At 39.1% G+C, this 70,645-nt stretch overlaps 6 protein-coding genes and 2 pseudogenes across 6 annotated transcripts in view; 5 read left to right on the top strand and 3 right to left on the bottom strand.

Moving 5' to 3' along the window:
* Positions 1-992, top strand: part of LOC140944555 (uncharacterized) — a 1,889-nt pseudogene extending 897 nt beyond the window's left edge.
* A 1,783-nt stretch (positions 993-2,775) lies between these two features.
* LOC140944554 (uncharacterized) lies at positions 2,776-3,959 on the bottom strand (annotated as a pseudogene).
* A 746-nt stretch (positions 3,960-4,705) lies between these two features.
* Positions 4,706-6,279, top strand: LOC140943467 (uncharacterized). The gene is made up of 3 exons (XM_073392560.1): positions 4,706-4,888; positions 5,181-5,279; positions 5,483-6,279. Exons 1-3 carry the CDS (start codon positions 4,844-4,846, stop codon positions 6,170-6,172), a joined length of 834 nt encoding a protein of 277 aa, XP_073248661.1. The 5' UTR covers positions 4,706-4,843; the 3' UTR covers positions 6,173-6,279.
* A 3,477-nt stretch (positions 6,280-9,756) lies between these two features.
* LOC140944198 (uncharacterized) lies at positions 9,757-11,365 on the top strand. The gene is made up of 3 exons (XM_073393330.1): positions 9,757-9,933; positions 10,328-10,411; positions 10,525-11,365. The coding sequence occupies exons 1-3, from the start codon at positions 9,880-9,882 to the stop codon at positions 11,197-11,199; spliced, it is 813 nt and encodes a 270-aa protein (XP_073249431.1). The 5' UTR covers positions 9,757-9,879; the 3' UTR covers positions 11,200-11,365.
* Positions 11,366-31,764: 20,399 nt separating this feature from the next.
* LOC140944308 (uncharacterized) lies at positions 31,765-33,584 on the top strand. The gene has a single exon (XM_073393464.1). It carries the CDS (start codon positions 31,874-31,876, stop codon positions 33,224-33,226), a length of 1,353 nt encoding a protein of 450 aa, XP_073249565.1. The 5' UTR covers positions 31,765-31,873; the 3' UTR covers positions 33,227-33,584.
* A 55-nt stretch (positions 33,585-33,639) lies between these two features.
* On the bottom strand, positions 33,640-43,346 carry LOC140944309 (uncharacterized). Its single transcript, XM_073393465.1, has 8 exons — positions 43,063-43,346; positions 42,274-42,418; positions 40,701-41,264; positions 40,098-40,207; positions 38,959-39,123; positions 37,888-38,043; positions 34,938-35,050; positions 33,640-34,240 (listed from the first exon to the last, which is right to left on the bottom strand). Exons 1-8 carry the CDS (start codon positions 43,063-43,065, stop codon positions 33,838-33,840), a joined length of 1,659 nt encoding a protein of 552 aa, XP_073249566.1. The 5' UTR covers positions 43,066-43,346; the 3' UTR covers positions 33,640-33,837.
* A 136-nt stretch (positions 43,347-43,482) lies between these two features.
* On the top strand, positions 43,483-67,142 carry LOC140944307 (striatin-like). The gene is made up of 18 exons (XM_073393463.1): positions 43,483-43,907; positions 46,212-46,315; positions 47,944-48,099; positions 48,911-49,162; positions 50,437-50,654; positions 51,557-51,736; positions 53,468-53,493; positions 53,632-53,716; positions 54,296-54,579; positions 56,151-56,206; positions 56,786-56,902; positions 58,321-58,368; positions 59,383-59,504; positions 60,062-60,229; positions 60,742-60,882; positions 62,763-62,870; positions 63,455-63,541; positions 64,315-67,142. Exons 1-18 carry the CDS (start codon positions 43,743-43,745, stop codon positions 64,482-64,484), a joined length of 2,487 nt encoding a protein of 828 aa, XP_073249564.1. The 5' UTR covers positions 43,483-43,742; the 3' UTR covers positions 64,485-67,142.
* Positions 67,143-68,013: 871 nt separating this feature from the next.
* LOC140944236 (lactadherin-like) overlaps positions 68,014-70,645 on the bottom strand; it is a 15,335-nt gene continuing 12,703 nt past the window's right edge. The window contains exons 5-6 of the mRNA XM_073393366.1: positions 69,639-69,973; positions 68,014-68,240 (exon numbers count right to left, since the gene is read on the bottom strand). Of these exons, the coding sequence (XP_073249467.1) occupies positions 68,082-68,240; positions 69,639-69,973 (494 nt within the window). The 3' untranslated portion in view covers positions 68,014-68,081. The remainder of the gene's footprint in view (positions 68,241-69,638; positions 69,974-70,645) is intronic.

Raw genomic sequence — 70,645 nt, 5'->3', positions numbered from 1 at the left:
TTATTACCTTAGTACGCTCATCATTGCTTTCTCTTTTTTCTGTATAGGAGTCAAAGTTATGAATAAGATGGAACTTAAAAATAATTTATTATCTGTATTTAGAACATCCTAATGATCGTTTGCTGTTAGAAATTCCTGTCTTTCTACAAAGGAAAATAACTTTTTTTCTATTTTTTTCTTTTGTAGGGGGATGCCTGTCCTCAAGCAACCGGCAAAACAACGCAAGAGCTATTCCGTCCAACCTCCTGCCTTGATTATCTGCTCCGAGGTGCTTCCAAATGCGGCATCTACAAACTTTACAACTCAAAGAGTGGAAGCAGTTTCCCGGCGTATTGTGATCTGAAATCTGAGCCTGGTACTGCATGGACACTGGTCATGTCATGGAGTGTTGCTTATCGCAAGCTTCCACCTTTTTTCAGTTTTCCTTTCAAGTACAACTCTCCAGTGAACGAGAACGCCTAAAACTGGAATCTCTACCGCTTAAGTCTGGCGAGAATGAGATCACTGCAGTCCCACTCCACCCACTGGCGAGCAACATGTAGCTACCCAATAAAAGGTATCGACTTTAGAGATTACCTCCGGGGAAACTTTAAAGACTTCAACATCTTTGATTTCACTGGAGAAGGCAAGTGCAAGAAAGTGGAATACGTCAACATCCGGGGACATGTGGGCCTGCATCTTACTGCAGCTTTCTGGCAGAGTCTTAATAAATGGACTCTGCATATTGACAGTACATGGACCAGGTGTCAGTTTAAGGCAGCCAAGACTGGTGCGGTGACCCAGGAAGACAACTTCGGCTGGTACGGAACAGCCATGAACAGCAACTTTCGCTGCACACAGGGGACCCAATCCACCACCCAGTGGTGGTTTGGAGCACATCTCTAACCTGTTCGTTTACGCATCAGCCTTTCAAGAGGCCACGGAAGTTGAAAAACTGCTTCTAGAACTTGATTTAGAACTAAATCTCGTAAACTGTAATTTTAACTAATAAAAACCAATAAAATGTTAAAAATAATCAATCAGAGGAGTTGGAAAGAATAAGAATGAATCAAACTAACCAACAAGCGTAACTCCCTTCTTTCAACGTAACCAACTAAAATGATTAGTCATCAATCAGTAAAGAGATGGCTGTAGGCACTCTTCCTCCACTTGTGCGTCAACTTTCACAAATGTGTTAGAGTAGCATTTTTGACCAGCAGTTTGTGCAGCGAGTTCTACGGTCACGATTGACTTCAAACTTGCAGATAAAAAACTAGAGAGCTCTGAAGCTTATTTACTGAAGTTAGGGGAAAAAATCTGTCATGGGATTTCGAAGTTATTTACATTTTCGTTAAATGCGATTTTAAGTATATGCCGATATCTCGAAGGTTTTTACACGTACAAGAAAATAAATAACATTTTCTTAAAGTTCCATCATTATTTATTACGAATGCCAAAAATCATAGAAATCGATTAAATTGTTCATTCTGAAAAAACGCGAATCAAAAACATAATCCACACGCATATAAATAGGTTCAGGCCACCTTAATTAACGGACGCGACTGAAAGCGTATTAAAATTATTATTATTATTATTATTATTATTATTATTATTATTATTGTTATTATTATTAATCATTTATTTTTTACCCCCTTCCCCTCGTTGCGATTTTATTTTATTGCAGCTTGGTAAAGTAAACAAAAAGATGAAGCCTGTCAAACTAGACTCTCTCCTTATAACTGACATACTGCTCAATTGATTATCAAGGTCATAAGAACAGGGGAATTGATTTGTAAACAAATTGTCGTCACTAGTACCATACTGATTAAGAAATTCATGAAAAACACTCCGGGGGTACTCCCCTACATAAGCCAGATAAGTAAGTGCCGCCTCCTCGTCGCAAAACGCAAAGTCACCACCACCGGCTACTGTTCATCCTTTCCACGAAATTACGCGCGGCATCAGGCATTTATAAGTACAGATTTACATTGATAAGATATTTTAAAGTACAGGTATGGTGGTGATATAACATTTTGCTTGGGATGCTTACTTGAAAAGACTACCCCACATCGACAAAATGAAGGTTCATTCTGACATGGATAAGTATTCAGGGAATTGGCAAAGTCGCGATCGAAGCGTGGTGGCCTTAACTCGCATTAAATTTTACTTGTATCCCTGTAAGTGATCGCGTTTTTATTAAGTGTGGTGGATATCGCCTGGGCCTTGCGTAAAGGAGATAAACTTTAAGAGAATTGGTCCTGTTTCAGTCTCTTTTTTCTATGGTATTTGTTTTATCTCCCTGGTGATTTTTAAAAACTAGCCAAAAAACGCAGGTTAAGTTTTAAAATCAGGAATAATCAGAGTCGGGAATGGATTTTGGTTTTGGTCCAAAAATGATGCGCAGTTCTACAATGTACATGTTTAAGAGATTATTTCGGATTGAACAGTCAAGTGAAGGTCTTAAAGACTCGAAAAAGGCTCGTCTACGCTGCTCAAGATGCATTGTTCCACGCAACTCCATAAAAATGCAGGTTCAGATTACCTTTATCATTCAGTTTTTCAAGGCAGTTTCTCGGCTTCTTTCCATCATTTTTTGTGTTACCGCACTCGATGTCAAATTTGCTCAACGCTTTTTTGTGCGATTTACACCTCTTTTTCTCATCATGCAAAATTGAATTGATCCACTTTGATTAGTGTACGAAGAAATTTTTATTCAAGAACTGTAAAACACTACAGGGTCTTGTACTTTGTTACAATTCTTTGACCCACTGAAAGACTGTTGTGTCCTTAAACAGATTAAAGGTGAGCTCCAAACCACCACTGGGTAGTGGACTGGTCTCCCTGTGTGCAGCGGAATTTGTTGCTGATGCCGTCTCCGTACCAGCCAAAGTTGTCTTCACTTGACGCCGCACCAAATATCGCCGTCTTGAACTGACAGTGGGTGTGGGCCGATATGCAATGTCCATGTATTTAGCTTCTGCCAGAAAGGCGCTGTCAGATCCGTACCCACGTGTCCCCGGATGTTGACGTATTCCACTTTCCTGCACTGGCGTTCTCCAACAAAATCAAAGATGTTAAAGTCCTTGAAATTTCCACGGAGGTAGTCTCTGAAGTCGATGCCGATGCTGCATGTTGCTCGCCAGTGGGTGGAGTGAGTCTGTAGGAATCTCATTCGTGCCAGACTAAGGCGGTGAAGATCCCATGTTTTGTGGGGAATTGTACTTAAGAGGAATTTTGAAAAATGCTGAGAGCCTTCGATTTACGGGAGTCCATGACATCACCATAGTACATGCAGTGTCTAACTCGGACTTCATGTCACAGTAAGCTGCGTAAGTTTTTCCAGTCTGGTCGTAAAGTTTGTATCTGCCACTCTGGGAGATCCCACGGCGCAGATAATCAACGCAGGAGTTTGGACGGATAGACTATCCCTTACGAAGTTGTATAAGCCCCCAGACAGAGAATTAAAAGGCGAGAAGAGTGAGCTTATTCCAACCTAATTCAATTCAATACAATTCAATTCAATTTTATTCACACTTTTATAAAATATTTACATTATATTTAGTAACTTAGGAATACACTAATAAAGAAGAAGAAGAAGAAGGAAAAAAGAAAATTATTGGCTTGGATGGAAGTGACAATGGTCAGAGGAACTTAGCTTTCGAGCTAACCACCGCTATATTATGAGTGGAAATACATAAAAATGTGCGCTTGGTGCCATGGCAACTATGGACGATTATGTCACAGTCATTTTATGTGAAACAGTCATATTACATTTGTTACCTTTGAGAACTAACTAGAATTCGCTTGTATTCTTTTTTGAACTTATGGTAGCTAAGTGTTTAAGTGTAAGTATTTTTTATTCGTCAGACATGTCAGATTTTTAATACATATTCCTAGTAGGTTTTATTTCTTATATAATCTCTTCAAAAGCGCCAGGATTACCAGCTGTTTACCACAACGGCTGCTATTGAAATGACCATGCACGGGTATTAACAGCATATGTAGAGCCTCTAATATTTAATTTTAAACTTCAGTTAGGCCATTTGCTGTGTGACTGGGTCGGGTAAAAGGAAGTACAAAACAATTATTTTCATTATTTCCAAATTAAGCTATTATTGTCTTCCAAAGTGCTAAACAAGCAGTTAGAGACTAAAGAGAACTAAGGCCTGTTTCAAACGTCGTGCTACTGCCGTGCTTAGCTGGCTTGACCGTAGCCCGACTGCAGCATGGCACTAGCACGACTTGGTTGCAGACGTCCAATTCAATTCAGTCAAATAGAACGGCTCTTGCCGAAAACAAAAAAAAAAAGAAAGAAACGGTTAAGCAAACTTTTAAATATATTCTAATGTATTTATAATTTATAAATTGAGTTCGGCACGGCAGTAGCACGGCGTTTGAAACGGGCCTAAGAAAAGGCCTGTCATTGCAAAGTTTAGTTCGATGTCGCAACTCAAACTTTTGAAATAACTCAAAACTACGACTGTAAAATATTGATTAATGGCATGGTTAGTCTCAGGCTTTTGTTTGCCTAGACTCAACTAATGCAATGAACTGAGACAAATAAGAAACAAAGGGAAATGACACAAATTTTGACAGACTTGACTACTCAATGTACTTTTCAAAGTTATACCCTTTTGTTCTTTTGTCTAGACTGCTAAACGTGTTAGGTGGAACATGTTTTCTTGTATACAATTTGTTAATTCCAATTTCTCACGCGTGTTATAATTTAAGGCGGTAAAACAGATCCCCAGCCCGTGTGCTTGTTCATTTTTCTACGGCTTATCGAGACAGAAGAGTTCAAATTTTGTCAAACTTCAAGCCGATTCCGAGAGAGCTTTTAACGGAAAATTAACCCGGGACGGCGATGGCATTTCAGAAAATCCTGGCTTTTATTGGCATAATTTTACTTGTAAGAGTTTTTCTCGGATAACACATAACTATACACGACTCGTAATTTATATCTTCTACAAAAACAGTATGTACTAACAAAAAAACAACGATCAAAAGGCGGAATGTTGAAAATACTAAGCGACTGCATACGCACCTCATTCAATGTAGTCAGATACAGAACATGACTCAATAAGACTCGATCTTGTGGACGACACACAAAAGCAATGTGCTTCAGAAGATTTGGAAACCAGAATATTAAGCACATAAATAGAGCTGGTGGTTCCAGTAACAAAGTGTTCCTCTTTTTTTAGGGAGTAGCAATAGCTGACGATGACAGACCGATCAAACGCGATATAAACGTTTATCGTTCGCACGTCAAGATAAATGCGTACAATTCACATGGATATAAGGTACGTATGTTTTAGTGTTATTTATATTTATAACTGTAAATCTAGAGAAGAAAACAGCTAAAATGCGACTCAGTTTTACCGATCACAAGACATATTATCTGTTTTAGAAATTTTCCGCAGAGCAAGGCTCAGTTTCTTTAACTATATCTTGTTAAGAAGGTCGGTCTTATGTTTTTTGCTCTGTCTCTCTCTTCTGGGTTAAGGTCGTCCCCCGCAACGAAACCGAAAAGAAGCCAACTTCATTCCGTCCAACCTCCTGCGTTGATTATCTGCGCCGTGGGACCTCCAAAAGTGGCATCTACAAACTTTACGACCAGCGTGGAAAGAGTTTCGCAGCTTACTGTTACATGAAGTCCGAGTTAGACACTGCATGGACTATGGTGATGTCATGGGCCCTCGTAAATCGAAAGCTCTCAGCATTTCTGAAAATCCCGTTCAAGTACAACTCCCCACAAAACGAGGACGACCTAAACTGGGATCTTTACCGCTTAAGTCTGGCGCGAATGAGGTTCTTGCAGGGCCAGTCCACCCACTGGCGAGCTACATGCAGCTACCCGATCAATGGCATCGATTTTAGAGACTACCTTCGTGGAAACTTCAAGGATTTTAACATCATTGATTATGTTGGTGGTGGCACATGTAAGAAAGTGGAATACATCAATATCCGGGGACACGTGGCCACGGATCTGACGGTACCTTTCTGGCAAAAGCTCAATACATGGACCCTACATACTGATAGCACATATACTCACTGTCAATTTAAGGTGGCGAAGTCGGGAGCAGTTAGAGAGGAAGACAACTTTAGCTGGTACGCCTCCGGCATGAGTACAAAGTTTCGCTGCACACAGGGAACCCAATCTACCACCCAGTGGTGGTTTGGAGGACATATCTAATCTGTTCGTCGAAACGGATTAAAAGGATTAAACGGTGATTAGTAAACGATTAAAATAAAAGATCTGTAGTGTTTCTCAAAGCGCAAATAAAAATGTCACCGTAACTATTTTAAGTGTATGAAATTTGGTGTGTTGAGTGGTGTAAATCGCGCAAGGCAGAAAGTCATTGAAGTTAAAGTCAGGAAACGACTTTGCACTGACGGAAAAGAAGATCTAAAAGCGTATTTTGTTTTCATTTTCTCCCCAAAGCAATACTCATTATACACGTCAGAGAAAAGAAAAAAATAGTTTGGTGCTGCAAAACTTGGTAGGCATAGTCAAGTTTCTGAACCAACTAACTTCAATATAGTTGGTTTTGCCGTCGAGATTCCGTTGTCAAGAATAATTAACTAAACTAGACTAAAGCAACTTTCTTCAGGAAACCAGTTTTTGTTGAAATTTTTATCCACGTCTCTGGCGCTTTCATGCGTCGCGCACTCGTATAGAGTCCCAAGTGTCTAACAAGCTACATGTAAGACTACGTAATGCTTTACTCCCGACTTCAGATAGTTGTGACGTCACCGTAAGCGAAGTCGCCATATATATTTTTAAATTCGTATTTTTTGAGTTTTCTTGAATGCTGTTGTAATCATATCAGCAATAGTAAAGCTTGCAAATTTTTGTTTTGGCTGTAATTTTCTGTTTTTTTTAATAGATCTAAAAAGATGGGGTCCATGAAAAAACTAGACTACAAGCGGCCCTTTCTTTTTTAAAACGCACGCGAGAAAGTTCCTAGGCATCCTAGCCTGCTCACAGACCATCTGTTTTTTCTTTAGACATCGGTGCACCGAATCTCATTTCTCACTCCTGGATTTGTACCTCCGTCTCAGTGGGTTCCAGGCCTTGCTCCAACTTATTCATTTCCTCTACAGTGGGGTCCGAATACCCTTGATACTGCGCTCAAGTCTGGCACTGAACCTATCCGATGTGGCGCTTTATTACTTTTCGACATCGGTGAGGCGCAGTTTCCGTTTATGTGATTGCTGGAGACGCCAGTTAAAGCCCGAGAACATTCGATAGCAACAAAGTAATCGGCTCCTGTTCTGTTACGTACTGGATACATGGGCTCCTGATACATATTTGAATTGGGAAAAAACGTCAGAGAAAGAATTTTAGAGCATGTTGGCTTTAATTTTAGTATTGTCATGATCCGTTTTAAGTAAATGGCCTGTATAACAAGTCTGGGGAAATCCTCTCTGTGTTAATTAGAGCGAAAAGATTATTCTGCGCTCCAGTTTATAAAATGTCTTCTACAATCCCAAAGAAGAACTTTACAGACAGAGAAAAAAAATCGATTTTAATCCTGATTATCAAGGATTTGAAGCCCGGATGTTGTCTTCAAATCTGTACATGAGGCAAAACAAACAATCGATATGATTGCAAGCTACTGCAAGACTCTTGACAGCGAAGTTCAAAAGATTAGGAATTAGGTATTAAAAATCAAAATGTAACCTTGTTTCTTTCGCTCGCAACTTAAACTATTGGATGAAATCCGACACTGAAATATTTAAAAATAGCAGAACTTTATCAAACGATACTGACAAACTACTCAAACAACGAACAGAGGGAAATGACACAAATTTTTACATGCAGGATTATCCACAAACTGCATGCTACTATTAAGTCAGTCTGTAATCATTGTTGTTTCACTTATACAACTCAAAAGATTAAAAAAGCAACCTACTGTAAGAATAATCAGGCATAGTTAGCAAACACCATGTCTACAGTCTACAGTTAACACCTGAATGAAAATGTCAGAAATTTTGACAAACTTGACAACTGAAAGTACTTTCAGTCAAAATTATACCCTTTTTTGTCTCCATTAAACGTGTTATGTAAAACGAGTTTTCTTGTTTAAGATTTATTCACTCAATTTCCTTTCGCGAATTTAGCGATTACATATCGGTTATTACTTATCAAGACAGAGGCTTCAAATTTTTTCAAACTTGGACAGCGCTTTTAACATGGGGACCGACGAAGATGGCATTGCAGAAAATCCTGGCTTTTATTGGCATCATTTTACTTGTTAGATATTTCTCTCACAGCGCATAACTATTCACGACTTGTGATTATCTTCCAATGAACCCTATTTTTGAAAAAAAGAAGAAAAAGAAATGTTTTTAAAAAAGCAGAATTTTGAAAAGTTATAATCCGGAGTGATTTTATACACTTTATTGAATGTTATTATCCAAGTGATCATGATTTGTTTGACAGAACTTTGCATTGCCGTTGGTGACGCTGACGGAAATAGCAAACAAGGTCCAAATGTTGTTACTGCAGGATGCAAGATGATTATTTTTTAATCCATTGGGCTGTACCGTTTTAAAAAACCCGGCTAGATATATATGTATATATACATATTACTGTGGCTAGATTACGGCCACTTTTTCACACTCACATCAAGGCAGAACAATTAAGACATAATATCCTACTCAGCCTCATTCATTAATTGCTAAATTATCTACCTTTCTATCTCTTTGGTACCGGCAATTTATGAGCCTTTCTAGCTAAATCTTTCACATTTTTCGTCTGTCCCTGCCATGCCCATGAGGTCTTTCAACAACTTCTGCCAAAGAAAAGGGCCTTCAGGCCTCTACACTCGCGAATACGAATCACAAATATGACTCAGTCCTAATCAAAGAAGAAGCCCTACAGCGGAGTGCCCTTTGTTCGGTTCGATCGACTTCCCTCACTTGCATGTTATGGGAATATGCTTTCATGTTTTAGATTTATTCACGCCACTCATTTTCAGGTAGCTGAATTATTTTTAAAACACATTCTGGTTGCTTGTTCAGGGGCACCCAACGTCAATTTTTCGGAAAATATCTGTTCGGAAGACGATTTGAGATCTAGAATTTTCGGAACATTTGTTGTAAAATTTCTTGCTTGCCCGCCTCTCCTAGGATTTTCGAACATCTAAAAAATGGTATAATTGCCATTTTTAACGGATTTTTACCCTAAAAAGGTCTCCTAGAATTTTCGGGAGCCTTTACTCTGGCTGAAATTTTCGAAAAGGTCAGTTTTGATCCCTGTAATTTTCGGATCACTAGACTTTCAGCTAGGAATCCGAACGGATGAAAAAATTTTAGGGGATGAAAATATGCCTATATCTACCGTTTAAATACTAAAATAAGTTTAACAATGGTATGTTTAATTGGTTTTGAACTATATTCTCGTTGGGTGCCCCTGCTTGTTTAGCAGACTTTCGGTTTAAAGCGGATTCCAGAGAAGTATACCCCGATGTCATTTAAGAGCATCTTGATATTCTTGCCATTCATTTCAATGCTTGGAGTAAGTGATCAAAGACATCAAAGTGGCATCCGTCTGAATATCTCTGAATATCTTAGTTTTATCATTTTAATTGCGTCTAAAGTTTATTTGCCCCCAGCATCGATTTTTCAATAGCTGATAGAGAACTCTTTTATTCTGTTCAATCTACCGTAACTTACTTGTTATGGGAAAGATGTTTTCATGTTTTTATTTATTCACGCTTCATATCTACACGTATGTAGCTGAAGTACTTGTAAGACACATTTCGTTTGCTTGATCACCCGGCTTACGTTCAGTACACTATCGGCTAGCGAAAAATCAGTTTCTGAGTTCAGTTCAGAGCAGGATCGGAATTCTGTCCACACCGGTTAAAGCGGGTTTCAGGAAGGAAAGCAGCGATGGCATTTAAGATTATCGTTGCTTTCAGTATTGGCATCTATTTACTTGCGGAAGTAAGTGATCAAAGTGCACTCCCCACGAAACATTTTTACGGCGTTAAGTTACGCGACAGCTATAAAGAATGTCGGCCCAGTTACATGATGAGCTAGCTATATATGATTTTGAATGGAGAACGCCGTTTATTTTTGCGCGCACTCTGACTTTAAATTTTGGCAAATTATTAGGTCCGCGATAAAGTAACGTGTAGTGATTTAATTTCAGACAGGTGAACACTAGAACTAAAACTGAGAAAGATGTAATATTTATACGTTATTGAGCTGTAGTGCACTTTTAAAATTATTTTTATTTCGGCGATACTGAATTAATCATGTATTATGACACTCTGTTTAGTCTTTTAGACACTCCTTTATTTGCGTTGACTAACAAACGGTTTTTCTATTTTTTTAGACGCCTGTAGCTTTGAGTTTGCATACTGGACTACAGAAAGATGGCAAAAAAGAAGTCAATATACATATTACAATGGGCTGCAAGGTGAATTTTTTATTGCGTTTTGTTCTCTTTCAATCATTCCTGCTTGAGCGCTATACCAAGTAGTAATTTTCAGCAGAGATGGCCTAAATTTCTTTGCCTTGTTTGTCTTCTAGGAAGGTGAAGTTGAGCAAGCTAATTTTCGGCCTGCTGCCTGCATTGATTATCTGCGGCGAGGAAGTTCCAAGGATGGTATCTACACACTTTACGATAAGACTGGAAAGAGTTACCCAGCTTACTGTGACCTGAAGTCCGAGCCAGGCACTGCATGGACTCTGGTGATATCATGGAGTACCTCTCACCGAAGGCTCCCAGCATTTTTCACCATTCCCTTCAAGTATAACTCCCCAGTGAACGAGAACGCCCACAACTGGAATATTTACCGCTTAAGTCTGGCGCGAATGAGATCCCTGCAGGCTCACTCCACCCACTGGCGAGCAACATGCAGCTACCCGACTCACGGCATCGATTTTAGAGACTACCTCCGCGGAAACTTCCAGGACTTCAACATCTTTGATTATGTTGGAGGAGGCACGTGCAAGAAAGTGGATTTCATCAACATCCGCGGACACGTGGGGACGCATTTGACGGCACCTTTCTGGCAGACTCTAAATAGATGGACTCTGCATATTGACAGCTCTCACACTCACTGTCAATTTAAGGCGGCAAGGTCTGGCGCAGTCTCAAGTGAAGACAACTTTGGCTGGTACGGGGACGGCATCAGCACCAAATTCCGCTGCACACAGGGAGGCCAATCCACTACCCAGTGGTGGTTCGGAGCTCATCTTTGATCTGCTCGCAGACGCAAAGCCTGCATTCCTGACTATAGCCTTTATGAGAGATCATTATAAGCATTAGAGTAACTTGAATACCGTTCAATTTGTAACAGAAGAGAGGCTGTTTCGTAGATTGAAAAAACAAAAAGTAGTGTAATAATGCAGGCAGCTTAAAAATAAAAGATTGATTATCACCCATCGTTTGTGAATTTACTGGTGCATTATATTTAAAACTATCCAAAACGTAATACGTTAACGTAAGTAATAGCTCACAGACTGTCCCTCACTGAAATAAATTTCAAGTTCGATTCCTACAATCCTCTCTTACTAACAGTTAGATCTCCAAAAGTTGTTGATGAAACAATGCAACAAACATAATCCTTACGCTGTAGGATTGACGGTAGAAACAGTTTGAAGCAGAAGAATACTGACTCCTTCATCCATATAACTTTTTAGGAGCCCGAAAGTACACGCTTTCATCTAAATAAACAGCGATCAACAATAACAGGGGCGCACTCAGGGAAGAGCTCTAGGGGTTCTGGAGTCCTCAGTGGGTGCTCCCCCTCACCCCCTCGGCAACCACAGCCCCTATTTTCTCTTTGTAACAAAACGGCATGCGTATGGCACTACTAGTAGTTTTTGAAGGGTGAGGACCAAACAAGGGTCCAATTTTTGTATAGAAATTGTACAGTAGAAAGGAAAATGAACAATAAATTTAACAAGGCCCGGTTTCTATAGACAGAAATAGGCAAAACTGAGGTTTGGCCATGCATAGGGGTACACTCAATCTTTCTGTAGCCGCATTTGCAATTTGTAGGTTAAACCGAACGAAAGTCGAACAGATTTCATTGCACAAAACAGAGGGCTCCATTTTTCAATCTCGAGATACGAAAAAAAAAAACTTAGTTTAAGAGGCAGCCCAGAGTAAATGGTAAATGCAAAATGCTTGAAAATCATATTTTACGACAACATACCGCAGGTAAGGGATACCATTTATTTGGGATTAATTTATTAAAAGTTGACATGCAAAGCGCGAGCGCTTCGTTAGCGAACTGGTGGGAGAGAGTCAAGGAAATTAAGTAGGAAAGTAAATTGGGTGATGTTTCGTTTATACTTGATAGACGCTCATTCTCTCTTGGTTTTATCAAGTTAAAATGCCGTTGTTTGAGAAGACTGAAATTTATTCATGCCCTTGTTTACATTTTGGTCCATCGTTTATATGTTTAATGTTTGTGGCAGCTTTTGACTGGGACCAGTTGGTGAAAAATCCGACAACACGGGCGGAAAGATAAAGCTCCGCAAAATTGCGGAAGTTCACAGATGTTTGTGTGGTGGGGGCAGGGCACGTAGAATTGAAAGAACTTTGTGACATGATGAAACTACTGGGCAGTCCATTTAAGGTATTCGTTGAGCCAGGTACCTTACAGTTTGAAAGTCCTGACTCTTTCCAAGGTCTGTCCCTTAACGGTTAGTGATGGGACAACGTTTATACTAAGATAGTGAGTTATTGACATTTGTTACAGCTATGAACCCGCAAGTTTCTCTGCACACAGGGTACCCAATCCACCACCCAGTGGTGGTTTGGAGCACATATCTAAAATTTTCGGAGATGCAACAGCTTTACATCTGCTGGCTCCAAAATGGAAATTTACCCCCTTAAACTTGATTTGTAACAAGCACTGATAAAAGATGATTACAACGGAAGAATCCAGTAGTGACTCACAAGAATGAAATCAGCAAAAAAATGCCGCAATAGAAGAGCGGCAGTGAAAGCTTGTTTGGAAATAAGAAGTTTTATCGCAAAAATGAAGCAGATGATTTTAAAATGGGCAGCGTTTTGGTAAAGAACATCAAAACACAGAATAAAACACATCTTTTGCGTTAATTCTCGCTCGGTGATCAATTCCCCTGTGGATATCAGTAAAAAGATCAGGACACACGGCAATGAACAAATTCTGTCTATCAGGAAGTACCCGCTGCATGCATATTTATGCCGCCAAGCAGTTCATTGACCATGCAAGAGGGGATGGTAGTGAGGGTAGAATTTCTTGTTTTAGAAGGAAATGGACATTGAAGGGGCAGCCAGCCATTGACTGCCGCTTAAAAGAAAAAAAGACAATGAAAACCAAGTGAAGAGACCCATGTCGGCGTTATCTAGATTAACATGTCTACTGACCAGGTCCTGATAAAACTTATCCATACAGTTGGACTCGATCAATAGGCAAGAACTTTATTTTTATTTTTGCTGCTGCATATGGATAAATGGCAGTTTGCAATAATCTAGACTGTTCACAGCCCCCTTTTTTTTTCGTAAGATCGCCAGGATCGAGCGCTTGCCGGTACGGACGGCCGTCTTGGTTTCATATGTACCTATCGGGCGGGCGTCGGGGTTTAAAGCTGTATACGGGGAGGGATTAACTTCATCAACAGGCCTGCCATCCCATTCCAAACCAGTCAGTGCTCTCGAAGCGACTGTAACAAAAGGACTCTGAATTTCTCAAGTCCTCGTTGGTGTCGACTAACTGCTCACCCACACTACACCTAATTCTTGAGACAACGCGCTTCCGAATACTTCAAACAGTGTACTTCGAAACATTGTCGGGACTACACTAAAAGTTGAGGGGAATAGCTAGAAAGCCGAGAAGAAAGACGATGTTTACACTGACTATTGGTAAACTAGTACAGAAAATTTCTGATATGGGCAATAAGAGCTTGCTTTAGCGAATAGCGTCACGGAAGCCGATGCTCACCCCATCACATTGGACGAGCTGATACGAAATTGACTTATACATAATTCTCTTGAAATGTTTTGTGGTTTGGTCGAGTAATTATGTTTACTTAGCCAGCATATAGGAAAGCGAGCAGTGTTGTCAGAGTTGACTTGTTGTAGACACTTGGCTGGTGCTATTTTAAATAGCCCACGGTACAGCTGGCCCAAGTATCGCATATAGTGTGGATATAGTCCGTCTGGCTATAAACAAGGTTTAAAGCCTGGTTTAAGGTGACTCGACCCAGTTTTTTTGGGGGGGTACCATCCTACTTTGAAGCTCTCTGGTATCCCCACCTTTACTTTTATCGTAAGTCTAACACATAGAATGGATAACATATAGATCAATCTACAATATAACATAAAATTTTTGGCGATCGGAGTAAATGTCACGTGGTTATAATGCCACGCCCCTTTGAGGTCTGAGTCGAAAATCTGCTGTTGCCGGCATTTTTTCGTGAAAATCTCTCGGCTACACATAGTGCGCGTTAGTGCCTTGCGCTGAACAGAGTTTCACCAAAATCGCAAAGACCCAATTCGAGAAATTCAGCGGTTTCCAAATTTAGGTCATAATTTATGCGAAAATGATAAGCAAACTTTACACGGATTATATCTAATAAACTATGAGATTCATCTCTTTATTTTGGGCATCGTTATAACAGATGGGTCCTTGCAAGTCAGCAAAACGCTTTAGGGCCTTGTAAATGCGCGCGATTTCGAGCAAAGCAAACATATAGAAATTATAGTTTTCGCTATTTGTTGACGTTTGTCAGCGTTCAAGAGTCCTTCTCACGAAAAAAGCATTTTCTTAAAAAATCGTAGTTTTTTTTCCTTCAATTTTTTTCAGGGCCACAATTGATTAACTAACTACCCGGACTCTGAATTTCATGGCCATTGAAAAACTGTGACATTATCTTCAATAAGCCCAAACTTGAGTAAACATTGAAGATTTTTAGCGTTTTGGCTGAGTTTGTGCTTTGGGAGTTGTCCATTGTTTCCAGTCTGTCATTATACAGCATTCTTGTTCAGCGCGCGTGCAAAGACCGCGCTTGGCTGACTTCCGAATGCTCACCGAGATATAATAATTTTGGTACAGTGAGACAGGCCATCGCGTGATACATAGAGGTTTAAGTCACAATTTTTAATCAATTCTCGTGCTTCTTGTGCCTTTGCAAAAAAATCAAGAAGTGCTACACACTAAATCTACTTACTATTAAAAAAATATCATTTTTTCATAGGTTTAATGCAAGCCAATAATTAAACCAAGTCGTGACGGGAATATCTCGGTGAGCATTCGGAAGTCAGCCAAGCGTGGTCATTGCACGCGTGCTGAACAAGAATGCTGTATAATGACAGACTAGAAACAATAGACAACTCCCAAAGCACAAACTCAGCCAAAACGCTAAAAATCTTCAATGTTTACTCAAGTTTGGGCTTATTGAAGATAATGTCACAGTTTTTCAATGACCATGAAATTCAGAGTCCGGGTAGTTAGTTAATCAATTGTGGCCCTGAAAAAATTTGAAGGAAAAAAAACTACGAATTTTTAAGAAAATGCTTTTTTCTTGAGAAGGACTCTTAAACGCTGACAAACGTCAACAAATAGCGAAAACTATAATTTCTATATGTTTGCTTTGCTCGAAATCGCGCGCATTTACAAGGCCCTAAAGCGTTTTGCTGACTTGCAAGGACCCATCTGTTATAACGATGCCCAAAATAAAGAGATGAATCTCATAGTTTATTAGATATAATCCGTGTAAAGTTTGCTTATCATTTTCGCATAAATTATGACCTAAATTTGGAAACCGCTGAATTTCTCGAATTGGGTCTTTGCGATTTTGGTGAAACTCTGTTCAGCGCAAGGCACTAACGCGCACTATGTGTAGCCGAGAGATTTTCACGAAAAAATGCCGGCAACAGCAGATTTTCGACTCAGACCTCAAAGGGGCGTGGCATTATAACCACGTGACATTTACTCCGATCGCCAAAAATTTTATGTTATATTGTAGATTGATCTATATGTTATCCATTCTATGTGTTAGACTTACGATAAAAGTAAAGGTGGGGATACCAGAGAGCTTCAAAGTAGGATGGTACCCCCCCAAAAAAAAACTGGGTCGAGTCACCTTAAAGTGTCTACGCGCAGGCTAGTGCTATTTGGCCAAGTTAATAAATATTAAAGAACCGAATATTACTAAAATGGTATTTTAGACCACTGAAGAAATGCAGTATCAATGGGGGTTTAAACACTGCTTGATCATCTTTCAGCAACGCAAACTAATTTTCTTTTCGCATATTAATGAAAGCTTGAGAACTACTTGATTACCTTTAGCAACGCAAAATTTACTTTTCAATATTAATGAAAGATGAGAACTGCTAATCACCTTTCAGCAACGCACATTTTCTCCCGGTTGGGGCATATCATTTATTGCCATCGTTATCACTTTTCAAATAATAATACTATTTTCGTGGTAAAAAGTTACAGAAAAAGTCACTCGATAACAGTAGTGAATTAGTCTAACAGGGTGAAGGGGTGAAGATATAATTTGCAGGTAATTTTTTATTTCAGTTATTTTTTGCTTTTCCTTTGATACCTAAAAAATTAACTGCAACATGTAAAAGTTAAAAAAGGAAAAGGTTGAAAAATCAACATTACTATTAGCTCTTATTTAAAAGTAGCAACAGACTAAAGCAGTATCAAAACAACTCTAATGTTACAAATCAAGAAGTAAAGGATATTTGAAATTACTGCTGAATAATGTACGTAAGTAATGAGGTAATAGATAGTCGGAAGATTTTTAGAGTGTCTCTTACAATCAACAACTACCACACGATGATTTTGCTTTGATATATTTTGACGTTGTTGATCAACAACAAATACATAAATTTTTTCTTACAAAGCCATTTGCCCCACAATTAATTTAACTGTATCCAATAGAAGAGGAATTTGACTAGCGTCAATACACCTTCAAAAATAAATGCCAAATTTAAAGATATTATTTTGGCAGGAGCCGATCCTGTTTTGGCGGGTATTTTATATAATAATAATAATAACAATAATAATAATAATAATAATAATAATAATAGTAGGGTGCTAGAGAACGTTGGCAGGATGAACGGCCAAGGGCAGCCAACGGATCTGTTCCTCACAATATCTGTTCTACAGAGAAAATTTTGCTGGCTGGAAACTGAGGTTTCGGCTGTTCTCCTGGGAAGTAAAGTCTTAAATCTACGGTCGAGAATTTATCAAATGTATCAAAAATTCTTGCTGGAGGTATTTTATCGCCCTAATTTGCTAGAAATTTTCTTTGTGCGCGAATTGTGCGCGCAGAATCGCGCGCTGATGATTTACTTACCGCTGATCAAAAAATCTGCACGTGGGCACCGTTGATCAGGCTACGCTCTGCCACTGGATAACTGGCATCACTCGAAATTTGGCGGTCTTTCCACGCGGTACGGTTCAATGGCGGTTAGGACGATTCATGAGATTCATGTTTATGCAAAAGGTAAGGTTTCTTTGACTGTACTGAATATATTGTCTACTATTATGCATGCATGTTATTTTTAATTCCCTTGTCTTACTTATCTGCATGTCACTAAATGCCATTAAAATCTCTTCTCGGTTTTTTGGCGCGCAGCCGTTAGCTTTTCAAATTCTTAGTCTTATTATTAGTCAAGGGTTGGCTTAGTTTCAGTGTGTATTGGTAGTCAAAACCTATTAAACCGCCTGATGTATTATATTCAAGTTGGACTGAATAGGATTCACAAAAGGTGCATCTAGGGAAGGCTTAGTGACGTTCCTTTTTCATTACCATTGTAGTTGTTGTTATTCTTGGTTGACAAGTGAGAGATAAGGCTGTGTGCTATTTATTTTTACCGTATATACTCGAATCAGCGCCGCAATTTCCAAGCAACCCTGCCGCGCTTATTTGAATACTGATATTTTTTTTTCTGCTGGCTGGTAAACATGGAAAAGGCCGCTCTGCTGGCTGGGAGAATGGCCATCTAACCTGCTGGGAGTGAGGAACAGATAAATTCTTTCCAGTAACGCAGAAAAGCGCTTGAAAATGCCTTAAAAGCGTCTAAATTTTCGTTTTCTATGGTTAACGGCTCATTTTCAGAAAAATATTCGTTGGGTGCCCCTGAACGGCTGGCCCTAGCGTACGCGGCGAAAGAGTATTTACGCAGGATATCTGTTATATGGTCCAGCCCCCTGTCTGATTGTAACCGTGTACAGGCAACTAATCAGTATGCACTCCCGGTCCTGCGGTACTTAATTTGGACACAGCATTGGCCGCTATCAGAGTTAAGAGATGTGGACAGAGCAGCTCGGAAGATCATCTTTGAGAACGGTGGCAATCACCCAGCTAGCCTAACTTCTTTATTATATCTACCGAGGGAGAAAGGGGGTAGAGGCCTGCGATCAGTGGAACACGAGTACAAGATCACTAAAATCAAATCGTTACTAAAATTGTATCAGAATCCGGACCAGATCGTGGAAGCAGTTAGAGAATTTGAAGAACACGCCATGGCATCAGGCCACCAGTCGCTTGTAAAGGAAGCAGTTAAGTACGCTGAAGAACTCAACATCACACGTCAGCTTGACTCCCTAAATCCCGTGTGTGTTACAACAGAAGGAAAGGTGGTGACTGCAGCAAGAGCTGGGAATCTGTTAAAGCAATCTCAAGAGAAGCAGTTCTTGGAGATCGCTAAAGACAAAAAGTGGCAAGGAAAGTTATTCCGTATCAGATGGGAAGATGAGCGCCTAAGCATGACCAGCTGCTTTGCATGGTTAAACGGTTGGGCTTCATGCCCTACATATACCATCGCGGGCATGTATGAACTGTATGAGCAGTTGTTGTTGTTGCTGTTTTTTTTTTTTAAAATAACATTTATTGGTTACAACACTTCTGATGACAATACTTACATTTACATGGGGGAAAAAAAAAACAACGTACAAGAGATAAGGGAAAAATACAATGTTACAGCATTTACAACTAATTAAGCCTAAAAAAGTTTACAAAATTGACTACTAATGAGCAGTTGTTACCTACGAAGCTCTACACAAAGGAGAAGACGCAAACCTCCACCGACGGCGAAATCCTATGTAGGTTATGTGGGAAGGTAGCAGAAAGCGTTGCACATGTATTGGCTGGATGTTCCTCCCTGGCACAAACCAAGTACCTATACAGGCATAATGCAGCTTTGAAGATTCTGTTTTTTGAGCTCCTGCGAGAGCATGGGTTAATAGAAGAGGTTCCACCATGGTACTCACCGGTGATGCCAAAACCAGCCTACCAGAACACCACGAGTGAGGCGTTTTGGGATATTCCCATCTATGCAGAGCACAACGACGTTAGAGCAAATCGGATCGACACGCGACTTGTCAACCACGAGAGGAAAGAAGTCTGCACAATTGAAATGAACTGCCCATGGATTGAGAGTAGAGCTAAGAAAGATGAGGAAAAGACACTCAAGTATGGGCTCATGATGTGGGAGCTGAAGCAGAGGTACATTGGTTACAGGGTTGAACAGTACAACGTAATAATTGACGTACTGGGTGCAAGTTACTCTAAACACCTGGAGAAGTTGGTGAAGAAGCTACTTGGAGCGAGAGCACGGGGCGTACTTGAGCGGATGTAGAAGTAGGTCATCTCAAACACTTTGAACATTGCCAGAACATTTAAGATAAATACTTAGTTAGGGCGCTAAGGACCCTAGTTTTTAGGTTTTTTTTTTCTCTAGAAAACCAGAAACACAAGTTTGCTGATGTTTTTACTAAGGTTTTTTTTTCGAGTATTAGAGTTTGATATTATTCTAAATAGGCTTTTACTAGAGATAACCATATTACGATGGCCTTGTTTAGGTATATAAGAGATAATGAGAGTATAAAAACTGAATAATTTTCTAAACAGGCTTCTAGTAGAGATAATTATATCATCATCTCTTTGCGTATAGGTTTTACAGAGTATAATAGTGAATGAATAAGTGAGTGAATAATAATAATAATAATAATAATAATAATAATAATAATAATAATAATAATAATAATAATAATAATAATTGCCTCCGCAGGGATTTCGCCCAGAAGGCGAAATCCCGAGGAGACACTCTAGTAACTCGCGCGTATATTAAGGAAAATACTTACAGTTGAAATATACAGTCATACAGTTAATATAAAAAAAACTCTCGATTTGCTTGAACAGGGGCCGTGAGGAATTGGTAGGTAATGATGACGTTTCTATTGTTTGCGCCCGCAAGTACGAAATGGTTAGGATGACTTAAAGACAGAACATCCCCAAGGGACAGCTTAGGTACCCTGAGTACCAGAGGTTTTTCTCGCGTGCGGTGGGAATTTTCGGTTTCGGCCAAAGGCCGACACAAACCGCGCTAGAAAAGTCTCTGGCACCCAGGGTACCGCTTAGGTAGATTTTGTGACATTTATTGTGCAGTCATACTTCGACACTCTTTTGCGCTACGTGTTATCAGTGACATTCTGTGGAGCAGTTGTTTCAGTGAAAGTTATGGACCAAAAATTTAACGACATTCGTTAAGCGCAGAAAAAGTTATAAGGTGCGTATAACTTTGTATATATAAGCACTTGGAGAGTTTGCCAGACACGAGTTCACAAATCTTTCATTGGAAACCTTGCCAGACTAGACTTCAAGCAGTCTCTCTTTTTTCTGTAGTCCGTCGAGCAAAGCGCGAGACACGCAAATGGCCACGTGCGTGACTGATGGCGCCCTCAGTTTGCGCGTCTCGCGGTTCGCCGCTCCAGCGCGCGTAAATTGCTCTCACTAAATCTGAAGAAAAAGAGAGACTGCTCGCATTCTTTTGCCAGACACTCTTTCTCTCTCTTTGACCGGAATAAGACTCAGCCCCAAACAAGCAAGACGAGTGAACAACGGCTACCTTTCACTAGCAGAACGATGGACTATTACAGAAATTCGCCGACAATCAAATTCTGTGCTGACTTATTCCCTGCTCACAGATGTCCTTCTGCTATAAAGTTTAAAATAAGACTGGAATGCGCGAGTGTGAATTGATCAAACGTCCTTTTCATTTCTAAGGCTTCCTTTCCGGCAAATAAAATGAACTGAATGTAAAAAGTGAAAGAGAAATAGCGAAAAATTCAACTTCTAATTAAATATTTTCTTATGTTTTAGAATAAACTATTCTCGAAACTGAGAATGTTTTGATCAAAGCTGTGTAAATCGACCTGAAACTGTGCATGGAACCTTACGTTTCCAGTATTTATCTCACCTATTGTATGGAATATGTGTGAAAATCTCCCTTATGAATCGGTATATTTCAAAGAGCTACAAAACGAGCAAGAATACTATTGACCGACAATATACAGACCGGGGGCAGCTGTAGTGTCAACTTTTACTAGTAATAACAACGATAATAATAATACAAGCTTATATAGCGCTGTGTCTAGGAATTCAACAGCGCTTTACAACATTTACAATAATTATTAAAATATTAAAACTATTATTTAAACCAATTAATTAAAAACTCTGAAAGCTATCAACTTGTCAACTTGCTACCAACTTTATTAACTTAAATCAAGGAAAATTTACATAATTGTTGACACAAGTTGTATTATTGAGTAATTATTGGGTAGTTATCTACCTTTTTTTCAGTTAATTTATAAACTGATACACAGTATCAAACGATCCGCAACTTTTTTAATCTTCAAGTTGCTTTGGCCAAAAGGTCTTTTAAAAACATTACCCGGCAGATAAAAGCAACTTGGCTCCTAAAGGAATAACCCATAACATCTCACGACTGTGAAGCGAGTAAAGCCCTCCGGCTTCCTCCGGCTACAATAGCAGCCCTAATCAAAGTTTAAATCAAAGTTGGTGTCAAAGCTGAAGAGCATGCGCGTTGACATTATGCAAATTACTTTTAACTGTCAAAATTCTATTGTTTTTAATGCGTGACTTCCTGTCACGTCCAAAGCTCCGAAATGTTTAATGAGACGTTTACAAATTTGGATAACTGATCTTTTGATAGAATTTACGGAACGTTTCCTTTCTGGTTATGCTAGAAAGAGTTCACTCAAATTCTTCGTCGAGAATAAAAGTGGTAAGACAATTTTACTTGTAGTTTTGAGGTAAAAACGCGTGCCATTCATAAAAATATAGCGCAAACAAAAATTCACCAACATATTGTCGTAGTCAACAAAATAAATCAGTCTTATTTAAGAAACGAACTACAAAACTTTAGACCAAAGGTAAAGACCAGGACTGTTTCAATTTACTAACAATAAGACTTGTCTCTCGCTACTGATCTTTGTAATTTAGATCGCATGCTGACAGGAGACGCCGTTTATTGATGCCTCCGTGTTGAAGCGAAACACACATTGATTGCGCAAATTCGTTCGATCGTGCCGAATCACTGCGACGTCGAGAAAAACAGAACCAAGTATCATTGGTATTCTGCTCCATTGTAAGCAGTCCGTGAATAACAAGGGAAAATAAACTCTGCTATTTTCCAAAATATGCTCAAACACAAACAGTTCATAAACATGACCACCACAGAATCTAACTCGTACTGGTCCGGAAGCGTCTCGAAAGCCGCTTCATGTCAACAAACTTTGAACACACACACGCAAAAAAACTGATTCAAGAGCCAGCAGCCTCTAAAATGACTCAACAGAAAGTTTCTGTGTAAGGAAGATTCCACTTAAGATTCCATCACTCATCGTGGAGTAGCCGTCGTTAATTGTCTGCTAATTCAACGGCCTCTGGTAAGACAATCGTAAGAGGACATTGTAAATCCACGTAAAAAAAATCCAAGGACGAACAATTTCAAAATAATGCAAAAATATTCTTCTGCAATCACCATAGAACGATTCTTAGTTCAAAACTTCGCTAACTGTCGAACGATGGCTGCAAGTTTGTTTTCACTGGCTAGCGCATGCGCCACGGGTGACATAGCCCCTTCAATCTTCCGTAGCCAACAAGTTATGGGGAAGGGTTTTCATGTTTTATATTTATTCACATCACTTTTGTTACAAGTTACATATTAGCAACAAATGTTTCAGTTGCTTTTCCAATTCATCATCGGCTAGTAAGCTATTGAGTTCGGTTAACATTTCTAACACCACACGTAAAAGCGGATTTCAGGCGGAGAAACGGCTATGGCATTTAAGAGCGTCTTGATTTTTAGCGTTGGTCTACATTTGCTTGGAGTAAGTACTCCCCGACAAAAAAAATTGTATAACTTGAGAATGGGGAAAAAAGGCGCCAGCCTTGTCAGGTCACTAAGAGTTGTAAAACATTTAGTTTTCGCGCGTGGTAGGAAAATCATCAAGTCTACGAGAATATCACATGTAACTGGCTATCCATCAGTCGTATCAGAAAAGGGTGGGCACAAGAAAAGAATGAAGTTAAAAGCGACATTCTCAAATAATATCATTTTTAAATGCGTGAGAATATTAATTTCTGCTTAAGTATCAGTAACCAAAATATAACAAAAAGTATATAAAACTCTTATATGTGCTTTGAACGACTGAAAGATTCTTGTTCTATTCTTTCAGACACTAGTAGCCGCCAGTGTTGATGCTGGACTGCAGAAAGGTGGTAAAAACGTTGTCAATATACATATTACAGTGAATTTTAAGGTATGTTAATGTCAATTCTTGTATCATCTTTTACATTAATTTTTATATATACACGCAAACAATGACGAGGTAATCAGTTTCCCCAAAAGGATTCCTAACAATGTTATCGCACCCCTGCCTCATTCTTCTTAAGTACATTTTTTTCTTTTAAGCTTTTTCTTTATGTATCTTTAATATTTACTTATTTTTTTAGGAAAGTAAGGAAAAGCCAGCTAAGTTCCGGCCCACCACTTGCGTTGATTATCTACGCCGAGGAAGCTCTAAAAATGGCATCTACAAGCTTTACGATTCCAATGGAAACAGTTACGCAGTTTACTGTGACCTTAAGTCTGAGCCAGGCACCGCATGGACTCTGGTGATGTCATGGAGCTCTCGAAATCAAGGTCTTTCAAAATTCCGCAGCACTCCCTTCAAGATAAACGCTCCAGTGAATGAGAACGCCCAAAACTGGAATCAGTACCGATTGAGTTTGGCGCGAATGAGATCAGTGCAGGCTCACTCCACCCACTGGCGAGCAACATGCAGCTATCCGACCCACGGCATCGATTTCAGAGACTACCTCCGGGGAAATTTCAAGGACTTCAACGTCGTCGATTATATTGGGGGAGGCCAATGCAAGAAAGTGGAATACATCAACATCCGGGGACACGTAGGAAAGAATCTGACAGTCCCTTTTTGGCAGTATCTTCATGAAGGCCTGCATATTAACAGTCCATCCACTCACTGTCAGTTTAAGGCGGCGAGCTCTGGCGCAGTGTCAAGTGAAGACAACTTTGGTTGGTATGGTAGCTACAACCCAAAGTTTCGCTGCACAAAGGATACCCAGTCCACTACCCAGTGGTGGTTTGGAGCTCATCTCTAATCCTTTTGGCAACAAAACAGCCTGCATTCCAGATACCCTAAAAGAGCTCACGATAAGAATTAAACTGATTAAAAAGTAATCCCTTTAGACAGAACAGAGCTGTTTTATAGATTGATAAAACTAGAAATAATGTAGTAAGCAATAATGTCATAAAATAAAAATTATGCAGGCAAATGAAAGATTGATTATGATTCGTTTGTGAATTCACTGGCCGAACCCTAAAACTAATTGTTCACAGACTGCTCCGCATTCAAATGAGTTAAAATTCAAGGTTCATAGAGTTCTCTCTAACATCTTCGGCTCCTGCTAACATTTTTCCCTCTTAGTACGTAAAACTAATTAAAATCGGTGGGGCCGGGCGATAGAATAATTCTTAGACAATCCAACCAACATGAATCTCATGCAACTGAACTGAACTCTCGTAAACCTAAGAACTGAAGATATCACGAATTTACAGAAATCACAATAAATATCTCAATAAATATCTCAATAAACCTGATGAAGACTGGTATTGGCCAGTCGAAATATCTCAACTAAACTCTATTTCACGTTGTTTGATCAGTCCCTGTAATAGTCTTCTTGACTGTAATGTTTTCAATATTTTTCATGGCCCAAACATGTCAATTGCAAGAACTATTTCCTCTGGTATAGGTGCACTTTGGCCGTATATCTGTGTAGATACAGCTATACTGCTGTATAGAGCTCTTATCGAACCAAATTTCGACTATGGCTGCCCTGTGTGGTACGGTCTGAACAACTAAAAATCGTGCCATGCAAGTATCATGCACAATTCACTTCAAGGTCTTCAAGGGTAGGAGGGATATATTGATCTTTTGAAAAAGGGTTTTGAAAGCAGCAAAGCTTGATTAATATACAGGGCTGGAAATATGTATTTGAACTGGGATGACAAAAAGTAAATTAAACACAAAGAATACACGGTTGTTTTAAAATAAATTTAATGTTTCGGAACTGCAGCACAACTTTTTTATCGACTTGTCACGCGCTTAAAACATGGTTTGAGTTATCAAGTGTAAAATTAGAAATGATCTGAAGGGAAACAGAAATAACCTCGAGTTAGCGGGTAGTTCGAGTTATCAAGGGTACTAATTACAGTAAATGCATGAAGGAAATCCAGGGGAGATCGATTTTGGTTCGAGTTAGCACGAGTTTCGAGTTGGTGAGAGTTCGAGGACCCTTCGAGTTATCGGGAGTCGCAGTCACTATTTATAGACCCGAAACTCAGACAAACAAACTGAAATTAACATTAGCGAATTCCCCTCTTTTGTTAGCCTCCCCGCAGACGTCCTTTGGGGTTCGTTTGTCACGTGAATGCGTGACAAACGAACCCCAAAGGACGTCTGCGGGGAGGCTGCACTTTTGTCTGACTTTTGTCATTTAAAAAAAATGTCATGTTTGTCTGTCTTTTGTCATTAAAATGAGAAAAATGGAAAAAACCCAGAGAAAAATTGCAAATTACTCACTCTGACGTCATTCGCGCGCTACGCTATTTCCGCTTCAGGGACTGGGAAGGACCGTAGACATTTTTCGAGGAACCTGGGAATGATAGTTCAAAATGGCGGTCATTTCAGTGAATGTCGATACGTATTAAGCAAGAAATGTACTCTGTAAAACATCTGAACTTACCGACGTCTAAACAGGTATGTAGCTGATGCATATATGACAAAAAGTGTTGCTTCAAAGTGGCAACTTGGCATTTTTAGGCGATTTAATCCTTTAGAAATAAAAATTTAATTTAAATTAATTTTATAAGCTCAAGTTATGCAATCTGTGTGTATACTGCTAACCCTTTGCTGAAAGTTTAGATTTTTAAATGCAGCGGAGCCCCGATAGAATACAGGGGTACTCTTGTATACCTTTAAGGAATTTTTAAGCTTAAGTTGTGAAGTAGGTTCAATTTTACATTTTTTTGCCTGTCTTAGAATAAGCCAGAGATGTATACAAAAGCAGTAGATAAAATGAAATTGTTACGATTATTGTAAAGTCGTTAAATTAAAATTGAAAAGATATTCCACAAATCCATCAAAAACTTCCAATGTAAAGAGTTACAACCTATTTTATGTTTGTCGTTCGGTGATTTTGTTACAATACTAATTGGGCCATTGCATTAAGATTGGCTAAAATAGGCCATTTGCACTAAGAGGTCATGTGACATCGTTTTTATAAAAATAAAAGTTATATGATTTTGCCTTTGAAAAACGATTACTGGGTCATATATTCAACAAAATAATAGTGATTTGGCTTTTCAAACCCGCGCCACTTTCTTAAAATGAGTAAGTTTGTAGCTGGTCACGTGACCAAAATGTGATTTTTAAAATTATGAATTACCTCTTTCTGAATGCAAATTTTGCACTTAAACTTCAAGGAACATTTTGAAAAGATGATGTGGTAACGTTTACAGCACATCTGAGCGTAACTATTAAATGTTTAACAAGATATAAGCATAAAGTAGTTTTGGCCGCCATGTTGGAGGGCAAGAGTATGCCCTCCAACATGGCGGCCAATACAAATCATACTACTGTAATGAAAAGTCAAAGTGCCATAAAATATCTCCCTTAAATGCGTTTCCTCTCAAATTTTGGGTGTAACATAACTTTTATAAAATTTGGGTTTTCTCCTGAAGAATATGGGTCTACCCCTGAAGAATTTTGTGAAAATTCAAGCTTTACCCCCTGAAGAATTCCATAGTTTTTTACTCTACCCCTAAAGAATTCTTCAATTTTCATAACTTACCCCTGGAGAATTCCATTCTTCAACCAGGGCAGGTGGGGATGTTATGAACAGTAATTCCTCGAGCCTGAGTGGCTCTGAGTCAATAGCCCATGTGGCCGAAGGGCGAATAGGCTACTGACTCAGAGGCCTAGTAGTAGCTCAATCAATCAGAATGCAGCACTGATAATAGACCACTAGTTGGATTTTACTAAAATGCAGTAGCCAATTAGTGAGTCCTTGGACTCATCTCCTGAAAAATCATCAGTCCCATTCCAGAATCAACGAGTCCCATTTCAGAACCCAATGAGTTCTTACTATATTAAAAGAGATCCATGAGTGTAAATTGCAGAGTGCAGGCTATTGTTTTCACCTTGCAAATGAGAACATGACAACAATAGTCCCATTGTTTTCTAACCCCAGAATCAATAGTCCGTAGTCAGCAGTCCACATTCTGCATTTTATACTGTCCCAATAAAAGATGCCAGAACTCTTATAAAACCAAACAATCACATTTAATCTGTAGTTTACTTTCAACAGCAAAGCACTCATCTCTGTAATACTTTAGAGTGCACTGAAATTACCGTCTTCCAGACAAAAAGTAGAAAAACGTTTTTTTACTGACAGCTTAAATTCAACCCACTTCTACATAAATAGTTATGAATTGAAGGTAAATGTCTGCCACTTCACACTTGACAGTTGACTTAAAAGATCTGGGCCCAGTTGTTTGAAGGCTGATTAGCCCTTAACCCAGGGTTAAATTTAACCCTGGCTTCTCTTTCTTGTGTTCCAAAGCATTTTCTCGAATAAATTTCCCTGTTATATTTAGAGCTTTCAATCATCAACTTGTAGACAAAAAGAATTAAAACTGAAATGCTTTTTAAGCTTTCAAATTTGAATTCAAATCTCGCACTAACCCTTGGTTATCTTAACCCATCTTTGAACAACTCAGCCCTGATGAATTATTTCAATCATGACTCATGCTTAAGCAGTGCTGCAAATAATTATTGTCTTACTTAAAAGGACATATGCCCTGTCAAACCTTCATTTTGATAGGACATATTAGCATACTGTATTTACTCAAATAAGCGCCATGGCGCTTTTAAAATTTTTTCACACCTTAAATGTGGTGCTTTTTCGAGGGTGGCTTTAAATGCGATATTGTTATTTCCTGTATCAAGGTAACAAAATTGTTGTCTTTTGATTTTGATCATAAATGCGACGCTTATTTGAAGGCGTCCCCAATTCAAATAACTGTTATGATTTCTCCTGGTTTGCCTTAAATCACTTGATAGTCCATGGCAAGAAAACCCAAGCAATAATTCTGGGTGATTGCCCTCTCAAGGACGTGTTCTTCACATTGGTGACTCTGCTATATTTTAAGAATAATCTTTACTTTGAATTTCACATGATTCCAGATGCAATTTTGCATAAATCGCAAACTTTGAAAAACAAAATAATAGTCTAAATAGACTGGTAGAATGCACTGTCTGGCAAATTCATACAATTTTGCCTGGATGTAATTTTTATTCAGGTGGAAGCTGGCATAATTCACAGAACTGAAATGTGGGTTTATCTTCAAATTTAATAATACATGTAGTGCAAACCTCATTTGTAATTAACCAAATCGAAACCAAAGCAGTGATATGTACATGTGTTTCATTGAAAATATTCCAAAAATCAGAAAAAAATGCTTCATGTCTTATGATGTTAAATTTGTCTTAGAGAGCATCGCTGTGGTATAGTGGTTTCTTATGGTTCACAGCCAATTTCAAACATCTACATCGCGGGGATCTACATGTATGGCATCAGCAGTCATCAAGTGTCCTAGTGTGAAGTTATTTTCTTTTATCTCTTTAAATTCATGGCAAAATTTACTTTTAAATATTGCCTTTCCTTCTGGTTGTTGATCAAAGCTGTGAAAAAATTCTTTGGAAAGTTTTCTTGTTCGTCTTTCAAAATAATCTCTCTTCATCTTTCCGATTTTTGAAACAAGCAGACATTTCGTTTTTAAATCACGTGCTTTCACTTGGATAAAATATATTTCCACATATGCAAAGTGCCAGCCCAGTAATGAAAGCTGCTTCGTTTCGGCAGATACTGAAGACATTTTCGAGTTTTCTCAAATTAGATAGTCTTTCACTGCAATGGAAATTTTTTCTTTTTATCATGCTGTTTTACCTTTGAAATATTTTCTAAATCAACTCAGAGATGTTAAGAGGTTTCTAGGACAAGAGCTAAGTCAATCAGTCAATTAAGTTCTTGGACATTATGTCTGAACATATAGCAATATTAGTCTGACATTTTCGAAAATTTCATCAGACAATGTCCGATGTCCGACAGAAATTTCCAGCATTATTAAGTGTTTCTGCTAGTATCATAAGCATTATAGAATCAGTTAGAAGTATGTTTTGCCCTTTTAATATTTCTTCATTTACAACAATTATCATACTGAGTGATTATTGCTGTCTGATATACCATACAAAGTGCATACACTTCTACAGGTGTATATGTTACAGGTCAAAATAATTATTGTATTCAGGACCTTTAACGTATGTACAAACAATCCTTCATAAAGTCACTCTGGCTAAACTATTCACCTGCATCCTGCCTGATATGAAAACCCCAAAAACCCAATTAAAAAAAATTGGGAACATTTTTCAAACAATGCAGTCACACAAACCTTTAAAAGTTAAAGGTAAAGAATAAAAAGTTGAAGGTTTAAAGGCTGAGATGAAGCATTAAAACTGGCTTGTGTGCATTCATACTAATAAGAAATTGTTTGCATTCTTTTTCCTTACGACTTCATGTAGTTCTGCTGAATGTAAATACATTTTCTGCAGCGATTGAATCCTTAGCGATTTTCAGTTTTGAGGACTGCTTCTTGCTGGTGACAAACATGCAAAGAACTTCTTTTCTGCCTTTCTATGCTGTTGGCATTCTGTTTATGCCCCGATCCAGATCATTTTTATAGCAATTCAAGGAGTTCACAAAGGGTTTTAATTTTCCCACACAAACATTGCATGCAATTTGCAAAGAGCCTGGACAATTCTCGATATTAAACCCAGCCACATAAGTCAGGTCTAGCCTATATGACACTAAATAATTCCTTCTTCAGCTTTAATGCATTTACAATGGAGTTTGTATTACTGTGTTCAACTTTCAAAGTGATTTCACCAACTCCACGCACATTGTTGCAATTTTCCTCATTTGGATGTGCTTCATTTGGGCTTTTTAGAGCCTTCGACCATATGTATTGACTTTGTTTGTAAAAAAAAAAAAAAAAAAAAATTGCAAGAAACACAAAAAGACACTTTGGGCTGAGTTTTTGCTGCAAACATTCTTGATTGGATGCCATTTGACAGCCAGACTTTCACAGGTGTTTAATTTTTGCAGAAATAAAAAATAGGTTGGATGCATCCTGAATCCTTGCAGACATTCCTCTCCTCCTTTCTCCCTTGTGCATGCTGGCCAGATTCTCCTTCCCCTTCCCTTTAGAAAACCTGCTATGCAGGCTAGGCATGAGAAAGAAAATACAACTTGAGCCTACAATAACTTACTCGTAAATCAATAGCTACTGCTAAAAAAAAAATATTGTAAACTGGTACGCAGGTAACATCCTATGTGACCTTGTTAGGTAGAGAACCCGAGCTTCAATATGGTCATGTGACATGGGTCAGTTGATGTCCCTATTTGAAAGCTGTCAATTGACTTTGATGTGGATTGTTATATATCACTTTAATAAACAATGACAGCATATTGCCATACTGTGGTCAACTTAAAAGAACTTTTACAAGTATAGGGTCTTGTTTTTCGACTCTACAACTAATAACAATGGCCACACTGTTACACTTGTATAAATGAAAGTTTTAATTTAGTTGACCTTTCGCTTCCTTTATATTTGCGCCGTAAATGGAGGTTGCAGATGTGATACAGTCATGTGAAACTGGTCAAGGGATACCCCGCTTTAACAGCTGTCAACTGACTATAATTTGTACCTGCGACATCAAGTTACTGTTAAACACAGCCCCCCCCCCCCCCCACTCCCTTCCCTAGCTTTTTTCCACAGGTTCCCACACTTAGGAAAGTATTTCATCTCGCATTTGTAACGCTGTTGTGTAGGCAGACAGACAGGCGTATGGTCACGTGACTACCAAAATTTGTTAAATGGATAGACAAATATATTTTGTTACCCATGGGGCTCCTCGTGCACTGCTTCACTGTTCAGATCTCCACTATAATCCAAACAAATCAGCCCCTTGTTTGCAAAGTTAAATTTGGCGATTCCGGAGTTCTAGATTTTGATCAGAAGACATTCAAGTCTCAACTTGAGCAAGTTAATCGCTTTAAAGGGTCTGGAATTAATGATCGTCTAGGATGATATTTCTGTCAGAAAGTAATTTTACAAGGCATGTTTCGAATTCTCTTCTTTCAAACAGAAACAGATGCCGGATACCTTCACTTGTGATCAGCAAGCCATTTAAGGATCAAGAAATACTTTTGTACATTAGTGTACGTGATGTCTGTGTCAAGGTTTTTGGCACCTCGCTATGGGAGGATTGCCTTGGTTTCCTTTAAACAAGGTGCCAGGAAGTCATTACCTCCACTAACTGCAAAGATTTTCCAGGCTCCATGCGAGTCAATTGTAAATTGCAAATACAGCACATGGAATACTGGTTCTTTATTCCGGCGCGAACAGTTAATGGAGAAAATGATCTCGCTGCCAACAAGCTTCGTGATGCAGAAAGCTTGGTGTCATTCTAGCCCCAATGTACCACTTTTCTATGCCAGGGAAAGGGAACTTAATAGCGAGATATTATCTAAAAATACCATAAATGACCAACTGGAGTTTTACCAGGATAACAAAGATCAGACATCGCTAGTGAACAGAATCACAGTCCTTCACAGTATTGCAAAGATTGGCCATAAATACAAGGCTGAAAAAGAAGTTCTGCAGAGAGAAAGAGAAAAAGCAAGAAATGGCCAGGAAAGTGCGTACTTCGAGATCTTAGACTTTATTTCTGAAAACATTTCATCCTGCAAAGCTCAGGGACTTGCGAACATTATGTGGGCTCTAGGGAGAACTGGAGATAAAACGCACCCTCTGGTTCAAATCTGTGAAGAAGAAATCTTATCGCACGACTTTTCCCTGTTTCATACATCTGAGATCAACCAGATTTTGACTGGTTGTGCGAGCCTAGGAATGAAAGACTCCAAAATATTTGAGCGAGTTCAGGAGTCTATTTTGAATGAGGTGATCAGGATATCAATCTGCGAGGCACGTCAAATAAACGGAATACTCCTGGCGTTCGCCAAGGTGGGGCGTGGCTCCTCCGAGTTCTTTGATCACATAGAGTATGAAATTATTCAGAGAGATTTCAAGAACTTTCACAATGGACAGATCGTTCAGTTCTTGTACACGTTTGCCATGCGTGGCGTTTTCTCCGATGTCTTGTTCGAGAAGGCTGAGGAAGAGATTTTACGACGCTCATCAGTAAGACTTCGGAGGAAAGAGGTAGTGATGATGCTGTGGGCATTCGCGACCGCAGGAAAAGGAAGCAAGGAACTTTTTGAGACTTTTGACAAGGAGATAGTTGACAACAGAATCAAAGATCTCTTCACCTCTTCTCTATTGTGGATTGTTTGGTCATTTGCAACAAGGGGAATGAATGAGGGAGAGGTTTTCAAAGCCATAGCAGAGGAGATCTACAGGCGAGGATTTCCCCAGCTTACAAACAGTGAAGTATCGCTCTGTATGTATTCTTACGCGTTGTCAGAAATTCCCTGCCAAAGATTTTTAAAGGAACTAGCGGCGCAAGTACTGGATAGAGACTTGGCAGAGTTTCAAGGAGATCAGCTAAGTCAGGTCGCATGGGCTTGTGGGAAAGAAGGAGTGATAAACTCTGAACTGTTTTCTCGCTTAGAACAGGAGATTTTGAAATGCAAGTTTTCACAAAATCAAGCGGATATGATCATTGAAGGGTTTTGTAATGCCGATATGGGAAGTGAAAAACTTTTCTCACACTTACAAGTAATGATCCAGCAATCAGATTAATTGCCGTGAGAGTTGAACTCTTGTATTTTAAGCTTACCTAAATACTGATTGAATTAGAAAATTAAGAACTAATAACTGGTAATTATAAGTTCTGACACTAAAAAGCACTTACCTAGTCCCTAGGCCTCATTATTCCGCGCGGCCAAAGCGTTTCGGGTCACGTGGTCCAAGCGAAAATGTTCGCCTCGGATACGTCACCGACGTGAATTGACCGAGAGGGACTGGGAAAACGCCGTACAAGGACTAGGCAAAAATAAAAAAAAAACAAACAAACAAACGCAAAGAAAGGCTACTATGAGATGCTTCTGTTATTGGAGGTTCCCGTCCATATAATTCGAAAAAGTGTAATTTTTTTTTTTTTTAAGAAAAAGGGTGAACTAACCTGCCTTTAATCAACATCTCCTCACTAAGAATTAACAGTGTTTAAGTTTTACTTTAAAAATTCAGTTAACACAGTTTTTGCAAATTCCGAGACAATATTTTATTTCACTCGAAGAGCTGCTTAAATACATCACGGTAATTGGATGTTATTCATGCGTTCAGGAAAGCACGCTTAAAGGTACTTTTTTGTATCGAAAAATATAGTTCTAATTTATTATTGATCAGTAGTATCATCGTTGTAGTTGCAACTCGTCTCTGCTGTCATCAAGAATTCTCCTACACCGCTTGAACAAATCTCTTTTTCCTTCTTCGTCAAGCAGTGACAGATGCTGTGGTCGTTTTCTTTTCTTTCGCTTCCCCGTTGCGCCCTTTGCTGTTTCCGCTCCATCACCGGGCGTTTTAGAAACCGCCTCGCCTTTCCTGCCGTTTGTCCTTAAATTAACATTTCCATCGCGTGTAGAAGGTGTTGAATTTGTTCTTTTCGATTGTAAAAGTGATGTTCCCTTAACAGCTTGAATTCCTTGTTTGACCGATTGGATGATCCTTGGAGTATGTTTGTGAGCAAAGTGTCTTGTGGCTCCCGTTACTAAAGGTCCTGATAACGTACAAGCATAGGCGTAGTCCAAGCCGGATCTGCAAGAGGAAAAACCAATCGTGATTCCATTCAATTAGAACAACAGTGAAAATCCACAGCAAACTTACAAATGGAAATATCGAAAACCAGGGAAGCCTGGTGGATAAATAGAATTCGGACCAAGGACGAAAATAAAGTACGGAGCGGTTTCTGAAGCCCCGAACTCAGCAAAGCGGGTTGATCTTAAGGAAACCTGACTTAATATCGGTCTTAAGGCTTCAGGCTTCAGGCTAATGCTCGTATCTGCTTAACAGCCCAGGCTATGACTTTCCTGTGCATGATTACAGTTAAGAACAAAACAGTTGCCCATACTTTTCTTTTATCGTTTGACAATGCAAATGGCCTTCTCTGTCAAGATAGATTGTTGAGATCCAGAAATTTGGCTACCATGGTAACGTGACGTCACACTATTGTTTTTAATGCCAGTAATAAATATGCCATAATAAAAGTGAGGTGCTGCACTTCCCATTTTTTTCAGCAATGCTGATGTATAAAAGGTTTAGTCAGAAGTTAAGCATGTAACAGCTCTACCCCGGGAGCCCGACCTTTCTGGGTGAACAATTGAAAGCAATAACCGGTTTCCGCTGTTTAGTCATTCACCTTCCATACCGCATTCGAAAGTTCAGAAAGGCATAGAGGGATGGGGAGTGTTAAGTTTTCACAGCAAATGCGAAAAATAGTTGCTTAGAAACTTACGGTTTCTTAGAAAACACTCGCTGCTCACAGTTCAGCACTTCCTGTGCAACTCCGGTAAGTGACATTGAAGACTTCACAATAATGCTCCACATGTGTGAAACACACTGACGCACCTAGGAACGAACACAGAGGTGATGCGGAAGGACTAAACGTCATATTTATGGCACATTAGATCGGGTTTAGAGTGGTTTTTGTTTGAGTGTCGTAAAACCAAAACCAAAGTAATTACTCTGGCCAATCACATAGGACACAGACAATACATTGAACCAATCAAAACTCGAAGTAATTACATGTGGCTGACGCAAAGCGCGGGAAAATGCATGCGAGCGCGTCACAATTGGCTTTGGTCTTACTTCTGATTGGATGAAAAGGTGGCGCGAATCTTTTAAGCCAATCGCATCGTGTAGAAAGTGCAAAACCAATTACTTTTCGACACTCAAATGAAAACCGCTCTATTCAACAGGGGCAAGGATTGGTGGTTAGTTATTCGCCTCTTTAGAAACGAGGAAACTGGGCCAAGATCACCTTAGCAAAGACTTCTGGGACTGCTACTAGAAACGTGAAAAAATTGGCCAATCGCTGACCGGCGCGGCCCCAGTAACGCTCCCAGAAACACAGGACACACTTCGGCTGTAGTTCCGTTATCGTTTTTAAAGTGGCGAATGCAAGTGAAGAGGTCCCGACTTCGACTTCCAGGTGTGACCTCAAATCCTTATAATGATTTTTTTGTCTTCCCGTTTAGCTGTAGTAGCTTTAAAACGGAAGCAATCACGGAGAAAGGGGCGTAAAATGAGCTCACCTTATCTTTGGCCTCAGTTTTGTTAGGCCTCGTCCACACGAATCCGTGTTGGCTGATAGTGATACTGCATTCGGAAATATACGGTTTCAATCGTCGAATTCGCCGGTTTAAAAAAAAGGAAAAGAAAAATACAATTCTAAATTGCGGTTTTTTTGGGGGGTGGAATCACTGGCTTAGAGTAAAAGGCGATCGATTTGTAAAAAAAAAAGAAAAAAATGCGGTTTCAAAAATACCTTGATTCGTGTGGACACGAATGCGAATACAGCCGTCTCTCCTCTCTCGTCGCCACCAGGGACGTTTTGCAGGAGAGAGTCTCTCTCCAGCAAAACGTCCTTGGTGGCGAGGAGGGTGAGAAAAGACGGCGGTATTCGCAGGCTAGTGTGAACAGGGCCTTAGTTAGATGATGACTATTTTGAAAACCGTTAGTTTTTTCATGGTTATTTTAGGCGGTTTGAAAGTAGAGAGCTCTAGATTTGAGGACGAGAACGAGTGCGAGTACGAGATTTGACTTAAGTTTTTGCGCGTGTTCTCAAAACAAAACGACACTGGGGAAAGCTTCATTTTACTTTTTTTCGCTACAAAAGTTAGCACGGTTATTCAAACTGAAGGAGGTTAAGCCCTCTGTTGATCGCAAAATTATAAAACTTCACACATTTGGTAACTTGTTCCCGCCACTACGACATTAGAGACCTTTAGATTCTAAGACGAGAACGACTACGAGTACGAGATTTTCTCAATAATAAGTAGTGCTCGCGCGTGAACCAGCGTTATTTTGGCGGGAAAACGTGGTAGCCGTCGTCACTCTACTACGAGTTTTAGCGAGAAGGTCGTAGTGGCGGGAACAAGTTATGAAATGCTAGAAGTTTCAGCATTTTGCAATCTGGAAAGGGCTCAACCTCCTTCAATAACGATAACAGTGCTAACTTTTCTGGTGAAAAAAAGTACAATGAAGAATTTCGGGGTATCTGTTTTTTGACAACATGAGAAAAAACTTTAAATCAAATCTCGTACTCGTAGTCGTTCTCTTTCCCGAATCTAAAGGTCTCTATTCTCGCTAAATCCCGTTGTAGAACGACGACGGCTATCACGTTTTCCCGCGCTGGCTCAGGTGCGCGCGATACTTATTATTGAGTAAATCTCGCTCTCGCTCGTAGTCGTACTCGTCCTCGAATCTACAGCTCTCTAACATTCAACGAAGGGCACTCAGTAGGGGAACCTGAGTGGTACAACCTGTCCTGGTCGTCCTGTGTTAGAAGGGAGATATAATGCACTGGTAAAAGACTCACGGTAAGAAATAAAAACTGTTGGGGTTAACATGTAGTCTGCTTGAGCAAGAGAAAATAATAAGACAGAGAGGAATCTTAGACCGTTGGCCGGGATATGTGAAATTCATTTAAGTTATTTTTAGTTGTCCACGTCCTGGGATGTCCGTACAATTAGTAATGGTAACAGGACTGAGTGGAGTCCAATTCGGTCTGTAATCATAGGAGTGATTAACAAAATCGGACGACCGGGTAGCGGGAGTCCGATTTGTTTAATCACGAGTATAATTACAGCCCGAATTGGACGACACGAAGTTCTGTTACCAATTAATCAAAACTTTAACAAAATTTGTGATATAATAAGCTATTTTTTAAATCAAAACACAAGAAATTCGAAATTTTGTTTTGCTAGCAGTGAGAAAAAAAGCCATTTAAGCGCGCGCGTGATGGCGCGTACTGTCCAATTACTTAGGCATGAGGCGTACTGTCCTATCAAACTGTCCAATTAAGGCTGAAATCAGGGCAGTTGATAGCCAATCAGATTTGACAATTTTGTTATAGCTATGATTAACAATCAAATCGATCATTTGAAATGTCATCGAGTGCATGCGCAACTGCCTCAAAGCAGACAATGCAAAATATTGTGATGGCGACACACCAAGACAGCATAATGTCCCATTTTTCTCTCTTGACAACGCGGGAAAAAAGTTTGCAGACCTCTCCGGAAACCAACTTCCGATTGATTTCAAGCGTTTAATTGGTCCAAAAAACTTTGGTGAAATTCACATGTCCCAAGGGATTAGACTGAGCGTTTACCTCTCTCTCCCGTTATATATTTTTCTTGGTCTGAACTATAGATTATATAAACAAGGTAATGTATGCTACTAACCCTGACTGGCCTTGCGCACCAGTCCTGCATCCTTTTCTCCGCCTCTGCAGGTAATGCGTTCCCACTGGCGAACAAGGCAATTAACGTCTCAGCAACTAAACAAGAAAACGGGGAAGGCTTCCAGTGATCTTTTGTTGTTCCTTGGGCGTGGAAGCACTGCAAAGAAAGAGTGTTAGACGGATAGACATGGCTTTACACTTGCCAAACTCATTTTTAATCTCACTACATTTTTGTTTGCTAGTTTTCTTGGTTGCAAGGGACAATTACGACTTAATTCACCCATTACTACCTCACCCAATTTAAGACTCGTGCAGTTTCAATTATTTGGGCAAAAACTCTCAAAAGCTCAAAGGGGTTTTCAGTTTCCAGTAATGTCTTATAATAAGGATCATATTCTTCATGCTGCCCTCACCTTATGCTCACTAACCATTGCAAAAGGTCTATACTAAATACCAGACAGCCGAGTTCCAATTGTATTTGTTTTAGACTACCATGGTCTTCTGTTAATTTCGTTGATTAGTTTCTCAGTACATAACCTTCTTTTCTTGGTAAAATTGCCCGGTTTCTTTATGCTACACCAGGCACCTATAGCTTCTTCATAATATATAAGCATGTAGCTTTCAATACCTCTAACGTGGTACTTTCTAAGGGTATGGTCACTAAGGGTTGGTTTCCAGTGTCGCGTAATTTGTGCGTGCGTATGCACGTAAATTCTACGCGCGTGAATAAAATAGAGGCAATGTATGAAAGGTCGCTCGTAAGCGTAAAAGTTGAACCTCGCTCAACTTCTCGGACAAGCTCAGCGCTTTTTATCTTGCCTTTACTTAAATTTACGTGCGTTAACGTTCGTAGCCAAAAACGCGTCAATGGAAATCAACCTTAACGCACGATCTCATTTTGTACAATGTTGGCCGCGCCATGGTGGGAAATGTGACGTTAAAAGGTGCGTAGAAAATGATCGTAAAAACCTTCAGTATTTTTGTTTCACAGATGTCTTTGCCGGAGACTTTGTTTATTGACAAATCAATTCTCACAAGTTGACAGGAAAAAAGCCCTTAAATATCAATGTACCTGATGAACTAAAAGATAAAAATATGGCCGCAGTCTGCTGAAGTTCACTCCAGAAAGATCGACCCTTAGGGAGTACGATGGAGGAAGTTCTGCCAGCTTCGCTTTGAGTTCTTGGCAGGTATTCCAATGGACTCTACGTAAAAACTTTAAATTCTTTTTCTCCACCTACACACAAAAAAAGAGAAAAAGACACGAAATAGTGTGTGAGCGTAAACCTTCCACAGACAAACCGATCATTAGGTTGGTGACGCTTACCAGGGTCGGATTACATGGGGTTTCCACCAGGAACAGGGCGCGCAAATTGAACGGGATATCCCTGGGGTTATTACTCGTACAAATGTAGAATCAGTCCCAGAAGCATTTGAATTCTACCCATGTAATTCAAATGCTTCAGGGATTGGTTTGATAGGATTACAGGTAAATGAGCAGGGGATACCCAAGGGTGTGGCTACCAGCACCCAGCACTGGTGAACACCTGCACACCTGACATGTCGAAAATGAATAAACAACATCTTCGTCTAGCTTAGCTTCCTTCATTTAAGTTTACAGAACCTGAACTCCATTTGAACTCGCTTTCATTTACCCATTTTATGATAACGGCGTCGTTAGTCGCCGAAACGAAACTCCCTACTTATCTCCACTTTTTTCATATAAAAAAATGCATTGTTTTGCCAGACGCAAAAGCCATCACTGCTTCAGGAAAAACACGGTGGTAAGGATAAGAGAGATGAATGCCTAACTATACTCATGAAAAAAAAACTGTGTGAAAATGATTTGAGACACTTGAGGAGGTGCGCTTGATTTGGTAAACTATGCGTTACTCCGGAAATTTTCTACTGTAGCTAGACCCCTGATTGTTTCCTACCGTTTTCTTGTATTAAAGCTTTGTATCCATTTCTACCTCGAATTTTCAGTCCTGATAAGCAGCTACTGAGAATGTAGTGGTGATCAAGTAAAATTGATAGTCCAAAGTTGACGTTCCTTCACTAATTTCCAGTGTTATCGAGGAGGCCAACCCACCATTGCCAGAAGAGATGAGGTGTATGGCACGAGTCTGGACATGAGGATGATGATGATGATGGTGATGTTAATGATGATGACGATGATGATGATGATTATGAGTTAATTCTAACCTTTACCTTGCTCTTTGGTTGGTTTTGAAATTCCAGCTTCTTTTTAACATGATCATAGTAAGCTCCATACTGCTGGTAACTTTGATCAACGTTGCTCTTATACGTCCAGCCTTCTCCTGCAAACAAAAAATTTAACATCATACACGTAACAGATGTGTCCCGTAAACAATTCAGCATTAGTCCTTGTTGACTGCTAGCAGTCTACATAACAGAAAGCTCAGGCTGAGATGTGAGTGAAAAGATGCAAGCTTTCACTCTTTTCCCTTTCTTAGGCACACACACACACACCCCACCCTAGGGTTAAAAGCCTCCTTCCAGGCTACAGCTGTACACTCAGAGAAAGGGTCCAGGGTACATGTAGCCTACAGAGTAGGCTTTTATGATGAAAGCATGACACAGAAGTACATTGATTGTGGCCACCATCATGAAAGCAATTATTGAAAAACTAAGGGAGGGGGCGGAAAAGGAGGAGAGGCGAGGAGTTGACCCGTCAAGCTCTCCCGTAGAATCATTGTTTGCACAGCAAAATGCGCCTGCTTTGTAGGCTAGGTCTAGGGTGGACAAATAAACGATTATTTTCAGTTATTTAATTATGCAAAGTGTACCAACCTCGTGCTTGTGACTCTGGATTATACACAAAATCAAATCTGCACTTTCTTTTGCAAAGAACTTCTGCTATTTTATTGATAAGTGTATCTGTTGGTTCTGCCACCGACTTGGAATCAATAGCAGACCCTTTATCATTGTCTTTTGACTGCACACCTTGAGTTTCCTTTTCTAAGGTCATATCAACACCATTAATGCATGAAACCACTGGTACCATTGTCACTTGTCTGTTTGCACCACATCCATATTCCAAAACAACTCCAGGATTTTGTTGGCTCATTGAAAATGAAGACACCTCCTGTGTTTGGTATACATGCTCTTGGTTTACAGGCAAAGTCTTGTGTACATAAGCCACATTTTGTACATTGGTCTGTCCACAAGTCATTTCAGCAAAAGCAGTAGATCTATGCTGGTTATGGATTGATTCCAAGACAGGTAAGTGATGTCTTTGTTCATCTTTCATGTAAATATTATGACTTAAAAGTTCTCTTCCTGATACATTGTTGCCAATAGAAGCTGATGGGGGTGGGTACGGCGGCAGGGGTGGTGGTTCGGCATACTCTTCATCTACAAAAAAATTCCAGACTTCCAGTTAATGCTTCCACATTTTTTTGACCAGAATTGCAATAATTTCTCTTTCTTGAAAGGACATATGTTTGGCTATTTGTCACTCAGAGATTTCTTCAAAAACTGTTCACATTCATTAAAGTTATGAGACTTCTTGCATAAAGTGCATGCAAAGGCAGCAGTCAGGGTATTTAATCAAACAAAACAATTAATTTTGTGGGTCAGACTGAATCAAGGATGCATTGCACATCTTAAACGAAAATTGTGCAAGGCAATAACCTCTATGCTTTCACTGCAACAGTGTATTTTATTTCATTGGTTTCATTGGCAACATTCTCATTTTTCAAGCTACAGTTTTAATTATTAATCTGCAAAATGATAGTCTTTGTTTCAAACTTTGTCAGGACATTATGTATGACCACATTTTATTAAGATTTTGTTGGACATGGGGCAAATTTAGTTGACCAACCAACTATATTTGCAGTTGTGTGTCCAAAAACTATAAGTCACCCAGGGTGGCAAAGGGAAGCAGGGGGTACCTTTCATGCAACACACCGATTATTTTAAGCTATCATACATCTCGAAAAAATAAAATAAAATATCAACTACGTTGACAAGTATCCTATTGTCATGTGATCTGATGAAATTACAAGTTGAGAAATGAGAAAAAAGGGTAAGAAGTTGGTCTCATAACTATATATTAATTTTTAATGTCTCTGCTTCTAGTATCAAAAAAAAATGATATTAACCATCATGGAAATTTCAAAGGAAAATCACACATCACCTGTTCTGAAAATAGTAAATCATGCATCACGCTGCTATGCCCAATCACACCTCATGTGGCTTATTTAGGCTCGATCATGCATCATGCTGATAATATAGGTCCCATCATGCATCAATGAAAACCCCTCTGCCACCCTGGTCACCAGAATGGTCATCATGAGACCATGCACAATGCACTGCTTAACTTTTGGTTAGTACTTAACTAGTATATATATAAATTAAGTACCTGGTAAAGGGGGTGTCCAGTGAGATCTTTTGCATTTGCTCTTAAAGCGACACCTTCCATATTTAACAAACAAAAGACACATCTCGCGTCCTGAAGGATCCAAAGGAATAGGTATTCCTGATCTAGTATGTTTCACTCCAGATAGCTTAAAGTAAAAGAGAAGGAAACAGATGACTCATAAAGGAGTATTGATTTGTATTGAGGTTGGTGCCAGTGCTAGGGAGCACTTGTTACTCTGTTGCCCCATATGGGGTGATAGAGTAAGAAGTGCTAGCTAGCATGTGAGGGAATCCAGATTCTGGAATCCAGGAAGGTTTTTTTTGTGTGGATTTAGAAATCTGGGAAATTTTTTCTAGAGGAATCTGGAATCCTGAGCTTTGAAATCTGGAATTAAGTTTAAGGAATCTGAAATCCCGCTAATGATTACAATCCGGAATCCAAGTACAACTGGGAATCCGGAGTCCAAGTAGCACTGGGAATCCTAAATCCAAGTACCCCTGGGAATCAGGAGTCCAGTAGACTGTCTTGAATTTAATACCTTACGTGGGACGAACACTACTTTGGATCAAAATTCAAATTTCTCTTCTGTAGCTGCCTTGCAGCTCATTTACATCCCAGAAGATATATTTTTTTTATAAAGCACGGGCTATGTATAAAGCAGAGCAGTACTGTCAGGCAGTTTACAACAAATGCTTGATACATTTTGACGCTTAAGATTCTTAAATTTAAGCCACGTTTTGATTGTATTCCGAAACTTAAGCCACGTTTTGATTGTATTCCTTTACTTACCATACAGGGTGCACAGCATTCGTCTGTCAGCTGATGTATTCGAGAATATTTCTTGCTTCTTCCACATTGACAAAACCTGCCATGGCAAAATGTCAGATGAGTATATCTTACATGACGGATTTGTAGATGTGATCCAATCTTGAAAGCTTCTGAGAGAATTGACTTGTTTGTAATCTTCTCTCACTTTTGCACGGTGAAAAACATATCAAACGTCTAGCCATTAAAAAGTAATTTTTGCGATAAATATTGTTTGCAGTCTGTCAAAATTGCAAGGCACGCAGACGCGTAATGAATGTCGGCTCATTGTCGGAAGTGTTCGGCAATGTTCGGAAATCGATGTGCAGGAATTTGATAGGGTGATAGTAGAGAGAAGATGTCATGTGATCTATCGTAATAGGCAATCTCAATGTCTTCCATTTCTGAGAGGGGATTATAAAAGAGATAGCGGTTTTTTGGACAGGTTAAGGCTTTACATTTACTCTATTATAAAGCAGAAACAATTGTCTTCGTCCTCCAGTGTTTAAGGACACCCTCTGCCTTCATTTTACGAAATTAGATGAAAGATCAAATGACAGTTTCTTTGGCGCGTTCGGTGTTACTCTTGCAGCGATCGATTGTCGCGTGCTAAACTTTGCAATGGCGGCCTGCATCCAGTAGAGAGTTGTCGCTTCAAGTTTGCCATGGATAACGACAGTGGGGGAAAAATTCCCGTTTCCTCTCAAAACCAAGAGAGTGACTCAAGCATAAAATACACGATACCGGGTATTTTACACTTTATTCAACATGAATGGGCTAGATTTGAGATGGATCGCGCTCACTGGGATGTGGAAAAGGCAGAATTGCAGGTAATATATATAATTTACTGTCATTTCAGAAGCCTTTGAATGTTAAATCTTCTTTATAACTGTATAAAATACCCTGGTACGCTATACAATCTACGTTTATAGCGTTTTAAGTGGGAATTGTTGTAAACTTAACCTCCTCCTTTTGATCATAAATTACCCTTCGCCTAGCTTTTCGTTGTTGACCTGATCTTTGGAGTGTTTTGGTCCAACGTAAAGTTACTTGCGAAGTATCATCTTGATAGAATGCTTGGAAAAAGGTCTTCCAGAAACTCGTCTTTTTTTATGTGAAAGCATTAAGCCTTGTTGTCCCTTTTCGTGTAAATGTATCGTCGTAAAGCCGATGAATTACAATCGTGCGTATCTTTCACTTATGCAAGCTTGATGTTCAATTCATGATATGCAGAAATCTTGAGATATATTGGTTCTTTATAGTTCTCAAACGATGACCCATTTTGCGAGTTTCAAAATAGTTTTTCTTTGTTCTGGTGTAATGTTCTCATTTAAGATCGAAGAAGACGAAGTCATGGTGTTTTTATTTTGAGTCCAATTCAATTTCAAATGCATTGGTTTAAGATTCAGGCTTATATGGCGTGCTCTTTCGCTAACTGAATTTTCCTTAAATCTTTTTTCTTTGGCTCACAGTAGCTTTAAACGACAAACTAAGATTTCTACCTGAAAAAAGCAAATGTCAATCTATTTATATATGTCTATATTAAACAAAATATTCCTTGATGATGCACAGTAATATTTGGAGTTGGTTTATATCGTGGTGTAAAGTCAGTTGTGGTGTCAGATAAAGCTGTACAGTGTAGTAAGGGATAATCTCATTTCTTTAAGCAAAACTCGATTGCACCATTAAACCCCTTTTAGCTTGTTGACAAGTTAAATGTCAAGTCTATTGTTTGACTTGTTCTCTCCTTTGAAAAATAGCATTGTCCTGAAACAGTTATTTTATAGTCTGAAATATTATTGCCTGAGTAGTGTTGTTTACTAATGAAATTTAGTAAACAAGCTCCATTGAATAGATTATTATGTGTTTATGGTGAATGAAATCTAGCACAATGCTTTAGCTGACTTTTATTGTATCCCTTGACTTCTTAGTAAAAGTTATGATAGAATTAATAATTCAGCGTCCAGTGGTTTATTAATGAAATCATGATCAGAGATTTTAAAATCACTGAGGGGCAATTTGAGTTCCTTTTCTTTATTTCCAAGTGATCTTAATAATTTAATGTACTTTTTTGAAATCATGAACAGTAAGTTATAATTGGGCTAACACTTAATATTGTAGGTAAAAACAAAAATACCATTGTAATGAAAAAGGTGATATTATCTATATTGAATATTATGGACATTGAGCTTGCAAATTAAAAACTAGTGCAATCGACTTAAAAAGTCCCATCCACTTTTTTCCTGGGACAAGCGTTTTCTTTTCCTTCATAAAGCCATGTCAAGGAATTTGTTGTTTCTGACAGAAGGAATAATTGACCTATAATAGGGGCTATTACATGTCTGCTATTGTAAGTCTGTTGTGACGACAAGTTGCTTTGTGAAGTGTAAGGTCCTTAAAATCAAAGATTCTGTCATAAGCAAAAAAACTTGCTCAGGTGAAGAGCAGTCTACATCTGTAGCCTTTATTCATAAAGATGGTTTTTTACACACCCCCAAAGGTGTACAGCTGTGTCGTGCCCTTAGGAAAGAAAATATTTAAAGAAACTGTGTTCCCTCAAAAAAAGATCTGCAGGTTTCAAACTTCACAAGTCCACTCCAGTCCTATTGTACAGCATGCCATTTCTCCTGGTACAGCTGTATGTCCACTTTAGTAGGTAATAATGGTATGTGATTCATTCATTATAATAATAATAATAATAATAAAAAAAACTTGAAACAAAATTAATCTGATACATATGCTCTTTTAGATGAAAGTGGCAGACAAATCTGTAGGGTGCATGTACATTAATTTTTTATCTGATTACGGTGTACCCATTGTTTTTGACAATCTGATTATTGCCTGTGATCAATGAAATCGTGACTGATTCCTGGAACTAATTAACAGACTTCAGTGATGTACATCTGTACATGTAGATATTCCATACCCCAATAATAGTAACCATTAATAATGCCTCTCCTCTGACCCATCATTGAGTCTAAAATTAATACCTTGGGAAGAAGCATGTAGATGACTCCATATTATTTATACATTGCTGAGGAAAGCTGTTGATGTTACAGTGTATGTGAATATGACCATGTCATAGCGCTTTAGAGCTTGTACTAAACATGTGGATACCATTATCTTATTTTCAGGCACGTATAGCATTTCTTCAAGGGGAGAGGAAAGGACAGGAAAAACTCAAACATGATTTGATCAGGAGAATTAAGATGCTGGAGTATGCTCTCAAACAGGAAAGGTACTATAAACTTCGCAGCTCTTCAAGCTGCAAACATTTTGGCCACCAAGCTGATTAGAGATAATTTTGGGCAACTAACATTGCTGCAAAAGTCACCACTTTGGCCATCTGTTTTCAGTGGTCATCTGCCAAGCTTTAGTGTTTTTAATGCTCTTTTGTGCTTTTAGTGCTTTTTAAGGTCTTTTTACAGCTCAATTGGGATTTATAAATCAGGGCTTGAAAAAAGTCTGGCCCGGTAGTCTGGGACAAGTGAATTTTCTTATTGGGCAAGTCAGGGCTGTGCTCTAGCAGAGCCCGGTGGCCCCTGGTGCCTAACTTTTGTCCTTGGGTGACTAGAAAATCTCAGATTCTTCATACAAATCATAATTATGCTAGGCACCCTATATTTTACAGTTTCAGAGCACTGGGCTCCCTTCAATTTTCCTTAGAGCACAGCCTTGGGGCAAGTAACTTTTAAAGCTTACTTGCCCCATGACTTGTCATCCTCCAACAAAATCATTAACTAAGACAAGCAGGAAGTGGCCCTGGGAAAGCAATTGGTGAAAGCTTCTTTCCCAGTGGACATTAAGCTGGAATTCAAATATTTTGTGAGCCCTAATTAAAGTTTGCATGAAACATCATTAAGCGCTCCATTTTCTTTAAAATTTATCTATTTTCTCTATGTTATCCAGGTTTAAAGCCTTGAGATATCACATTAACACTCAAATTCCATTGGAATATTTGGGCTGCTGTTTTCATTATTTCAAACCTTTCATGTAATGTTGCATCAACTGTCGCTCCATTTTATTGGCCTCCAATATGTTACGTCTGGCCATCATTTTATTTTAGGTCACCAAAAGGCAGCTTTAAAGAAACTTGAGTTTGGGGCACAGCTTGTTTTGTTTTGGTTTGTTTGTTTTTTTTTTTTCACAGTCGTAATTCCACATGTTGTAAGATCTATATATCAAATCCTTTGATTAAGGCACCTCTCTATAAAGGACAGCTCATTTGGTCCCAAAGATACTGTTCTCATACAATTCCGTAATATTTCTTTTCCTGTAATACACTGTACACACTCTGAGTGCCTTGTCTCTTTGGTATTCATATTGGGCAGGGTTGTCACTAAGATTTCAAGTTGCTGGGTAAATACAACAAGTAGGCGGGGAATCAAACGGCTAGGGATTTCTTTTGGTTCTATTTTTCTTCTATTTTCCAATAAAAGTAGCCGGGGAAAATCCCCGGCCCCCAGCTCTTAATGACAACCCTGTTGGGTAGGCTTTGCTGTTACATCCAATAGTATTTTAAAATCAAGCTGTGACTGCTGTGGTTGCCATAAAAGATAAAAACATTATTTGTACAATGATATAAAGAATGATAGAAAATTTTAACCTCAATAAAGAAGTGAGAAAAGATTTAATCAACATGTCACGAATGTGGGACAGAAAAAAAATGTGTGTCCCTGATATGAATTTGAGCCTATGACCTTCCACACACTGGTTGGATGCTCTAACCACTGAGTTACATTCATCTAGGCTAGACCATACTCAGAATTTTTCCACACTCTTGACATGTTGATTACTTTCTTTCCTCATAAGGTATATTGTTTGTATTTTGTTCGTAATCATGTAATTTTTACTTCCTTGTTACAGGGCAAAATATCATAGATTAAAGTATGGTACAGATTTGTCACCAGAAAAAGTAAACAAGGAAGAAGAAATGGTAAACCAGGAGCCTTGCCATGATGCAAATACCAATAACAGTAAACAAGGAGTCAACTGGCGACAGGGGCGTCAACTTTTGCGGCAGTAAGTTTAGTCCTTCGTTTTTGCATCCTGTATTTCCTTGAATACTGTATGCACCCATGCTCTAATTAATAAGCATCCTTCCCCGCATGAGCACCCAGATACTGAATAAGTGCTTCCTTTAAATAAGTGCCCCTCCGCTCCCCCATGACTTTCTACATGTATAATGGTATTATAAGGAAAACCTGTTTCTATGTATTGCCACTTTATTGATAACTCTGTGTGTGAAAACTGTAATGGGACTAAGGTATGCTTAATTACTAACAGGATAACTTAATAAGCTATCCCCTTGATTAAGGGCCCTCCTTCAAATTAGCACCCATCCTTTTAGCCAAACTTTTAATTAAGCACCCTGGGCATTTATTCACAGAAATGCAGTATTTAGTAAAAGAGTTTTAAAGCTGGTGAAAATCCTAGACAAAGGCAAATGTGATGCAGTTTGTACGAGGAGCTTTCATTTAGTCCAGGGTTGGTAATTGTTTTAACAACCTGTTATTGTCTATTGTGCACAGTGCCAAAAAAATTCACAATAACATTACGATTAAGTTCACAATAACATTTAAATAACCATGACCACATGGCTGGTGCATTTGGCTATTAGGCTAGTGAATTTGGTTTATAATTTGCGTGTTGAGCAAGCAAAGATTTTAAGGGAATTCAAGTTACAGAAGAACTGTGATCAATCTTGTTTATAAAATGTTCACCAGATGTTTGTGGGAAAGAAACCTGTGACAAAGCCTTGAGAACATCTGCATGGGAGGGGAGGCTAGGGTTGATATTATTATTAGTGTTTGACGTTGCATTGTTTTTCCAGGTATCTTCAAGAGGTTGGGTACACAGACACTATTTTAGATGTGCGCTCATCACGTGTAAGGTCTATTCTAGGCCTCTCAGTCGCAGATTCTACTCCTGACCATCCTCATACTAATGGAATTTCTGGTAAAGGTCGTGGAGAGGAGTTTGCAGTTATCGACGAGAATGCTCGGTCTCCTAAGAGAATAGAATCAAGTAGAAAACTTTCAGAAGAAGAAGCTGATGGTATGATTTCTATACCCCCTGGAAAACGGTAAGATGCTCCATGTCCAAAAAAAAATACCTGTGCAATTTTGAACCCTCCTCTCTTAACCCATTTTAATCCCAAGAGTGATCAACACTAGCTTTCTCCTAACAATATTTACACATCATCAAGAGAGGAGGAAAAATTTCTTTGATTGTTTATCAAATTGTGTTAACTATTTCTGTAAGGAAATGAATGGAGATCACTGTGGAAAATTTCTATTTGTGTGTTTGAATAAAAATCATAATTATTCTGAGCTATGCTGCTGCAGAATGTCACAGGTTCAGAGCATTGGGTCCCCTTATTTTTCTTAGAGCTTAACTTTGTAATTAAGGAAACAATCAGTCTTGAACTCAAATAATCTTGGTTTGTAACTAATACCCCTTTTTGTAGCAGCAGGCAGGATCAATAATATTACTGTAACTGTTATTTTTATCCCCCTCCCCTTTATTGGCCAACCTCATACATGTTTCTCATTTTCACATTATTTCACAAAGCATAAATTTTTCCGCAAGTTAATGTCCTCAGTGAATGACTTGAATCTTTTTCCATCTTTGGTACTATGGCCAGAAAGTTGAAGGAAAGCTCTGTGTATGTGACAAAGTCCTTCTGTAACAGAATTGTCATCACCTAGTTTCAAGGACTGGTATGAGTCTGTGTATTGTGGGATAAGCAACAGGAGACCCACTTGGTCAGCAAGAGGAAAGCAAGATTTGTAAAATTCTGAAGTTTGGTGTTGATCGGGCCAGTAGTGAAAAAGATACACTGTACAGCTATTTAAAAACTTGAAAATTTACTAAGAGATGTATGGATTGCCAGACACACAGTCTGGAAGTCCATGTATTTCTTAAGAAATTGTTAAATTAGTTTTTGCTGAATGGCTGTATCTTGAACTTTTCAAATATAATATTCAAGATTTTTCGAATGAATTTTCAAATCCTTTGTCATTTTAATAAGCAAAAGGAATCCTTGCACGCATTTAGAAATAATGCTGAGGGGCATTCAGCACACCTCATCTAATTTTCCATTGAGCATCTCTGCCCCTACTCCATGGGATTCATCCCCTCACAACACTTAGGATTCTAGCAACTGGAAAAAGTGAAAGTGGCTACAATGAAGACCTTATTTCTAGTCGCATTCTCGATTAATCTGAATCTCTGTTTTCCTGACTTTTTTATCCAGGTCCAAAGAATTGGGATGATCTCATATTCACATTTTACTGTTCCAGATTGCATCTGATTACATTAGTATGTGACACAGTGGTACATGTATTCTTTCAACAGGCCTCCAGTGCGACCAGGCAGTTCTAGAGATGCTCCATTAGATGATGATTCTGAAACAGAAGCATCAGTACTTGCAAACTTTGATTTCCTCCAGAATGATGTAGAAGATGAAGAAGATAATGATGATGAGTTAGACGATGGAGGGAGTGCTGATGATGAATCGGAGGATAGAGATGACATGAGAGTGGGAAGAAGATTTGCCAAGAGAGCGAAACCGGGTTAGTTACTGTGAATTGCAGTGTAGTGCCCTTGATTTTTTTGGAGTTGAGAGTTGGCACTTGAAATGGGGCACTTTTTGCATTTTTAACCTGTTTGCTGTTGGAAATTTGAATAGCTTTTTTGGACAAATTAGTCTGTTTTTGTTTATAAATGCGTCTACCTTAGAAAGCCTTTTAGTTAGGTCATCCTAAAATAAATTAACACATTCCTTTCCCTTAAACAAAATTTCACTGAAATTTAACCCAATAACTGGAAATCCTGCTAACTCAAACTGTTTTCGTTTCCCGTCAGAGTTTAAGTTACCAGGGTTCCACTGTAGTTCAATGTCAAAAGTGAATTGGGCTTTTTCCTGGCACTCCTGCATTTACTGTAACATAGTCAGGGCTGTCAATAAGGTCAGGTAGCTGGCCAAAATTGCTGGCTAGTTAGCCATCCTTAGCCAGCTACTTTCATCTCCTTCTACCATAACTGCTAACGAAAAATAAGCACCATCGAATAAAATTGTAAATCATCCATTTCCTAGTTTTGAAAGTCATTGAATGCATATTTAAACTGGTTTAGATCTGTGAAATGTTAGAACCATGCGATGTCATGGAATGCCTGGGACATTTTGATGGCATTTTTCTCAGTCTTACATGTACATCTATACTGACGAAACAACATGGCGTCTGCAGTGGAAAATACCTCTTAAAAAAACCCCTGGAAACGCCATATTTCAAAATGTCCCTAGATGCCTCAGCTCTCAAGAGCTTGTGCTTTTGGTGCGAGTTCCAAAGCCGCCTACTCTTCATTATCAGCCTGCTACTTAAAAACTTTTTGGCAGCCCTGATTGTAAGAAGTGATTAATTTTTTAGCAATATTTATTTTATTCTTTTTTATGTTTTTTTTTTTTTTAATTAAGATGTGAGCAAAGATGCTGTTGAAGAAATGTTAACTCCTGATGAGGAAACAGCAGATGCGCTTGCAGAATTTGATTTTGTGATGGGTGAAGACTCAGGCTCAGAAACAGACGTAACAGTGATTGAAATGGAAGACAATAATGATGTAGATATTCACATGCCAGAGGAACCTACAACACAAGGTTTTTATAATAATTTCTATCAGAACCTTAATTATAGCCTGCATCACAGATTTACATTCTAATCTAACTCTGGCTAGTTAGGTCTGCTAAGCAGCACAGAGCTCCTTGTTTTGAACTGCCAACAGACTCAATGACTTACTGGAAGTACATTTTGAATTTCCCTTCATGCTGATTGGTAAATTGACAATGGATTTTTAAACAGGCTAATCATTGTGCGTGCTCAAATCCTTGTACACAGGTGGGGCTCAGAACAAGGATTTCAGCACAGACTTAACCAGAGGTTTACTTTCATCTGTGGCCAGGCTACTTTATTAAAAAGTGCATGTTTGTCTTCATTCCTTGTCAATACCAACTGGATCATTTAGTCCTCTCATTAATGGATTGCTTTTACAAGTTTCTTCTGTTAATACTGTGAATTATGGACACTGCTCTTTTTTATATTATGCACTGAAAATCTGGAACAGTTTACCTGATCATATTAACCCATTCGCTCCTGGAGATTTTGCCGAAAAACGCGTTTTGAAGCTAGTCGAGTGGTTTTCTGGTCACTGTCGTGCTATAAAGAGCTAAAACTTACCACAAACCGGTCTACAGGTCGTACACTTGGCGGCCTTCTGATCCAGATGCAAAATATCAGCTTGCGAAGTTCGGGCATGCGCAGAAAGCAAAATTTCGACATAGTTTTTGGGTTTAAAAGTGACACAGCAGTCTTGACTTTTACTTTTCGCTTTCTCTCCTCCCTTCTTTTTTCGCTTTTCTTGCCTCATTTTTTTTTTCTCTTGCTGGGCATTTAGTAGGCTTCATTTTGGTGGGAAGAGTTTTTAGGAAAGCTTTTAGGATCTTGGGATTAGGTGAAAGGAAAGGTAGGTGGGTAATGGAACAAGATCTTCATGGAGATTTTCAGGTCCTTGTCACGTGGTTTTTTGCTTCTTTCTCCGGTGTCCTTGACTGAATTGTGGTCATTCTGGTATGGTTTGAAAGATCTCTTCACTCTGCACAAGTTACTGAAGGAAGTTGTCCTTGACCGTTAAAACTGATGACGTCACAAAGGGTAGAAAGGACCTGGATCCGCACGGGCGGTTACGGGCGGTTCAGGGGCGAATGGGTTAAATACTCTGAATCTGTTTCCACTTTAAAGCAACGTTTGAAGACTTTTCTTTTTAGAAGTAATTACTGTACTTAATTCATTTAGATTAAATGTGCCATATAAACCTATTATTATTATTATTATTATTATTATTATTATCATCATCATTACAGGAGATGACTTGCAATGTTGATTTTTAGCGCAACATAGCGTTGCACGATTGTTGTGACATAGTTTCGAATGTTTACAGCATTGTTCCAACATTGCATTGCTGTGTTGTGCTAAAAATCGTTTTTGAGAATCGTCCTGTATAACATCACCTTGATAGTTATCAACATCAAATTCCTTCTTGGAATAAGGGTTATTTACAGCTGTATTTACTTCTTTATGTTGCTTTTGGGCAGCCTGCAAAGGAACTTGTTATTTAATTATCAAATTTTTGGAAACAATCTACCACTTAGAGTTTGTATGCAAGACACATGTTGCAGTTTACATGAAGCTTTATGATTATTTCTCTTCTGTCTAGAACTTAAAAAAAAAAAGATTATTTTTATGCCAATAAATACAGCTGTTACATATACTGTAATGTTTTAGTAGTATGCTTTTCTTGTATTTTGTTTTTTAATTGTTTTTTCTCTCTTCAGAAAGCAGAGATGAAACAGATACCCAGGTTTGTGCTTTTTACAGTTCATGGCTATTCATGAGATTTTGTAGATGGTAAATGTGCAATCTACATATGTAACTTTGAATTTAAAGAATAATCATGGTAGGATTGTGGTTGATTAGTTTGTGTGATTTGATGTTCTAGAATGAGTGGGGAGTTGATTCAACGTACTTGGCAAAGTTAAAGGAACAGTACAAGAAAGAGAAGAAAAACAAAAAGAGCCCAAAAAGTAAGCAAGTTCCAGCAGTCAATTGGCAGCAAAGTTAAAAGGGGTAACGTTGGAGGACTAAAAAAGCTGATTAATGTAAAATGATATCTTTGCACTTTCCTTTGAGCAAAAGACACAAGTACCAACTCAAGGCTTGAATTGTCAAAATACAGTGTTTTTTGTGAGATTGCCCATGAAAGCCTTAACCTCATTTCATTTTGTGGCTTACTGACAGAGTAGAATTGCTAGAAAGGTCTCTTGCAGTGAGTTTAATATTAATTTTCATGTATTATTATAATCCTATACACCCTGTAAGGCTTCCTAACATATGAATCAAATGGATGATGCAGGCCTCAGAAAAAACCTGGATTACAGCATGTCCTTTTTGGGAAAGCATTTCTGACATTTTACTTGCCTGTGGCCACTTCTTGCTCATCTTTGTTAATGATTTTGTCAGAGGATGACTTTCCTGGGCCCTTGCCCATTGGGCAAGTGAGCAAGAAATGTTTCCTACCCAGCAAGAAAATCTACTTGTCCCCAACTACCCAATGGGACTTTTTTCAAGCCCTTATAATGTGTAATTTTTTTCTTTAATCATAGGACCAACCAAGTCAGTGCTTCAGGCCATGCTGGCAAATCTAGAAGGAGAAGATGAAATGCCACACTCTGCTCCTGCCCCTCCCATCATAAACATTCCACCCCCAGTCAGACTAAGTGGCTCTCGTGCTACGTCAGAGATTCCACCCATAGTTAGTGTTTCAGTACCAAGTAGTTCGTCAGGTGCGGGCACAACCGCAGTGGATGAACCTTTTGAGAGTGCACTAGGTCTTGGTGAACTGGCAAGTCTTACTGTGTCCAATGAAGCTGAAGCACTCTCTTATGAAGTAAGTGTCAATGTTATTTGTATCCCACTAAAACTGTATCACAATAATTTATTTGAAACAGTTCTCCAAGCAGTGACGATTTTTGTTACTATGGCAAGTAAAAATAACATTTGGTGACTAAACTTGCAGCAAAAGTCACCATTTGGTCATGTGCCAAACCATAGTTCTCTTACTTCTTGTAATTTCTAAAGCTAAACTGAGGTAAACATTTGCATTCAATATTATTTATGCTCCATTTTCTTCTCTTTTACCAAGGTTTTCAAGGTTAAGCCTTGAGATGCCATTGTGCTCTTCCAATTCTGTTGCAATAGTTGGGTAGCCATTTTGATTATTTCAAACCCCTCATGAAGTGTTGCACAAGGTGTCCTTTTCCCTCTGGCTGCCAAAATTTTGCATCTGGCAACCTTTCTATACTTTTAGGTCACCTAAAGGCTGCTTTGAAGAAAGTTGATCTTTGAGTACTGAGACACTGTTTTAGTATTCATCAGGGAGCTTTAGCAACAACTATGGCGATGGCAACAACCCTGGCAAAAAAGCAATAGATTTGATAAGCAAAACAACAACTCAAATTGAACAAGATGGAATAAGAAAGAAGTTAGAAGCAACACAAATTCACTTTTTGTTTGAGGTTTTGCTGCCGTTACCATTGTAAATGGTAAAACTCCATATTACTTGCACAGTACTCATACCCACAATAAGGCTGTACCATCAGTTACCCAGTTTTATTATATGGAGGAGAGTGTTTTACTGGGAACTAAACCACTCGTAGATTCCATACGCCACTTCATCCGGGACCCGAGTGGCGTATTTTCCGTAGGTCACCTTTGCGAGTGTCGTATCGTTCAATGACGTCACGATTCCCGCCTTTTGCTTTTGTTGAATTGGTTTCTCCATATAATAAAAAGAACATTACAGGTTGGCTCGAAGATATGAATTTTATGTTCGAGTGGCAAGAACAATATCTCACTCGTTCGCTTCGCTCACTCGTGAGATATTGTTCTTGCCACTCGAACATAAAATTCATATCTTCTCACCGCCATGTAATATCCTCTATATATGTACAGCTGTAGTCACAGGCATGATGTATACTCTGTACAGTTAATGATGCTATGGAATCCAAGATATTAGCAGCTAGTAGTTTAACAGGGTGTTCATTAGGCATCCAGCATCGGATAATTCTCTGTTTACTGCATGGAATTCTCCGGCTAACATTTGATAGCCTCTGACTACTTTTGTGGAGCCCCTTTCAAAAGTTACAGCTTTCTCCTGCTACTGGAATTCTTGAGGAAAACCCTGGTTTAATAAGAAAAAATCAGGAGACACCATAATTGGTTGATTAGGTTGGAGGGCTTGAAATCTGTCCCAGAGCACCCAGTTCCAATCTCATCATCACTAGCTAGAATTGTTCTTACTGGCTCCAAGTTCCACTCCTTAGACACATGTTATAATATATTTGTATCAAAGCTACAAATAGAATTTTTATCAGAAAGTATACAATGTAGGTTCAATGAGAGTTATTGAGGTGCAGTGGTCATGATGTACATTTAATATTAAACATTGTTTTTCTTTAGGTGAGTGCTAAGGAAGAATTTAGAAAGACATGGAGCCCGAAGTACACATTAAGAAGGTACCCAGAAATGAAAAGGTTTCCTGTAAATATATTTTTTGTTAACTTCAAAACAGAGCTGCACATACAGATTTAATCATTCAGAGGAAGACGTGTGTCTTGATTGCTCAGTTGTATCAAGCCTGGTTCTTGTTAGCCACCTGCTTACATTGGGTACCGGTGACGTAGCTGTTGGTCCTGCCTCAGATACTGTCATAAGAGCCATTACAAGTTGATACTGCTGGCGTGCCTGCAAGGTTGTTTAATGGCTGGTATTGCAACTTGAGGTCTTATATCGGAATAGTATCCTTGGCAATATGGGCAGTTATGGAGGTATTTTGGGTGTACCTTCATGAGACTGCAAACCAGGCCTTACTCAGACAAAATTAATAGAAGTAGTGCTGGAAGTGGTGATGGACTCAAGTCATAATCTTTGGACAAGTTTTTCTTCTTCGTGCTCATGAGCAAAATAAATAGCATCAATGTTTACATTTCCTGTAGCTGTGGATTGTTATAGGACCCTTGTGGGACTGTTATTATTTTCTTCATCCTTATTTATATATTTATTATTTTGATTGTATATTTGAATTTATTTTGCAGTCACTTTGACAGTATAAGGTCTCTTTATTTTCACCCGACTGAAGCTGCTCTCATAACGGCTTCAGAAGATCACTCACTAAAATTATGGAATCTTCAAAAGACTGTACCACAGAAAAAGTGAGATTTTTAAATTCTATTAATTTTTATTTGAAATAGTTATTTATTAGCCTGTGCCACAGACAAAACAGCTACGAAACAGCGCCAAAAATGATCCTTGTTTGGTTCCGGGCTTCCACCTGTACACCAAGATTTGAGTACGTTCCATGATTGGCCTGTTAAAAATCCATCGTCGATTTACTAATGAGGATAAAAGGAAATTCGAAACACACTCCCGGTGACTCCTTCAGCTGGTTTGGGGCCGAGAACAAGGATCTCGCCGCTGCTTCGCAGACGTTACTAACCGAGGTCAGATTACGTTTGCAACGCAGGCTATTATTTATATCAGTAAACTTAAACTCTGTTTTTTAAGAAAAAAAAAAACAGCTGGTAAACCTCAAGTGGTAGCAGTAGTCATTAACTGGTTTCAATTAATATTCTCTAAGTGACATCAATGTAATTCAGTTACATGTGGCAGAAATTTCCCTGCAAAACACTGGTATAGAGTGCGTTATAAAACTAAAAAATGCTTATTGTACTCTTGGTTGATAACGTAGAATAAATGCACATTACCTTTCTATTGATTCATAGAATTTCTTAAACTTCACATCAAACTTCTTAACTCAAACTATTAATTTTTCTCTTGGGAGTCATGGTGATACAGTCGACTCTCTCTTAACGGACACCTCAGTAAAACGGACACCACGAGTTGTTCCTTTTCTTTCTTGCTCTCTTTATTTTGCAGTCTTCAACATGTGCAAAGCAGGCATCACTCTAAGATAGACACTTAGTGCCGGTCCCAAATCTGTCTGCCTTGAGAGAGTTGACTGTAGTAGCAGCCAGAACAGTAATACAATCAACTCTCACCTTGCGGACACCCTGCTATAACGGACATCCCAATAAATCAGACAGCAGCTAAATCCCAGGCAAAAATATTTTGCAGACGTTTGACTGAAATGAACTCCCGCTATTGCGGACTCTCGCTAATGAGGACACTAACTCAAGGTCCCTACAGGGTCCAGTATACAAAAAGTTGACTGTACCAGAATGCTAATAATGATGAGAATAAAAAGTACACTGCTCCTCTGCTACTCTGTATGGTTCAGGGCTGGGTTGTTCAAAGCAGGGTTAAGTAAACCCAGTGTTAGTGCGAAATTTGATTTCATATATGAAAGCTTGGGAAGCAAATTCAGTTGTATTCTTTTTGCCTACAATTGATGATTGGATGCTCTAAAAAGAAGAGAAAAAATTATCCGGGAAAATGCTTTTGAACAAAAGAAAGAGAAACCTGGGTAAAAAACTAACCCAGGGTTAGCGCTAATGGGCCTTCGAACAACTGGGCCCTTAATGATGTCAGCTGTGGAAATCCTTTGCCCTATGTATGCATGTCACAGAATACATACATGTAGTGATGTTTCTCTGTCTTTTCAAATTTACAGGAGCAATATTTTAGATGTTGAACCAATCTACACTTTCAGAGGACATAGGTAACTTCAAGAAAAATCACTTATTGACTTCATCGTATTCTTCCTTAGGGAGCTTAAGTAACCACAAGGGTAGTGGCAATTGGAATGTCAAAAAGCATTGTTTGTTTAATAATTATGCAAAATAACTTTTCACAATGATACGAATGTTTAATTTGTAATGAAACAGTTTTTGGAGGACTTAAACATTATTTCGCCACAAATGTTTCTCGAAAAATGTAGTCCAAGAGGAATTTCCCCATACTTTACAAACTGAGGAAGTTAGAAGGTTAAAAGAAAATAAATGCATGCTTATAAGTGACGCTTTTGTTGCTGTTACCGTTACGGTTAGGCTCGCTATAACGACCGCTTGTTTTATGTGCCTTCACGAAAACTGTGTGGGTTGTGGCAGTGGGGGAGTGAAAAGAAAAAAAAAACACCCCTACCTATCAACTGAAGTGATTGGCCATTGTTAGCCATTTAGGTATTTTAAGTCGTGAGTGATTTCTACTTTACAGCCATCAGAAGAGACACCTCTGCTTCATTTTATTAATCATGAAAGAATTTTCAGGGAGACTGGGTGCTAGTAGCACACGATTTCCGGGACTGAGTATCAGCTTTAGTAACGATTACCCTGTATCAGGCGCTCGGATAGTACCTGGACGTTGGGAAAACCCGCGGGTTTTTCACGTCAGTTGACATAACTATGTTGGAGCCTGGAAAAGGGTGGAAGGGGGCAAACCCAGAAATCTCATCACCAGGTGTTGCGTAGCTTACTGCAGGGATGAATTGGTGAAACCATGGGAAGGTGAAATACAAGAATAAAATTTTCAAAGTGTAAACTATGATTTAAAAAGCGTGTAGTAAGGTTTTTTGGGGGGCTGGACCAATACTCAGGTCTTTGACTTTGCCCTGCAAACTGCTAGAACTTCGCGTGGCTCGAATGACATCGTAGAGTGGCGGTCCCGTCTCCAGTGAAGTCCTCAATCAGTACTTTAACACAAAATACATTGACACTCTTTTTTTTCCTTTTCCCAGTGCACCTGTTCTATCTGTTGTAATAAATTCCACAAGTGAGATGTGTTTCAGCGGGAGCGCTGACTCAACAATTATCTGTTGGGGTATCCCCTCTCTTGATATCGATCCTTATGGACCTTACCGTAAGTTTTCAAAGTACAGTATTTATTTGATTATTTATGTCACTTATTATTTCTTTCCTTTCTTGTTTTGGCATTTTGCTAAAAAGGTGGTGGAGCACTTAATGGAGGGGAGGGGGGGGGGGAGGTCACTAACGTCATGTTTTTCCTTTGACAAACTGAAATAATGAGTTTGTAAAGCATATGGCTGGCACGTAGAGAAAGAAAGAAGTGGATCTGATATACTGTAGAAGAAACTATTCTGCTGTAATGCTTCTCGTGTACTCAACGTTTGGAAAAATGTGACCGAAAAATCAGACGATTTCCTTGCAATATCCACGATATCCTTACTATGTATTAATTCAGTCAGAGATTTTAATTGGGTGTGTCCCACAATTTTAGGGTCAAATGTATTCAAAATATTGAGGGGAGATCGGGAGCGCTTATTTTATTGGGCACATTTCCTAGTTTGGCCAATGGGTGGAGGATTAATGGGTGAAACATGCGTGTCTTGTTTGTTTAAAGGAAGCGGAAGTGTATATTTAATTGACAATAAAAATGTGGAATTTATTTATTTCCAGATTCTGAAAATATGAGTGCCATCCTTGTTGCACACACCGATGCAGTATGGGACCTAGCAGTGCAGACTGGTTCGCTGCAGTTACTCTCTGCTTCAGCAGATGGAACCTGCAAGCTTTGGAGTCCCACGCTAAAATCACCTTTATTAAACAGCTATGTCCCTGGACAAGGTAAGTGGTGTCTCTATTGGTCAGCTCTCACTTCGTTTCAATTATCTCGCCGTAAGATTTCATGACTATCTAAAATGTTACCGTCAGATTACATGGTAACCACGTGATATGGTACTTTTTCTTATTCCAAAAAGACTTGTCGATCAAACCATAATAAAGAACTAGTCTATCTCTTTCATACTTAGCTGTAGGAATGGTAATTGCTTTGAATTGGTTGTGCACATCAAAGCATTTTGTCTTGTCCCCCAAGTGTCTAGTCGCAAATTATGCAACGTATTGAACAGTACCATGGGAAGGTTTTTTTCGCGTTAGTTTATGTTTGGGTGATCAAACTACTAAGTTTAAAAGTTTCTACTGCCTAGTACAACATAATAAACAGTATCGGAAATTCGATAAATTCGTATCGGGATTTCGTCCACCGACTGAAAAGTTAGAACCACCTTGTACAGTAGGAGGATAACTGTCTTTTGAATGGTTTAACCAGTGATTCCATGTTTTTCACTCCTCAATAGCTGATGGCGTTCCCACATCAATCGACTTTATTCGCACTGAGACATCTCAGATGGTTGCTGCGTACTCATCTGCTCAGTGTATTATTTATGATCTGGAAACTGCTGCTCCCGTAGTATCATTCGACAGCGCAAAAACATACAGTAAGTTGATAGTGTGCTTTAGTTTCACTACAAGCTTATGGTTAGTTCAACATAGTCCAATGTTGGAAGGGCTAGGAAGCTATCTAGCGTGAGATAGGATGGCCTGCGAGCAAGGTCTCCTGTTTGGCCGTTCGAAGCGAGCCGCGAGGGGCCGCGGAAAGGCCCCCCGCTTTCGCGTGCCTCTCGCGCGTCTACTTTTCACGATAGGAGATGTCTGCACGCAGGCAAATAATCACTACAGCAGAGGTAATCGACAAACAGCACCTGACGACGACCAGCAGAAAACAGTCAAAACGTTGCGTTCAACGATTAAAAAAAGTTTTAAGCGACTATCGTGAGACAAACGATAAACGGAGCTCATCATTCGCAAATAGTTTTGATAATGTTCGTGCAAAAATCACCTAAAAATCCTCATGGTTATTGTTACATTACCTGATGAAGTTTGTTTATATCTTCATAACTCTACAGGAGTACCCATTGTCCAGTTCTGGCCCCTCTCTCTCTCTGTCACGCAATGCTAGGAGGGAGGGACCCTCTCTCACGGCGTTGCGTGACAGAGAGAGAGAGGGGCCAGAACTGGATTAGAGTGCCCGGTATTTTGTGAACGGTGGGTAAAGGCACTAAGTAATGACTCCTGCACAGAACTAAGCTGAAAACAACAATATCTTCTCGTGACATAGCCCCTTTAAGACGTGGGACTGACGTTGTTTTTTGAAGCGGGGCTCGAAATTGACGCTCGCAAACTCACAAAATGCGAGTGATTTGGATAATCTGCGAGTGAAAAAAATATCCACTAGCAAACGTTTTCGAGTTAGAATCATCCATGTCTCTCAAACAAAAGGAAAGAATTTGCTATTGGTCTCACCAGTTTGCTAGTGGAAAAAAATCTTACTAGCAAAACTTTGCAAGTGCACTAAAAAGTTAACTTCGAGCCCTGTGAAGTGCACTGCGATGTAAAGGAATAATGGGCAGGAGTAGCTCCTCAGCACGCTCTGGATGGTTCATTAGGGTGCTTAAGCAGCAACGCTTTTGAGCGACGCACGTCAACCGGAAGTGAGCTTTTTTCTCTCCTAATATGCCTTGACACGGCCAAATTTGTATTGCTAAGTGTCTTTACTCTTATAGAGAAGATTTACCCAAGAATTTGCTCAAAATTACGGCTCAAGTGTGCAAAAAATCTACTCCCGGTTGACCTGCGTTGCTCAAAAACGTCGCTGCTTAAGCTCCCTATTAGAGACCTTTACATGTAGACTCGAGGACGAGAACGACTACGAGTACGAGATTTGACTTGAAGTTTTTTTCGCGTATTCTCAAAGTATAAACTTCCCGGAAAGCTTCATTTTACCATATTTCATTAGAAAAGTTTACACTGTTATCGTTAGTGAAGGAGTCTACGCGCTTACCCGATCGCAAAATGATAAAACTCTAACATTTGATAACTTCTCTTCGCCACCACGACATTCGCGCTAAAACTTGTAGTAGAATGACGACAGCTACCACATTTTCCGGCAAAAAATGACGCTGGTTCTCGCGCGAGCACTACGTAGTAATGAGAAAATCTTGTATTCGTATTCGTAATCGTCTTAGAATCTAAAGCTCTCTCCTTTCTTATAAAAAGAGCAGGTTCTTATCCTAATATTTGAAACTTAGAACTGCCTCCAGTTATTTAGTTAACATTACACTCGTTAGTAAATAAGCTATTTTCTAGTTGCCCCAAGCGAGGTTAAGTGCGCAGCTATTGATGTGAAAGTGACTTTTTATTCTCGTACAAATAAAACAAATTTTCACAAGAAAGGTTTTGCACTTAGCCTCGTTTTGGAGGTGAGAGCTTTTGGAACTCGGAAATGGGCTATTACTATCACTGCCTTTTTTACTCGCAGATAATTCACCGTCAACTCAAATCAACAAAGTAGTCAGCCACCCCACCCTCCCCCTCACAGTCACTGCACATGAGGACAGACATATACGCTTTTTCGATAACAATTCTGGTAAGTATAAACAAAATCATACAAGCTGGTTGGTTCTATTGTTGAATTCCGATGTGTAATCAAATGAGAAGTGTAAAAGGAAAGTAATTCGTGCTTTTTAAAAGTTTTGGCAAAACGCAAGTGAAATTATCTCCTACTTTCTTGAGTATACCATGTAATTACCAATCACTTGTCTGTCATGGGTGACAAATTACTCTCAATGCCTGGCTGTTTGACTTGTTCCAGTATCGAGAACTAAAAGCATTGAAAATATCAAAGCTTGTATGTCGGCTAAAATAGACCCTTTAACTTGTATGTTCCGTTTATTCACGTCACCGAACAAAACGTGGGCTGAATTGGGAAAACAAATCATAAAAGCTAAGAAAAGGTCTTTCACCATTTCTTTTTCTAATTCTTCGACAGAAATGTCCCCGGGAATCCTTGCTGTTTATAATTGTGCTCTCTTGAAACTGCCCTGGTAACACATTTTCCCGCGTTTGACACTGGCTACACGTTTTATTCAGACATTGAAATACCTATTTTAAAATGCATTTCTTCACGACTGAATTGAATATATATGACATCAATCTCCTCTGCCCCCACAGGTAAACAGGTCCACACCATGGTAGCTCATCTGGACGCAGTCACGAGTCTGGCAGTGGATCCCAATGGCCTCTACCTCCTCTCAGGAAGTATGATAAATATAAGATTTCATAGTGTTCAACTGAGCATCTAGGGTATTTTATTATTAGTATTATTTCTTCCGGGTCCCTTAAAAATACAGCGTTGTACTCACGCGACGGGTGACTATTTTAGTTAGCTGGAACAACAACAGGTGTGTACATAAAAAAGGGAATTTCCAATTAACTGGCCTCAAGCCAGAATGGACGCCATTTTATTGCTTTAAGTACATCAACATGTAATGGGCCATGTGAAGTCATGCAAAAACGCACTACGGTTTAGAGCTTGTACCCAGATTTCTCAAGTTTTCTGGTCAACAGGTGATCTCGGAGAGATAGATAAAAGATAGTTAAATTCTTGGGAAACCCCTTGGCAGGTATTTTTTTGCAGTAAGATGACATTGAAATGTCAGGCCAATTCAATCATTTAATAAGCAATTATTGGATGATAACCAGAGTATAGGTCAAGGTCGAGGCAAGTGACGATCACCAAGACCTGGGTTATTCCGGATGTCACAAAAATCTAATTGTTTAATTAGACCTCGTTTTGAAGAAAATAACGACAAACACACCGTCGCACGGAACGCAGTTTGACACTGCTTTTGGAAATCGCTCATTTCGTGCACCTTTCGGTTTGACAGCTGTCTTCTAGCAGATAACCGACTAATCGCTGGTTAGTTGGTTGCGGCGATTTCTAAAGCTAACTGTAGGCTCTTAGCCAATGAAAAAAAGCAGATGGCTAGTACAAGGTATAATAATTAACGATACACTTTTGTTTTTTTAAGGCCATGATTGTTCTATTCGTCTCTGGAATCTGGACAGCAAAACATGCGTCCAAGAAATAACTTCACATCGGAAGAAATTTGATGAAGCCATATATGACGTTGCTTTCCATCCTAATCGACCGTACATTGCTAGCGCTGGCGCCGATGGGTTGGCTAAGGTCTTTGTTTGACCAGCATTTGTCATGCGCGAAATTGGCTCGTCGCACGTTAACATCATGAGGCCTACAGCAACGCGGAGAGGTGCTATTGAATTGATTCTGGGAAAATTGTGGTACCGTAATATGACGTGACCTGCGGAAGCACTGGCTGAAAATGTGCGTCACGCAAGTCACGCAAATGGTTCACAAGATGATACCAGAAAATTTGACACTAAATAGATTCCTCTCGGTATAACGACATAAAAGACATCGTGACTCACTCAAGCATAGTAGCTTATGGCAGCCTAGTGAAGGTTTTACTGCTTAAGAGGTGTAAAAGGTCATATTTTTTTTACAGTCTTGGGGAAAAAGACACCTTAAGGTTTGAAATTTTGGTTTTCCTATTCACTACGTGGCTTACAGGGGAACATGATGCATTTGTGGTCTGTCGTTCTCATCATCATCTCTTCGTGTACGACCCGCATCCCTGTTTCCTATTGGATGACGTTAATAATCTTGTCACGCCTTTTCTGGTCAAAAGGAGAGAAAGAGACCAGTAAAGGACCAGTGACTGCAGATGTGATATGTAGCGACTGCAAAGAACGCTAGTATTTCTAAACCATCGCAGTAACTTACCCAGTACGTTAGTAATTCCTGATTAGATGATTGGCGTTTAAGACGCAGGAACACTCGGAGACACTTCTAGTAGCCCTGGACCTCGGTATTATTTCAGTTTATGTCTGGTCCGGGGGGGGGGGGGTAACATTTACCCTTTCTCTCTACTCTCGAGGGAAGACAGAAAATGTTTGGATCATCACTTACTTCTCACTTGGGGTAAAATGTTGGCTTAGGGGAGGGGTAGGTGGGCAGTTTCCCAGAAACGTATAATGATCCAAATGTTGTCCAAGGGAAGGGTGTAACGTGTAAACAGCCACAGAAAGGAAAGCAGGCAAAGAGCAAAGGGAGAACTCTGGTGTGGTATATCAAAAAGCCGGAGATGAACTGTTTCACTTTTCCAGTGAAAGGAAGTGAAAGGGATTTTGGACTGCATGTGATTCAGACAACTGGACCATTTCTTTGTTTAATTATAAAGCCAGGCTACAGAATTCAAAATAGTTCATACTTCGACTGTTCAATCATCTGTATTTTTTCCCGCCGCCCTCGTCTAGTCTCGTTAACATCCCATTACGGAAGAACAAGTTTACTTGAGTCGTAGCCTGACACCTTTAGACTTGAATGCTTCATCAGTCAAAGCAACACGTGGCCTGTAGTGTTGTTAAGGGCCCGTTCACACTAAACTCGGTATTAAATTGCGTTTCACAGATAAGCTGGCCATCCCTTCTTCAAGGAATGCACAATTTAAGTTTACGTTTACTGCGTACGTCATTTAACCTATTCGCCACTTAGAAACGAGAAGAAACTAGGCCGAGTTAGCTTTCGCAAGGACTTTTGGGATGTAACTGGGGACGCGCTGGTCAGGTATTAGGGACTTAAGGATCCAATGACGCGACGGCAAGGAGAACGTCGCTTAAAAAGTAAATTTGCGTTCCTTCAGTCTTTATAGCGATTATTCCTACCGACTTACTTTGTGGAATGTAGGCGAACCCTCTTGAAGCTGAATTTCAAGGGACCAAATCCAAGCTCAGAAAGAGAAATAAAATTTCGTCGTTGCTTGTTTACGTCCTCCATAAAACGCAAAATTAGGCATTTTCACGTCGTAGTTGTGCAAAAACAGGAAAGAAATGTACAAAAAATCGGGATACACGTGCGAAGTTGTTGTTTTCCTTATGAAGCTCATTGTTTTTTTGACGTTCTCGTTACCCTCGGTGTCGTTGGATCTTAAAGTCCCTATTAGGGCAAAACAACGACGGCGACGTGTACGAAAACGTCACTCAAAAAGTGAATTCGCGCTACTTCAAACTTTATCGCGCTTATTCCATCTCGTTCAGTTCGTCAAATTCTGGCAAATGTTTCTAGAATTGAATTCTAAAAGACTGTATCAAAGTTCAGGAAAAGGAAAAGAATGTCGTTGCTTCGTCTTCACGTCCTCGACAAAACGTGAAATTAGGCACTTTCACGTTGTAGTCGTGCTACGACGGCAAAGAAATGTGCAAAAAAGTGTGATGCACGTGCAACGTTGTTGTTTTGCCAATCTAAACCTATTGCTTTATTGCCGTTCTCGTTGCCGTCGCCGTCGATGTTGCTTAAGCTTGTTTTCCCCGTCTCTAGTAACAGTCCCAGAAGTCTTTGCGAAAGTTAACCTCGTTCCAGTCTCCTCGTTTGTAATGTACAGAATAGGAGACGTCGCAAAATAAACAAAATCTAAAATTTGAAAGGGATGCTTTACCTGGGCAAACTTTAAGCCATTTACGAGCAACATTTAAGGAAAAATAATCAGCGTTTCTATTATTTTTTCTAAAGCTCGGTCAGAAAATGATTAATTTTGTTGGTGTGTTTGGGCCATGAGGTTGGTTTGCCATACTACAGTGAGTCTTACGATTACCATACTTCTCTATCCTAAGGAATGGCTGAGGTATTATTTGCTCGAGTATTTTTTCGTTACTCTGAGCTGAAAATTGTACAGTAATTTTGATTTTAAAAAAACTGCTTGTATAGACGGCTAATCTAAAGTTAAGACGAGAACTGTCTGATTACGAGGAACTATAAATAAACAACTTGAACCTCTTTAAATACATCTATTATTGATGTATTGTTATTAACCGAAGTTAAATTATACACCGTCGTTGACGTGAACACTGACCTAAAGGCGTTAACTTAACTTTAGTTGATGAACAAATACACTCTTTTTTTTTATAAGAATATATTTTATAAGAATATCCAGGCTGAAATTTGCGAAATTTTAAGAATAAAGCCAAGGCTGAGATTTTGAAAAGGATAGATATAATTTTGTGTGTTGAAACATCTGTAAATACAATACAATTTTATGTTTTTAACTTAACCGTATAAAATTATTCCTTTCTCAGAACGGCGAAACTAGCCAACAAAACGAAAAAACCTGCACTAGCTATGTTCAACGCTAATGACAGTTCGATGAACGGTACATGTAATACATATACATATACCCCAATAAATTCTAAAACGGAAATGTCATAAGCTATAATTTAAGAATAATACAAGAAAATTTTCAGCCTAAAATCGGCAGAAAACTAAGAATATTCAGCCTGGGCCGGAAAAACAACATTCTTATAAAAAAAAAAGAGAAGCGCCTAAGGAGGAGGCTGTCCCATAAGCCGGTTTCAACCACGTGCCACACTGCATCTTCACCCTCCGAGGACACTTGTGCGATTACAAGGGGTTCTATTGTGTCCTCCTCAATGCTGGAGCTGTTTCCATCGTCAGCAGATAAGAATGATGCATTTGTGAAGTTCAGTTCAATGACATATCTCATTCTTCTGCAATTGATCAGATCAACATTTAATTGATTTTGATAAGAATATTATTTTTTAGTGACCCCATGCCGCCCTTACGCAATGGTTTCATGAGCTGTTAAAGTTTGGAAAAGGAAAACACGTCAGTGATGTTATATCCAGGTGTATCTCTTACAAAAAAGAGCTGAGATGAGAATGAGATTGGAGAAATTTAGTTTTAAAGGCCGAATGTTACATGGTATTAGTCAATCATATACATACCTTGATATGAATAGAGCTCTATCCTCATTGAGATAAAATTCACCCACTCCATTGGCCTTATTCGCAAGTATCGTGCTGTGATTACTGGACTGAGATGCTGATAAACGATGGTGTCGCGGTCAAAGTTTGCAGTAAAAACCTAAAGAACAGAGCAAGCGTCAAAATTAAGGTATAGTTGACTCCCTATAACTGACCTTAATGAAAAATCTTGGAAACTTCGATATATCGGTGGTCGGTTTGTGGGTATCAGGAGATAGGCTAGCTCTATTAAATGAGCGCCCGTCTGCTGAGCGGGAGGCCGCAGGTTCAACCCCCGGCCAGACCAACACTTAAGGGCTTGTTTTTATATCCGAGGAGGAAGTGTTGCTTTTGTAATTACATCTGCAAACGGTTAGACTTTCCAATCTTCTCTTAAAAAGGCTTACAGCCATTGGTTTTTCTCACGACTTTTGGTCATATAATAAATTCTGTGGAACGTTAAAGTACGCTTATTCTTGAAAAGAGTAGAGAAGTATAGTCCTCGGGGTGGTGTTCTGTATCAAAGTCACATTCATATTGGGGGGTATTTACAATGAGGTACCGTTGTTTACAATTACAATCGAAGATCTCTTCAACGGCCACCTTGGGGACAGAAGAAAGTGGCCTTTGTGGAAAGGTTGCCGTTATGGGGAGGTCATATAACATGTGCTCAGTTTATACTTACTGTATCCCATAATGGTAATCAATCATATATAATGTATATGGATAAAATACACGCAAAAACTTGAAAAATATTTTGAATCAAAATGTTAATGTGACAAAACGAGCAAGTTTCGCAACATTCGCTATAAGTATTGTGGACAATTTATCCTTAATTGTAGCAGTATACATGAGTATAAATGGAACACAATCAAAATACAGTTGGCGTGATTTATCATCAAATTTCATGACTTTTTCATCAGTCAGCTGTTGGCCGTTGTCGAGAGGTTATTTTGGCAGTTGGGGACACGCTTTAGTGGCGGTTACCGTTGTAGAGAGGTTTAAAAAACAAGAGTCAATGGTGTGGACTGTCCGCCGGAACAAAACAGAAGTGGCCGTTGTGGAGAGGTGGCCGTTAGTGGAGGTTTTGACTGTATTATATTTAGTTTTCGGCGCTTCGATGATTCACTAACAGCTGCACTCAGTACACTATTGGATTGGAGGTTTAAGAATGAAAATGATCTGAAGGGAATTATAATTCGAGTTAGTGGAAATTTCGAGCTGTTGAGGGTAAAATAACAGCGAAAGAATAGGACAATTTCAGGGGAAATCAGTTTTGACTCTAGTTCAAGGGTTCAAGTTCAGTGTTGGATATTAGCTGAAAAACCTATGGAAGGGGTCCCTGGAAAATTCCCGTGGGCTGTACGGCATACCTTATGAAGCCCCTTACCCTTCTGGCGCCACCTATGCCACTGAGGTTGTCCAAGCGAGCATTCCCCGCCCTTCCTCTACAGGCTGTAGAACTGCTTCAACCACCACTTTAACCTCGTGGAAAAAAAAAAGAACCGAAGTTTCTTACCTCATCGGAAGGCTGTCCCTCTCTCTTGTAAAACTGGAACGTCTGTCCATCGTTGCTATACTGAACCTTGTACTTTGCTACATATTGAAAAGGGGAGTAGGTATTTCTTCCCTGTGTAGCTATGTGTGTTACATTTAGGACTTTACCAACATCTATCTGAAGCCATTGGTTTGCATCGTTCGTCAAACTCACCCATGCACCTCTCGCCAGCGCTGATATTTCCTTTGTATGTAATCTCGATCGTTTCGTTGAATGGTAAGCATTATATTCTGAAGACGCAGTTAGTTGTGAGTCAGCTATAGCGCCGCTCTCCATTCCAAGGGCTTGTATCTCTTCTTAAGATAAAAATAATAATAATAAAAAAATAATCAACCTCGATGACCCAATTATGAAAGAGTGTATGTGTACCCTAAAACCCATAAATCCTTACCTACACTGATACGTTTTTTATACAGTAAACACCCGCTAATAAGAATCGCTGGTTTAAGAACCTGACAGACATTTGGCACCTTAATACCCCAAAATATAAGAACCTGTTTAGCCAAACAAAGTCAAGCAGGTTCTTATATTTAGGTTACAGGTAAATTAAGATAAACATTTTAACCAAGGAGTTTGACTTATTACAAGAAGATACTGCACTAAACTATAATTACAAACAGCAGTATTACTGTAATTCCTACAACGAAAAAAGGTTTATTAAAAGAACAGATTGTAATTGTCTTAATGGGACCTTCCATAAAGAAGATTTGCAATGAACAGTTCTGAATAAATACTGTGTATGTAAGGACCAAACTCAAGTTTCCTTATTTTTCCTGGTAGTCAACATCCATATCTCCTTCATATAAATTAAGAACCTAATTAAGAACCTACTAAGCCTAAATTGCCAATATCTACCCCAGACCTCAAAAAATGTTGGTTCTGATTAGCCGGTGTCTACTGTACAGCATGCAGAATGTCTTAGAAAATGTGCAGGCCTGTACCCGTGCTCCTTGCATAATTTCGTTGTC

This window comes from Porites lutea, chromosome 7, assembly GCF_958299795.1.
Source record: "Porites lutea chromosome 7, jaPorLute2.1, whole genome shotgun sequence".
Taxonomy (NCBI): domain Eukaryota; kingdom Metazoa; phylum Cnidaria; class Anthozoa; order Scleractinia; family Poritidae; genus Porites; species Porites lutea.
The sequence above is the reverse complement of the archived record's forward strand: the minus strand, read 5'-3'. Positions and strand labels throughout refer to the sequence as shown.

What these genes read in the sequence shown, in the direction of transcription:
- LOC140944308 (XM_073393464.1), top strand. Translation starts at nt 31,874, where the DNA reads ATGGAGAAAATGATCTCGCTGCCAACAAGCTTCGTGATGCAGAAAGCT.
- LOC140944198 (XM_073393330.1), top strand. Translation starts at nt 9,880, where the DNA reads ATGGCATTTAAGATTATCGTTGCTTTCAGTATTGGCATCTATTTACTT. An exon ending in GCATCTATTTACTTGCGGAA is followed by an intron (nt 9,934 to 10,327) that starts GTAAGTGATCAA and finishes CTATTTTTTTAG; the next exon opens with ACGCCTGTAGCTTTGAGTTT. An exon ending in ATATTACAATGGGCTGCAAG is followed by an intron (nt 10,412 to 10,524) that starts GTGAATTTTTTA and finishes TTTGTCTTCTAG; the next exon opens with GAAGGTGAAGTTGAGCAAGC.
- LOC140943467 (XM_073392560.1), top strand. Translation starts at nt 4,844, where the DNA reads ATGGCATTTCAGAAAATCCTGGCTTTTATTGGCATAATTTTACTT. An exon ending in TTATTGGCATAATTTTACTT is followed by an intron (nt 4,889 to 5,180) that starts GTAAGAGTTTTT and finishes CTCTTTTTTTAG; the next exon opens with GGAGTAGCAATAGCTGACGA. An exon ending in ACAATTCACATGGATATAAG is followed by an intron (nt 5,280 to 5,482) that starts GTACGTATGTTT and finishes TTCTGGGTTAAG; the next exon opens with GTCGTCCCCCGCAACGAAAC.
- LOC140944307 (XM_073393463.1), top strand. Translation starts at nt 43,743, where the DNA reads ATGGATAACGACAGTGGGGGAAAAATTCCCGTTTCCTCTCAAAACCAA. An exon ending in GAGATGAAACAGATACCCAG is followed by an intron (nt 53,494 to 53,631) that starts GTTTGTGCTTTT and finishes TTGATGTTCTAG; the next exon opens with AATGAGTGGGGAGTTGATTC. An exon ending in CCTCTACCTCCTCTCAGGAA is followed by an intron (nt 63,542 to 64,314) that starts GTATGATAAATA and finishes TGTTTTTTTAAG; the next exon opens with GCCATGATTGTTCTATTCGT.
- LOC140944309 (XM_073393465.1), bottom strand. An exon ending in TCCAGAGTCACAAGCACGAG is followed by an intron (nt 40,208 to 40,700) that starts GTTGGTACACTT and finishes TTTTGTTTGCAG; the next exon opens with GAGAAGGCTGGACGTATAAG. An exon ending in TTTATCTTTTAGTTCATCAG is followed by an intron (nt 38,044 to 38,958) that starts GTACATTGATAT and finishes CTTTCTTTGCAG; the next exon opens with TGCTTCCACGCCCAAGGAAC.